Source organism: Camarhynchus parvulus, chromosome 1 (genome assembly GCF_901933205.1).
Source record: "Camarhynchus parvulus chromosome 1, STF_HiC, whole genome shotgun sequence".
NCBI classification, from domain to species: domain Eukaryota; kingdom Metazoa; phylum Chordata; class Aves; order Passeriformes; family Thraupidae; genus Camarhynchus; species Camarhynchus parvulus.
The window spans coordinates 108,118,533-108,190,621 of NC_044571.1; positions in this window are offsets into that span (position 1 = coordinate 108,118,533).

Here is a 72,089-nt window from a genome sequence, read left to right on the forward strand (position 1 = left end):
AGGCACTGTCCAGGACATCCACTCAGGAAGAGCAGAAAACAAAACCAGAGTGGGCTGTAATACATCAGTGAACCATCCAGGAAACAGGACCAAGACTTGAAATAAAAACCTGCTTACAGTGTTGATGTGGAGTCCATGCAGTCAGCAAGTCAGAGCAGCAGAGGCACCAACAGAGGGAACAGCTCACAGCAAGCTTGGGCTCCCAAACCTGTGAGCAAGGCATAGGTGTGGGTGGCACAGATGGGACTGGGAGAAGCAACTGAGGCTCACTGACATCTTAAAGCCCTGAGAAGTGATTAGCTGCCTCATCAGCCTGGAGAAAAGGCATCTGGGAGACCCTCCAGCAGCCTACCAGTACCTGAAGGGGACCTACAAGAAAGCCAAAAAGGGGTTTTTTTTGCAAGGGCATATAGTAATAGGACAAGGGGAGATGGCTTCACTCTGAAAGAGGGCAGGTTTATCTTAGTTATTAGGAAGAAATTCTTTGCTATGAAGGTGGTGAGGCAATGGAACAGGTGGCTCAGAGAAAGGGGCAGAAGGCCTCTGTGGATGCAGGGAGGCACAGAGGTAGTGAAAGGGGGGACAGGTTACCCAGGAGAATTTCAGGCACATTATCTAAGTGGGAACATCTCACAGCACACGTCACAGTTGAAATGGCCATGATACACAGGAATATTATCACATAATTCCCGAAGGCTTCAACCCATACAGAGCAACAACATACCTCATCAGAAGGCTTCAAGCATCTGCCCTTATTGCTCTTTAGCCCAACCTTTTATACCCTCATGCTGATGCACTGCACCTGTGTGCTCTCTATTCCCTCTGTGATTGGTCAGTGGCACTGGGCACTCCATGGCTCGTTACCGTCACCTGTTTCTCACAGCTGTAGCCCACTGGGGATGAGGCTGGGCCACAGCCCCATTCCCAATCCCCACAAACTATGCACCTACAGGAATGGACAGGATTAGGCAAACCAGAGCTCAGGTAGAGCTGGGACAGAAGGATATGAAGTTCAATGACTGCATAAACAAGAGTGGTTCTGACTAAAAAAATGCTAAGAAAATCACAGATTAATCATAGATTCATAGAAAGTTAAGGGTTGGAAGGGACATCAAAGATCATTTAGTTCCAATCCCCCCGCCATAGGCAGGGACTCCTTCCACTAGACCAGGTTGCTCAGAGCCCCATCCAACCTGGACTGTTCTGTAAGTGCAGCTCTGCAGCCAGAAGCCACACATTCCAATCTTCCTCATCATGGTAGTCCATCCACTCCTCTGTGCACAGCCATTTCCAGGGATGCCTCAGGTTTCAGCTTTTATATTTTTCAGATTCTGTACTTCTTGAGTGCGTAGTTCTGAGCTTCATTTTAGGTGATTAGGTAAGCTCTCTTCACAGAGCAGGGAGACAAAACAATTCTTTCTCTAGCTGGGGACCAAGGACAAATGATCCAAATGTCAGGCCCAAGAGCATTAACAATGTGGACTGAAGAGTGAAAAACAAGAAGGATGGGACTTCATGGGCTAAAGCTGTAACTGGACAATTTATTCCAATATGCAAATGGATGAGGGCTTATGGAAGTGTGAGACCCCATGATCAGTTGTCCATTTTGTGACTATTTTGGGTTCATCTTGGCTGTAGCTCTGGCCAGGCTCTTGTGCTGCCCAAGGTGTATCCACCGAGGCCTTTTAATAAATGCCTAATTTATTCTTTAACTCTGTCTAGTCTCTCTTCTAGGTCAGCCTACACAAGGCATCACCAGTACTTCCCACCCATAATGGGGCTTAGACTCTGGTTTCTGCAATCTAAAATTCCATCAATATTCTGCTCATCCAGGCCAGTAATGTGCAGTCTGGCGATCTCCTCTCAGAGCTCCATTACTTGGTGACTCAGTGCCTCAAGGAGAGCCCTCCTCCCAGAGGGAAGGACGCCCTCAGCACAGCCCCAGGGAGAGGCACCAGGCTCTAGCTGCACACTCCCTGCAGAGTTCCCTGTGGGTCAGTCTCAGGGGTCTCTGTGGTCAGGATGACCCTGAGGTGTGTTAGAAAGTCTCTTTTCCCAGCCCAGAAGCCAAAGAAGGAGTCAGGATTCTTCTGTTCTGGTTCTCAAGGTTGTTTATTTGCTGTTATCCATAGCATTCTTTCTCTGACCCACCGAGGTCTGTCTGGCAGGTCAGGTTGAGGCACACTGACCACCTCAGAGGCAGTGTTATCTTTTTCTACTAAAAACTACGTGTACATTATTTACAATAACTTTCCAATACCTATCACCTATGTTAGACAGTGTGTTTCTACTCTAAACCAGTCCAAAAGTGTCACCATCACCCAGAAGGTGAGGCTAAGAAGAAGAAAGAAGGAGGACAAGGCACACCCAAATCCCTCCATCTTGGCTTCTGAACCCCCATTCTAAAACCTCAAAATTCTACTTTTCTATCTTGTAACAAAATAACTGTCATCCTACTTAAACTTCCGTGGCTTGTGAATCCTCATATAAGGTTGGCAATTGTTTTTTCCAAGCGCTAAAATTGAAGTCACATCTGTTTTGACTCTGTGCCCAAGGTCTCCAAGCCCCCTCTCAGGGTCTTGAGTCCTCCAGGGCAGTCAGAGAAATTTCCTGGGTTTTGGCAGGTCAGGGCCTCAGATGCCCCCAGACAGCAGCTGACTTGTGCCAAACCTGCATCGTAGATGAGCAGGCTCAAAGAGCTTTCAGCAGAGTTTGTAGAACTCCTTGGGAAAAAAAAAAATCTGTACAGCAACCAGTTGGAAAGAAAAACTGCAGGCTCTTCCAGGAGCTGCTAATAAAAGTTGACTGTCAGAGCTGGTAGAAGCAAAAGTCTCCAGAATCCACCCCTCACCTGCAGCAGCAGGCTGCCAGAAGTTCCCCCAAGAAAGACAATCCCTGCAGAAGAAACATATGGGAGAAATTCCCCGAAGAAGAAGCCTGGAAACTGCTGTGACAACTGTTATATCTCTACTGTCTGATTCCCTAGTTGCACTTAAGAGCAGGCACAGTGAGAACTAGTTGCTAGCACATGGGTGTTGTGAATCAATTTAAAGGAGTTTTCTCAGAGCCAGCCCACAGTCAAGTCTTGGGTGTTGGAAAGGGAAGATTTTTTAAGGATTTTGTGAGTTTTTCACAGAGAGCAGTTGAGGGAATGCTGGCAACTAGAATTGAAATTGGAAAACAAAAGGTGCAGACAAAGCCATGGGAGGTTTCTGTGCCTGTCACAACCACACCACAGAATCCCTGAGGAGTTCTTGCAAGACTTACAAGACCCTCTACCAGTCCCACTACTAAAAAAAGCTCTCAAAGTCCTTAGGAAAGTTTACAGCAGTGTCCACACAGGCAGTCCTGTCAGATTTTCAATTTCCTGTAGCAGCTCGCTCTGGCATCTATTAAACATACAGGTAGTGAAAATACATAGAAATAAACTGGATATAGAAACAGCCAATGAATATGTTTATATGAGTGAGTAGTGCTGCACAAATAAAGCAGTTTTGTGGAGCAAAACAACTGTGCTGACAATGAGACATCGAAATTTCTTGTGCTTCAAGAGCTTTTACTTCAGCTCCATTCTGGTTTTGTGAACTGCATGCTATTGGCAGCTACTGCATGCTGGGTATACTCCTGGAGTGCATCTGTTCCCATTATTTCAGCTGAAAAAGACCCAGTTCATGCTTTCATATTCTGAGAGACTGTTCCATGACATGAACTGGCAGTAGAGAGGAGATTTGTTTCAATAAATTCAAACCCAAATGCTTATATAGTTTTGCTCCTATTTTTCAGAAGCCCAAAAGATTTTTCAACCCATCTAACTCTACAACCTTTTAATTGTTTGGACTTCTTGGATGATAATATCGGCCTCTTATAGACATTATGGAGTTTTTATAGAAATTCCTTGTCCTTCCCAGGCTGGCTTCAGACACCGAGTGTAATGCTTTTATGGTTTGTTAGCTCAGGTCTGCCTGTGAGCTGAAGCAGTCTGGCTATCCGTGTGACCTTGGAGCAAAAAACCCACACATCCATGTAGGAGAGTTCTGAATGTGGCATACATAATGTGTTCTGGCTAACACTGAGCTGGCCATCAATCATTCATTGAAATTGTCCCAAAAATTAATGCTAGGAACCATTTGCACCCTAAGCATGTCGTGCCAATGACAAACAAGATCTTTCAGGGTTCAGTGCCATCACAACTCTTAGCACATGTAAAGTTTTGCAGCTTAAACCTGTGGTTTGCAGCGTAGTTCCCTATGCATTTCCAGCCACTGAGCATATTAGAGGGATGGGGTTGGATGAAAACTGGGAGGTCTGCTTTGGAACCCAGAGAAAAAAAAGATATAATATTGTTTATTTTAAAATGCTGGTGAGCTTTCCTCTTCAGAGATTAGACTCTCCACTCAATCCTCTTAATAAAGAACAAGCATGTAACAATTGTATTCTACCAGGAAGAACTCTCTGCCTGAGAGTTCACAAGAAATGCACTGTTTATATACAACTCTAGATATCTCTTAGGTAAAATTAATCAAAGCAAGAAAATTAATGAAATAATTAAAATTGTTAGGGTTTTTAATATACTCCATTTTCCTATAACTATAAACAACTTTTCAAACTTACTGCAGGTTATGGGTTACTCAACTATATATTTGTTAGCTGAAAGCATTTATAAACCACGGAACATTTCCATTTGGAAATTCTGATTTAACTCTTCAGAAGAAGCAGTGAACAAATACTTTATATCAGACTTTCACCACTACACAGGTTCCTGTCATATCTGTTTTAAGGATTTGCATTATGATGCATGAACTTCTCTTTCCTTTGTCATCCGAATTTGTTGAGATGGTAAATAGGTACCCTGCGCTGCTAAAATGCTCCTGCTATGGAAATAACTTGTATTTTCAATCCTTGAACAGTATTCAGATACCATAATGACACACAAAACATAAATATTGCATACAGAAATGACAGATGCCGGAGCTTGGTATGTCTTTTCTATGAAAGGCCTGTTACAGCATTCCTTTCTAGTTAAAATATCACTATAGCCACTGGCCTTGTCAAATCAGTTTTTTACAAGCACTACCAGAAAGATCTTAAATTGTTGGAATAATGCTATTCAAACATTGTAAAAATTCTGTCTCTTTCATCTGCCCCACGGAAAATTTCAGCTGTAACAACTACCAGCTAATAAAACAGTACTCCACTTAAGAGAATCGTTTCAGGAAAATCTTTTCAGATGCTTGTACACTGTAGCAGTTTGTAGTTTAGATAATATGATGGAGAGTGGCAAAACACAGACCAGACAGTAAAAACACTCTCACTGTTACTTGTGGACCTAAAAGAACAGAAGAGTCTAGAGGATAACTGAACACCCTTTTAAATATTAACACTCACAAAGGAGTTTCAGCTATTTCCCAGCATTTTTCCAGCTGTTTGGGGTTTTTTCCTGTTGTTTCAAATCTCACGCTGTGTTTTCATTTGCCCCTTGACACTGCACTGTGATATTGCCTCTTTGAAAATTACAGACAAAGTGAGACAGATGTCTTGAATGTGGAATTACTAAGGGAATAGTTTCTCAAGATCCTATGGGCAGGTGTAGATCTCAGGACCCTCTGCCTCCTCTGCTGTGGGAGATCTATTAATAATGTGCATAACAAGTAGAGAAAATCAGATACAAAGTACTACAAATACCCAGACACATTTGACAAAAACACTGGGAGAGAAAGTCAAAACAGTACTTGTGAACCAGCAGCTCTGCTGTTTACCAGGAGATAACAGATGATTTTTCCAGAGAGCACAATATCTTTCTGGGCTGCCCTAAAATAAAAAATAAATTATTATGTCATAGACAGGTAGAAGAATTATAAAAGAAAGGCTTTATGAAATCAGGCCTCACTCTGCTAAAATTGCCAGAGCTGGCCTGTCATTTCCTCTAAGTGCAGCTAACAAGCAATTTGCAAGTTCCCATGTGAAGCTGTTTTGCAAATGAGAAGTTCGTTTAACACAACAATCTATTCTGAGGGTGAAAAACAAATGCACCTGTGTAAACAGTAAAATTTGTTCCATGAGAACCCACAAGGGAAAAATGTAAACATCTCTAGAGAGAGAAAATTTGATAGACATATACAACAGCTCTTACTGAACAATGAACTGAGTTTCACTGTATTGCTGACCAGTTAGGTTTAACACAATGCCTTCTGATATTTCCTACAAATATGAGCTTTGTGAATAAAGAATTGGCTTTCTGCATGTGGGAAATGGAGTCTTGGCTGATTTATTCTAACATTATTATAAATGTATTATAAACAATAAAGAAGGACATCTGTTTCTGTATTACTTTTTTATCAGTTATTAAGCCTAGTTCCCCCTGCCCCCCTTTTTAATTTCTGTGGCATGAGATTGATTTCCCTTTCTTTTGTAGGACAGAAAATGCTAGAACTTATGAATAAATTTGTTGTGGTGTTGTTGTTTTACATCTTAATTACATTCAAAAGATTTTCTTTTTTTTTTTTTTTTTGGTATACATGGTAAGTTTGAGCACATTGCTTGTAATGTAATCAAACATAATCAAATATGTGGTTATTATGTGTGAAATAATGAATGAGGAAGAATGTGTTACTATGTTTTTAATCATTGTGGAATCCAGATGATAACATTAACCATAGGTGTCTAGCTCAAGGGTTCTCTAATAACATCTGAACTCTACCACAAATTTATACTATCAATTTAGCTTGCTGTGACTCATACAGGTTAGCAGAAATTAGTTTCTTCTGGAGAAATTTAGAGTTTCCAAAATAAAAGTTTTTAAACCTTTTATTTCCTAAACCATAGACCTCAAATAAAATTTGGTAGCAGTAAAACAGCAAGTTACTTTGTGCCAATATGCATGCATCAACTTTAGCTCATTAAGATGGAGAACTGTTATTTTGTACTATTGATTCCTCAGTTCTCTTTCATAATTTTTACTGGCCTGACACTCTCTTATTCTTCACATTATTACTTTTCCAAAAAAGCCTCTATTCTGGGCTCTGGCACAAGCCAGCTTGCCTTCTAATTAACAGTCTTCTTTTGCTACTGATAGTGAGATGGAAAATCCAGAATTTAAAGGAAGAAAGGCTACATCTGAGCCATATATACAATTCAGAAAAAATTGTCATGTTTTTCAGAGCTCAGACGATTCTGTGAAATTTTTTTCCTGAACTAATTCTCTTGCCATAGCTTATCATTTCCTCTCATTCACGACTGTAAAATATCCCTGAGAACACCAACAGGATTCCTGATAGCTGTTACCATTGTCAACATTGTCATCATCAACTGCTCAAAAGATTTCAAGTTTCTTTTAACTTAAATGAGGGAAACTGGTAAGATACAGAGTCCTGATGTCATTGAACTGCAATCTCCATCACATATTTGATAACTATTATGCTTCTCAATTTTATTCAACTCAGGAATCAAAACTGTGACTGACAGTATAAAAGACCGAAGCTGTTTCCTGAAAATTAGGCAATTAAATTTATCCCTGATGCCAAGAGAGGATCCAGTGTGGAAGAAACAAGAGTCAAGATGTCAAGCCACAAACCTACTGCACCCACTTAAATATGGTCTTGACTTGAAAGCCACCTGTAAAGAATTCTTGAATTAGATATGTATGAATCAGTAATACACAAGGAATAGAGCAATTTAGGATAGTTACTTTAGCTATTTTGGTTGATGCATTAATCTTCTCAGAGAAAAAGGCCTTTTGCATGTGAAGTAGACAATACACCAAGTAAGCAGTGGGGTGAGGAGAGTGGCCTTGTAAAAGGAGAAAACTGGAAACAAGGGGAACATAAGGGGAATGGGGGAGGAGGCTGAGAAACAGGAAGCTAATTATATATGTTGGGATACAGGGAAAACAAAGGATAAAAATGTGCTGTTAAAGACTAAAGAGGATGTGGCAAGGCACAAGGAGACACTAACCTCAACCTGAAAATATATAGTTAGGCATTTGGAGTCATGCTCCAATGTTTTTGAACTCAGGTCTACTGCGGCCACCTTGGAATTCCGCAAAGAGGAAGAAGGCTTTCCCACTCTTTGTCCTCAAGCAATTCCTTGCCTTCTCTAGTCTGCTGAAAGATTGACAGGATGGATAATGGTATTGTTCATTTTTCAAGTATGCATTAATGCCATTGACTTAACTTGTCTATTTTGAAGAGCTATTAGAGCTCCTTTGTGCTGTATCTATAGGTTGGGTTGTCACTCCAGCACAGGCACATCCAGCACAGCACTCTGCCTCCCTCACCCTGCTGCTATCTGGCTGTCAGCTTTATTGTAAAACATCAACAGGAAAGATGTGCGCCGTATTTTTGTCTTTGCAAACAGACCACATTATGTTAGGCTGCAAAATAATTACATGACATTCTCTGCTTTCCAAATTCAGGATTATCTGGCCTGTGCCTATGGCACTAATGCTACATCTGCTGGTGATGTACATGACAGCAAGAGCAGGGGCTGATTTGCAGTCTCAGGAGCTATCAAAACTAGCAGCACTGAAAACACAATAATTATATTAATTGGGCAATGTCTCTACAGCAGAAGCTTTAGCTTTTCCTTAGCATTTAATAACTTCTCTCATATATTGGTTATGTCAAATGTGAAGGGAAGTCAGAAAGAACTCCTTAGTGTTTTGGCTTCACAGTAGGTACACTAAGAACCAATTTGAGCTGGTCAAAATCTTTATAATGGAGTATTTTCTTGTCAGAAGACATATTTCCACCAAAGTAAAAACATTCTGCAAGAATGTACTGATTCTGACAATTTAATTCAGAAAAAAAAAATGGTGAAGCATTAAGATTTCTGCTTTAATATGGTTTTACTTCAAGAGCATATCCTTTACAGAAATTAAAAATTAGATTAATAATAATATCAGATCTATTGAAAAGAAATATTTTGATTCAATTAGCACTATCTTTTCAAGGAATCATAATGAAACAAGTTCAGAAGTCACAGAATTTTCCTTCCCACCGATTTTCAATTTCTGGTATTTTCCTGCAAACATGAGGTAAAAAAATACCTCACTCTACTACTCAGACACAGAAAAACAGGCATGTAAAGGACTTTTACAACAATTTCTCCAGAAAGGTGATGAAGTTTATAAGCTGATGTTTCTACTAAATGTTTCCTAGAACTCTGAGTAGATCTTAAAGTGATATAAATCAGAGAAGTCCACAGTGACCACAGCAGGCAGAGTTTGATGCAATCAATCATCGTGAATGCTCAGGCTTTTCAGGTGCACTTGGTGCTGGACACTCACAGCATGTTTTATCAAGTGAGCACTGAAAGAACTTACCACTGCAGCCCAGGTTGCTGTTCTGCTCCGTGGTAGGAATTTCTGGGAAGTCACTTAATCACCCTCTGTCTACTATCCTTCTGTAAAACTGAAATAATATTTTCCAACTCTCGTTCATTCTAGAATTAGACCTTACTCTTGCAGTTCACCAGTGCTGGCAGACCATGTAGAGTAAATTGGAAGAAGAAGCAAGAACACGTAGTGTTTAAGAGTGGAAAATATCATCTAGACTATAAACAAGAATAAAAAAGTAATTTCTTCTTTTAGAATTGGGTACTGGACTTATGCACTGAGATTACGTTTCTCAAAGTGCTAACCAGTACACTCTTCATAACTTCGAATTCCTAACTAAATTTATAATTCATTAATTCATTATATCTTACTTGGCCTTATGGGCACTAGAAAACCTCATATCTCCACATCTCTTCAGTAAGTTAGTGGTTTATTTTTTTTTTCCCCAAGCCTGCAAATTAAAACAATGATGATTACAGATTCTGTGTTGCAAACCAAAGCCTCCTTCACAGAGGTTGCTTTTGTTTCTTAAAAACTGCTTTTCATGTACAACGAGAGCTAGTCCATGAACACTGGAAGATTGCAGAGGGAAAGCTTTTGCAGAGAAGAGTGAATTAGATTTTGGCTAAAACCTGAATGGGAAAAACATCTTTACATACTCAATAGCTAACATTTTCATCTATACAAAAGGATTCTTTATACAGAGCAAGGCTGACAAACCCTTCAATGGCACACCAGAGAAGTGTTAGAAAGACAGGAACTGGTTTGTCATTACCCTGTAGACAAGGTGTCTGAACAATATTGATTATTTCTGTTATTTACTATTATTTGGTTCGTCATTACAAGACATTGTTTGCATTTCACCTGGTTCTGCTCTTGTCAGATGGGCTAAGGACACTTAATTTATCCCAGAAATTACCAAATTAGATTCTTAGCTAATTAATTAAGTCTCACTTGTTATGGGAAGGTGCATAGACTAGAATTTGGTGCTCTCGGTTAGCTGTGTTTCTGCTTAAATACCTGTTCACACCTATGCAGGAGCAAAAAAAAAAAAAAAGGAAAAAGTACTAAGTATAGGTTAGAATATTAGAAGATAGCACTGTTTGTTGACAAGAGAGACAAATACATGCCATTTGTTGGTGTTCTCTACACGTGGTCTAAAATACTCGGCAGCAGAGCATCTGCAATTCTGACACTGGTTAACACAAATTACCATGTGGAGCACAGTGACAGCCTCTGCTAAACCATCACACACACTCTGGATACTCCCTTCCTTCCTCTCCAGGGCCTTGGGAACTGCTCAGCAGATCTGCAGTTTTGACATGACCAAAAGTGATGTAACTGGCCTAGGAAGGCACACCTGGGACTCCAGCATGTTTCTTTTGTAGCATTTGTTAAGGAAAGAGAAAAAGGGATTATTTTGGTAGGAACTTTAAAAATTGTGGAGGTGGGGGAAAAAAACTCAAAGGAGGATTAAAAGATATTGTTTGAAAAAATATTTTCTCTCTGCAATAACCTTCAATGCAAAAAATTCCCACAGCCTGAATCTTTTTCCCTATTGGTATATCTATACAAATCAAATTCATGCTATCCTAAATCATCTTAACATCTGCACAGGACTGAAGTTGCTTGAATCTTCTCTGCTTCTGATTTTCTAGCTACCTTTCTTAGCTACAAAACAACCTAATGCTGCCACAAGTGTGCTGAACTGGATAGAGAGTTAACACTGTACCAGATTTTAATAATATATCTTCCATTCCAGGTATTAAATAGGTAACAATCTAATTCCTTAATAATTCAGGAGAAATAAAGAAACAAAACTAGAACAAGTGTATAAACTATATTGTATTCATGAATTGCATGAAACCAAACAGACCTAACAGTAAGTTCAGTGGTTTTAGTAACGCTCATCAATATTGTATCAGTCAATAGATTTATAAAATAAAAATAAATATAAAAATTGGTGTCATGCTAAAATATCCCATAGGTCAGTATCAATATGTATCAAAACCATATCAATATCATATCAATACCAAATAAAAAATGAACGGTGACCGTGGTATCATGCACATTTTTCATTGAGAGACCTAACAATAAAAATTGAGGGTCAGTTTCAGTCTGGACATATAGGAGAATGAGATTCAGGATTTCATTTTCTGCAGCCATGGAGATTGACCCATGTTACTCCAGTACTCAACAAAATAAGGTCTGAGAAACCAGTGGATTTCACTGAAGGCTGAGTTGCCTTTCTAATTAGGCTCCTCACTAAAGCTTTAGTGCCACAGAATGACAATTGTTTGTCTACACAGGCTTAAATAGTGATGTTTTCAGTCAGTGCAATTATTTCCCTTCCTTTGCTGTAATCCTTCCTAAACTGTGCTTCAAAGTTTGAGAGGTATCTCACCCCCTACAGTCAAAGGAAGCTAAGTCTGAAGTTCAATTTATTATTGTCTACCATAGATATCCTCAGCTTGCAGTAAATGAATGGAAAGGATATGTTCAGCTTGGTTAGCCCAGTGTAATGCAGTTATATTCTATTTCCTGTAGCCACTAATTCACTAAATGCCACTGCTGGCTGTGTCCCTACATCCCTCAAGATGTAGCTCTGGTACAATAAGTTCCCAGGAAAACCTTTGAACACAAGTTTTTAGTTATGAATATTGGGGGTGGGTTTCTTTTTATTTTTATTTATTATTCACATGGTGAGGCACTTGCAAGCAACCAATACAATCTGGAATTCATATAGTTAAAATTTTGTTTAGAAATCAATGTTGCTGGCATTATTGAAAAGACAGAGAAATATTATTTCACTTTCTCTTTGGCTATGTAATTACATGTAAATAATAATTTGAGCTATTTTTTACTTGCTACAACAAGTATTGAATATCTTCTTTAATGATGAACTCGATAATATAGAGATTGGGAAGGTATTGATAGTCTCAGAAAATTGTTTGGGCAAAAAGAAAACACTCCTAATGAGCAAAGTCATGAATTATTGCTTGTGAAATTGAGATTCTAGCCATCTAATAAAATAATTCCAAATATAATAATTATAGATGAATAGAAACAAACAAACAAAATGAAACAAACAAACAAAACAAAACAAAACAAAACAAACTCAAAACCAAAACTCCTCCCTAACAATAGATTACTATTAGAGAAAGGGTCTCAATAATAATATAGATAAAACAGAAATACAGACAACTCCTAGTACCCAGTCATTCCCTACTGTCATGGCACACCCTCCTGGTATTTTTCTTGGTCCTGAGGTTATTGGCGAAACTTTGGGGGCAGGAGGAGTCTTACAGCAAGTCCTTCAGATAAAAATATTTGTTAAAGGCAGGGGTTTCTTTCTCCTCTTTGGTGGCAGGAGGATAATTTCATCTTCCTCACTCTGGGGTTCAATGAGGGGTATTTTTATGTCTTTTTATCTTATCACTTTTTTACACTTTCCTTTTTCTCCTTACTCTGCAATTCCACTTTGCAGTTAAATGTACTACATATGGAGTGTTTTACATATAATTGATAATTATTCTAAAAATCTGTACTGTCCAACCCACTTGCCTTTTTTTTCTTCACTTATCAGCAAATTGTCACAAGTGAGTTGTTTCCTGAGGTCTCCAGGGTCACCATGTTACACCCACATTCCTCTACACTGCACCAGGTCCCAGATTTCAAGCCTCTGTTGCTATACTATGCCCATACCCTGTATTACTTCATTATATGAAGATTATAGATGTTTTTCTTTTCTATGCAGAAAAATCTTCAGTTGTTACTATCATTTACACCTAAATAAAGAAATCTTTAAGCAGATCAAGACAAGTCCAGACAAAACCCAAGGAGAATCAGTCCAAAGATCTTGTTCTGGTTTCAACTAGGGCTGGTAACAAAGCTCTACCATCCTTGACAGCATTTCAGTTTTTGGGATATGGATGCAGAAAACTTTAGTGAGCTTTGTAAGTAAAAAATGAATGGTGACAAGCTGGACAGCTGTTAAACCAGGCAATAACATCACTTAACTTATCCTGGTGGTATTAGAAGGTTTAAAGGAGGCGCCAGCCACCCTTCCACTCCAGGAGAAGAGGTAACCACATAAAAATAGACTGTTGACAGCCCATGAAAACAATTATCTTTCATTTCAGCTATGAAACAAACCCACAGACATTATTAAATATTGGAATGCTTGTGTGGTTTCAGATACATGTGGTTCAAGGGAATATCTTTAGGAAATGGTTTGATATTTGACTCACCAAGATCAATGCGTTATGCAATTACCAAGAACATGTTTACACAGTGTAATACTTTGAACATATTTTCCTAGAATTCACAGCAAAACCAATTTTGCAATGAAATATAGTGCTTAATAAAGACAGGAATTCTGCTTTGTGAACATTTTCTTATATAAATACATAATAGCTCCTAGGATTGAGGTGCTACTAAAGCAGAGAGAAAAAAATAGTTCAAGCAAGCCATACTTTTTCTTTTAAAGTAAAATGCCAATAACCTGTCATGACTGTGATGGTATGACTCACTTTAATACTGACACATATAGATCCCACAAACCACAGAAACATTTGGGCTGTTATTTTTAATGGCCTTTTAAAGACACAAACAATAAAAGCAAACAATAAAACATCTTTATTGCATTGCTGTACTTGGCAAAGGGACTAGAACAGCTTTGGAGGATGGCTGTGCTGGGTCTGGCTGGGATGGAGTTAACTTCCCCCACAGCAGCCCATGTGGCGTCATGTGCTGCATTTGTGGCTAAAATGGTGTTGGTAAAGTGCCCAAGTTTCTGCTGCTGCTGAGCAGGGCTTGCACATCACCAGGATATTCTCTCAGGCCAGAAGGCTGAAAGGATGAGCAAAAGTTTGGGAGGGGACGCAGCTGGGACAGCTGGCTTCAACTGGGCAGGGATAAGCCAGACCATACAACATCATGTTCTTCAGTAAAAGACCTAGGAGAATAGTGTGGGGGGCAAGGATTTAATTAATAAACCAATTATTTTCCAAAGCAACTATTCATACTGAGGCCCTGACTGCCAGTGGCTGGACATTGTCTGCTAATGGGAATAAGAAAATAAATCTCCTCATCTTGTTTTGCTTCTGTGTGTTACCTTTGTTTTATTCATTAAACTGCCCTCATCTCAACCCTCAAGCCTGCCCATCCCCTGTGCTGTTGGGAAGAGGAGAGTGAGACTTGCAGGGTGGTAAGCTGAAGGCCAGGAAAGGCAGATCCACAACAACACATTTATTTAAAAGTAGTGCAGCTATTGCCACTGTTTTCATGTGCCACAGAGAAAAGAATAATCTTATTACAGACTCTTTGATAAGGATTCTCAAAAAGCAGGCCTGAACATAATTTTTTTATTTATAAAACCATAATATAGAAATATCATATCGATAGCAAGAAATGTAGGAAATGTTCTTTTAGGGCTTCTTCACCAGAGTTGAACATGAAGTTATTTATAATTGTATACCAGAAAGCAAAACCAAAAATTTAGCTGGGTCAAATCCCAAAGTCAATTACTAAGCTCCTGATTACTTCAGGTTGCAAAAATTACTCTCTACAAGACATGAATCAGAAATGAAGGTAGAAAAAGTCTAGAAGTCACCCAGATAATAGAAACTTTTCCAGATAATTATACTATAGTTATAGAGAAACTATAGTTTCTCTCATCCTCAATTAATCTGGGACCTGTTACAGATCATCCAAAATCAGAAGAATGGCTGTGATTTTACTGCAGCACCCAGGACCACACCAATCCATTCAAAGATCAAGGAAATGCATGGGTTTTTAAAGTTTGTCCAATGTTAATTATAAATGAATACTAAAATACATTGTTTAAAAAAAATAAAAGTTTTTGAACTTAAATGTCTTAAATGATCCAGATGTTTTCAGCAAGCTCAGAAAAAGAACTTTCTCTTTTCTAACACATCTGACAAATGTCAAAGTTCTTGAACATTCCTGAAATAGGCTACTCTAACAAAACTAGCAAGATGGTATGGAGGTTTAGAGATGGTAAATGAATATTACCTTTGTTTCTTGTTGTAAGTCATGTTTCAATTTTTTGACAATAATCCAGCATCCTTTCCATTTCACAGATAGGAAACTGAGTCAGAGGGAAGCCATTCAGCCACCATTTGCTAAACTAAGAGAACACAGGGTGTAACTTGGGGTAGGGATGGAAAAGAAGGAAGGTATCCTGGATATCAAACCCAATCCTTCATTTACATCCCTACAGTATGAGGGAACAGGCTACACAGATCTAACTGCTGCTGTTTTCTCTTTGAGGTAAATGTCCCTTTATCTTTTGGGGATTCTTAATTTTCTTGGGTGGAGGAAGTGAGAGGAAGCTTAGGGAGAGCTTAATGTCATTTTCAGTTCTCTGGTCTTATTTTATGAATGGAAAGATAATCACTCAGGTATATTTTTGAACTGCAGGGGTGTGTTTATATATGTATATATTATATATATGTGTGTTTTATATATATATATATATATATATATATATATACACATATATATATATACATGAGATGAAAAGAGAAAAATCCCAACAGTTTTCCTCACATTCTAGTGAAGGCTATAACCTACCTGCCACTTGTGATATCTTATTCAGTCTGGATAAATAAAAATCTCTAGACACAGAATCTTTCTGGTGGACTGCCCTTTGTTGGACTTCAATGTGAATGGTCCCCCCTGATTTGTGAATGGCAGGGATGGGAGCTCACAACTCACTGTAGCTACATGAAGAGGGAAAAATAAAAAGAATAAGTACACCACTCATGCACTCACTTTGCAAAAAAGAATTCTGGAACTAGATCATAGAAATGATAATCCTTCAAAAATATTCAGTAAAAAATCCCTCAATTATCTTATGTAGTTGCCCCTTTATAAAATTTCAGGTGAACTGCAGAGGCATACAGCAAGAATGAGATGGGAAAAACTGTATCTATTGGGTCTAATTTTCTACATCCTTGCCTTTTTATAGTAATTTATGTCTCTGAATACACAGGTACAAAATAGTTCTAGTAGCAATGACATTTTTACACACTTTAGAGTGATACACATGAACATATATAGAGTATTGTTATACTAAAGAGTGTGGAACAGATTTAAAATCTGAGTGTTGTTCCACTAAAAGTTCCAAAGGTTTAAAAATTATAATGTTTTACTTCTGCTCTACATCCCCACTGGTACCCAGTTAAAAATTATCTAAAATTTTAGATTCCCCTTTCATCTACCTTTGCTGAATGCAAATATAAGCTATTTTAAACAAACAAAATTGAGAATTTCAGGTGCATATATTGAGAAGAAACTAAAGAATGGGTCATGAGTATGGCAGTATAATGGATGTCTCAGAAGGTCAGAACGACTCTCTTCTAGGTCTTCCTTTTTTATTTTTAATTTATTTTCTTAACTGATCATGTATTCTTTTTCTAATTAAAAAAAAAAAAGCCCATAAAGGAAACATCTTTTCCCCTAGTGGGTATTTTGACATTAATACAAAGTCTTCCAGAAAACAAACACTTATATAGAGTGGAGATTACGTGGCTGACAGAAGCACAATACTATTTTTTTTCAAGATTAAAAAAAAAAGTGAAAATAAATGCAGTTAATACAAGCACAACAAAACAATCTGTCACATAGAACACTCAATGTTTTAGAATGGTGAGATAGCGCTCATCATAACAAAGTTAAAAAGAAGAAAATGAAAGAAAGGAATTTGCTTATTTTTAAAAAAAATGGGCTACACTGCAAGTGGTTACAAAGTTGATGTTCTTTAAAATCAAACTAGGATTCTACATAAACTTTCCCACATATTTTAACCTATTTAATATATTTCTCACTTTTTAATGTATTTCATTGTTTCCAGCTTAAAATTTTCTTCACTGCTAGAACTGTACTAGTTGAGAATAATGATTTTCAGCATAGATTAGCCCAAATAAGAACTAGCCTGTGACCAGAATGCTGACATTGCCTTTTTTCCATGAGCACCAAGAGATAGGAATAGAAGTCATATTTGAAGAATTATATTTAAAGGTACTTAAATAATTCTGCTGAGCTTTGCTTACCAGAACATGCATATATTTTCACAATAAAGAATTTGTCTAGCATATCCTTTGGTTACATTTCAAACGCAGTAAATTTCATAAGCTAATAATGTTCAAACTTCAGAATAGAAGTTTGGCAGAATAGAAAGGCAAAAGGCAGAATAGAAAAAAAAACCCTAAAAAATGCTGAAATGTTTGAAAATACTTTGAAGCATCTTCAGATATCCATGTTTATTTCAGAATACCTTTATAATCCTATTAGACTGCAGAATACAGTGTCTTCATTTCCCCAAGAATGTGTTCTGATTCCCAGATCAGTCAACTCTAAATTTACTTTAATTTACATATTTTCCTTCCCTGAAATTTTATTATTACTGTTTGATGTCATCATGGATTTTAAAGCTATCTATGCAAGAGAAACATGGGAATTCAGAAGTACTTTTGTTATTGAGGCCTGAAGACTGTGCAACTCTACAGCAAGAAATAATTTATCATTTTACAGAGTTTGAATTTTTCCTTCTTTGCCATATTAGACACAACCATTTCCATTATAAAATATAAATTTAGTACAATGATAAAAAAAGTCATTTCAAAGTAGAAAAAGAGGACTGGAATAATTAAAGGTATTTAATGTCTTAACTGGGATATTTTGAACTAGACAAATTTGAAAACATGAATGAAGAAAAAATTTCAAAAATAGCTGTCAAAATGCTCACATATATATGTGGTGATAAAATGAGAGAAAACATTTCTAAACTGAAAGAGAGTAAATTTAGATTAGGTATTAGGATGAAATCCCTTACCATGAGGGTGGTGAGGCCCTGGCACAGGTGATGCCCCATCTCTGGCAGTGTTCAACCAGGCTGGATGGGGCTCTGAACAATTCAGTCTGGTGGAAAGTGTTCTTGCCCACAGCAGGGAAAATGGAAATAGATAACATTTAAGGCCCTTTCCAAGCCAGGCCATTCCAAATCTATGACCTATATTTAAATCTGTGGAATTGATATGGTATAAATGAGAAATTCTGTGCCCCACCATTGAGCCCGACTCAGTCCATGGAGCCTTGTTTCCAGAAGAAAGGAGCTGGACCTCTCACCTGCATAGCACAAAGTATAACAGGGCCACTAGGTGAGATCAAGATGAAATCATGCACCTTTTCCCCTTCAGTGCTCCTGGTGTGACTCCGCACAATTTGTTGTAAAGCATCACAGAGAACTGAAAGTGTCTAGAATAAGGTGCTGTGTGAGGTATTTCACTGTGGCACTTACCCAGCAACAGCATTCCCATTTCTCAGAGCTCCTAAATGTGTGTTAACTTTCATAAAAATACAAAACCGCTTAGTCTTCCTAACAAATAAGGATGACTTAAGCACATACTTTAATATGTTGCTTAATTAAGCAACAGATCAATTACTAACATCACATTTCTGTGAATAAAAATGACAAGGTTATGGCCTGGGATAAGATTCTTATTCTGTGAAGGAATGTTTCTGAAAAGACTGTAGAATCTTCTGGGTAGTATAAGCAAAACTTTTTTTGTTATTTAGTAAATTAAATAAAATTTAAAACATATTAAAATAATAAACTATTAATTCATTTTTAAAAAGGATTCTGTAATTTCTGTGATGACAATTTGTGTCCTCATCATGATATAAACAAGCAGGAGTGCTTCTCTGTGCCTGGTGCACTGAGAACTTTGAATTCCTAAGTATTTATTGGGCAGATGAATCACATGTAACTATTTTATGGTCAGCAATATCAAACTGACACAAGAGCCTTCTCATCTAACAACATCTTCATTAACACATTTTGTTTTACAATTAGATTATTCTAAAAAAAGTTAAAAATTAATTTAATTTTATGTGGCATGTACTTTTACCACACATATCTATTACCTTAGAAAACACCCCTAAATACAAATCCCAACCAATGTCCTGTTTCAAGTATGACATATTAAAAAGGCTCTACAACTCCTGTCCTTTTTTTTACCTATTTTTAACTTCATAGAAGACTTATCAGACATACTGGAGTTTGTTATATCTTTGGTACATTGAAAAAAAAAATAAGGCAATTTTTAGATATTTGTCTATCGTTTTTCTGCAAAATTAGCACTATTTCTGCTTTTCATAGAGTTTTGTTAATCCATCACATCCATTTACCCAAGCTGCTGCCTCTGACAGATCTAATGAATGACACATTTTGTATCATGTTGACTGGTAAAATATTTAAAAAACAAGGACAAGATTGACTGAGGTCAGTAAAAATAAATAGCTTATCTCTGTGCTACATCTCCTTTTCCTTCATATATTTTTCTTGTCAAAGGCATCAGTAATGCTTCATTTTCAGAGTCACAGTTTAGAAAGTCTGAGGATTTAAATGTCACCCTTCATTATTGTTTGATGTGATAAAGGTTTCATGTCACAGATTTCCTGAGTAAGGATAACTGTTTATCCAATTCTTTTAGGAAAAGTATTAATTTTGCTTCTTAAACCAGTTCTTTATCAGAAGCCTTTTGTCCTTTGTTACATACACTATTAAATAGATCTTATGAGACTTAAAGTTCATCTCCAAAAGAATTTTATGTGTTTTCTGAAATGTCCTTTACGTGTTTCACATTTAAATTCTGCCAGGTAAGGGCTTGATAACTTTTCCCAATAGGAGAGATGGTGGTTAGGTGACACAATGAATTAACTTTAAGACATTCAGAACCATATGCTCCCATGGTCTTCATGCTTAAAGTAGTACACAAAGGAAAAGGAAAAGGAAAAAGAAAAGGAAAAGGAAAGGAAAAGGAAAAGGAAAAGGAAAAGGAAAAGGAAAAGGAAAAGGAAAAGGAAAAGGAAAAGGAAAAGGAAAAGGAAAAGGAAAAGGAAAAGGAAAAGGAAAAGGAAAAGGAAAAGGAAAAGGAAAAGGAAAAGGAAAAGGAAAAGGAAAAAAACAAGGAAAAAACAAGGAAAAAAACCCCAAACCTCCAAACAAAAAATAAAAAGTCTTTTTCTCCAAATTCAATATATGAGCTAAAAGAGCTTTACTCAGAATCCTGCTGGGCCAGGCAATAAAAAATGGCCAAACTAATCAACAGTTTTGTGTACCAAAAAGCTTGTAGGACATCCAGCCTGTATCTATCCAGCTGGGAAGAGTGATGTTCTTTTCAGCCCAGCCCACACTTGGTGGGGACACCCCATTGTCTGAAGGGATCTGTGCAGGGCACATCCTTCCATCCCAGAGAGGCAAGAGAGGTTCTTAATACAAATGCCTCCTTTAAGCACTGATAATTGAGTGGAACAAATGGAGGTTTAGCCCTAATAAAATGTTTCTTCCACAATACCAGTCCCAAAACCAGCAAGAGACAGCAGAGTTTAAAAAGGCAAGACACGCATCTCATGCATGCTAATTATTCCTGCCAGGATTTCTAGCCATTCTTTAGGCAACAGAAAGAAACTGTATTAATTGCATGAACAGAAGCCTGCCAAGGCACATGCCATTTTAATAGATTTATATTTTTTAATCTAACTTTCAGTGTTCTTGGTACTCTCCCTCATGCACATTATTCCTTTACTCTGAGATGTGCATTCCTACCCACTATCCCAGAGTTTCAACTCCAAGATATTTTGGGTTATACAGGCAGGCAAAAACCAAAACCTTTTGAATTCTTAAGATTATGATTGCAGCTGAGGCAGGATCTTACACTGGGGAGTGTGGAAATAGTGTAATTTTCTACCTCTTTGTTTCTTGCCAATATGAATACTTCATATACAAACACTTCTAAGTGTCTGCAATTAAAGAAAGGTAAATTGTGTTTGATTCCATTATGGGTAAAGACATTTACCTTTTACTAAAATTATGGGTGCAGAATTTTGATGGTTTGCTTTCCTTTTTCTTACAAGCATGCCTTTGAATCATGTGGAAGACTAGAGAAGGATTTCATCAGGGATCCTTCCAAGCTCCTTCTCTTGTTTATGGCATCTTCTTAAGCAGCATTATTAGTGTTGGAAAGCTTTCCTTGTCTGCATTTCTATTCTGTGAAGTTTTCATAATTAGGTATGTATAATTAAGATTTCCATTAGGATTTTTTTTAAATTCCCTGTGTCCCAATAAAAATGACAGATAAATGCCTTGAGACTGTTATGCCTTAATTGTTCCCCAGGAGTTAGATTACTCAGTTAGGACCTGATTCATACACATTTTATGCACCATTTCCTTGACTATTTTTTAATAACATTTTACTCAGAAACTTAATATTACTGAGCAAAGTGCCAGTACTCCTTATTTATGTAAATCCCTTGGGAATAGTTGCCATATCTTCCCTCTGCACCTCATTATGCACTACATGCAATCCAAAGAAGAGGAAGAATCAGCTGCAATAGTCCAACTAACCAAATATTTGCAGCTTTTTGTTGTTATTTCAACCTTTCAGATAAATCATGCCATGGGTTTCAGCAGCATATACCTCAAAAAAGTCACTCTGAATACACATCAGTGTAAATAAAACCAGATTTTGAATACTAAGAGACAGCCATCAAAAGAACGATCAAGAAAATGGGAGCACACGTAGCAGTCTGTTTTTCAGACTCTATAAATATCTCATCATAAGACTTAGTCACTATTATGCAGGGGTGAGCTGCTAAAAGAATATTAAAATAATTTGCTTAAGAGTCAGACATAGAGTTAGCACAAGTCATATTGCTCCTCTTTTCCATGGAAATCAAACAGCAATGGGAAGAAGAGCTTTTCTCACAGCCAGTAGGTGTAATGCAGCTGCCAGCAAAAATCCAGGAGCTGGAAAGGGCCATGGTGCAACCTTGCTCCAAGTGGAATGAATCACTTCCATACCAGCCCTGTGGTACATGACAGAATTATTAGTGCAACACAGTTGGAAAAACCAGTCATGGCACACTTATTGGAAAGTGTTTTTTCATTTAGCATAAATCCAGCAAATTTACTTCCTTTGCCTTTTCTGATAACTTGCCTGCCACTTCAGTGTCCCAAAAACCTAGAGTCTGTCAGCCTAAAGGGCACTGAACACGGCAGAATTACTTGCTGTACTCCTCTGCTTTGGAGACCCATTCCAGTTAGACAAAGTCTCCTTTCCTGCTCTGATCAAAAAAAAAAAATCCCAAAAATCTTTCTGGAGAATACCTTTTTGTTGCCCTAGAAAAACCCTTCATACTTTTTCTTTGTCAAATGTATCAGGCAAAGATATTGGCGACAGTTTTGTTTCTCCCAAGAGTGAAGCTGTGAAAGGATTCTGTGTCCTGAGAACAAATTCTCTGTGAAATCTGTTCATTATACTTGGCTGTTGGAATGCAGTTAGGTCAAACAAACCTTTTTAAAAACAAGTACTAGTTCCTTGCAATGAAAAATTTAATACCTTTTTCTTGGGTGGGCCATGTGTCAAAACATGTCCAGTAAAGAAAAAGAAAAGAATCTTTTGGTTGCCCAATATTATGTGGCCCAAATAAAGGGATAAATAAAAGGATAAAGTACACAGAAAACATAACTTTTTTTCCTCCATTGGAAAAGGGTAAAACTTGCTTCTTCCTCTATGTCAAGTTTTCCCAAGTTCTCTTCCTTTTCTCTCGTTTCATACAAAGTAAGGATAGCTCAAAACAGACTGTAACCCAAAATGCTTGGGATACCAAAACCCCAGTAGGACATTATAAGAGGTTACAAATGTACAGGGAAATATTTACATGCAAATAATATAACACCAAAAAACAAACCAACAAAAATAAAAACCTCCCAAATCACCTGTTTTTCATCTCTGTGCTATATAAGACTCCACATGTTTCTGTTACAAACACATGTGGACTTTTTTGAGGGTCATGCTGCTTCAATATTCTTTTTTCCAGAGGCTTTAAAGAGGTTGAATCCTTATGATTCACTCACCTGAGAACCTCTTCAGAAGCTTTCAGCTGAACTCTTGCTGAACCAAATCTGCAGAGGAAGAACAAATGATCTATTCTTTTCTAAAGAAACTGAAAATATTCTTTACTTGGCCTTCCAGATGCAATTTAATAAGACTTTTTTTGTTTGTTTGCTGTAACTGGCAAATGCATGTTCAAAATTAAATGCTTGGGATGTATTTTTGCCTGTGAACACACATATTTGATGCTTAAAATTATCATGTATTCATTGCTTCCCACCCTTGCTGTTGAAGCTTTTCATTCCTGAGCAAAAGAGGGAAAATTAATATTCCCTGAGGATACATATAAGTGTTTATAACTATGACTATGACAGTTACTAATAAATCTGTAATAATTAACCTATGTCTTTAAAGCAAGTAATTACATCCTTTTTCCCAGCTCCCCCAAGCTGTACATTCATACATAGCTTTTGATGAGTTTAAGCTATTCTTACCAAAACAATAACTCATGGAAGGCACCAGCACCCCTTATGCAGAGAAACACATTGCAAAAAATGTGACAGGCTTCCGGAGTTCCTCCAGGAACAATCCTCCAGATTTTCCTTTTTTTCCAAAGGAAAATCTGAACTAGCCCCTAAAGGAAAGAAAGAGCTTGCTCTCAATTGTCTCAAGACATTCTGATTCTCCTGGAACTTATATAGTCAAGAGCCTATGTCTTCTTTTTCTATTTTTTTCCACTTTTATGTTTGGCTTATTGAAAAATAATGGGGGAAAAAAATATCAAGCACTGTGTACCCTAATATCTCTTTTCTTGCTATCAGACCTTCTAAAGCCCACAACTTATTTGACTGTGAACAAAAGTCAATGTTATCTGTCATTAATTTCATTTCAGGAAGGACAGTCTATTGCCATATTATTTAAAATGTGTGTGTACGCAATCCCTGTAAAAAAACCATTTTTATCTTGGAACGTATAAGTATTCATGTTCATCTTATTATTTTATAAAAAACTCATTATTTGTATTCCAGACAGAATCTTTAAATGAAACGGGAGATTATTTCAGAAGTTTACATTCAGAGCCACATAAAGATGGAAAGAATGCTTTTCTAGAGGTTAACTGCTCATCTGATGGAATTTTGCAGTAAGACTTTCAACAATGTTAAAGATACCTCAAAATGTCCTTCTTAGAAGAATACAAGAAATCAGGAATACAGATGTTTCAGCAGTTAAAATCATTGGTACTGTAGCATTGCCCAGGTGACCTCAAAGTGGAAGTGATGATTTAAAAAAAAAATCTGGATCAGAAGGTGATCATCTGCTGGTAATTATATATTTAATGTATTTTTTATTGACAACATCTTTTTTGGTGAGAAGGTGCAGGGGATAGGGTACCCATTAGGCAAATTACAATGATTATAATAATATAATTACAAGTTAATGAGTTTAAAGGAAAGTAATAAATAAACACCTTCTACTAGTACATTTTAAAAATAGTTTAACCCTCTTTTAAAAAAAGTTGAGTTTTAGGCGTTTTTTAGTAATCTCCCTGTTAAGCTTTCTCATTTGATGCCTACAAAGAGAATTGAAATGGTTGCATTCCTTATCTAACCAATGAGGTCTAATAAATATTAAAAACAAAAAAACCAACCAACCAACCAACAAAAAAAAAACAACCCAACAACTTTTCTTTTTTTTTTTTTTCTTAGTACCATGCAATTTTTAGTGACTACCAAAATTTTTCTCTTTTCAAATAGCCTTCCATGATTGGGAAGTTCACAAGACAGGTAAAATACTCTAGAAATCCTGAAATCTTGATTGACAGAGTACTTTGCTCTTGTCTCTGTCAGATATCAGTCAGTGATAAAAGCAGGACAAGTAACTTTAGACTTTGGGCAAGAGCAATGTGTCTGTGTTTCACTCCAGGCAAGTCTGGTGCAATAGTGGCAGAATCTGTAAAAGATTCCAGACACTGGAATTTTCCTAAATGCCTATGCCATCAGTTTAATGCTAAAGAAAACAAGTATAGTGCGTGAAACTCTACTCGAGAGTCACAATCTTGATAAGTAATAAAACCTTTGTTTTGATTAAGAAATATCAGTTTATTATAGTAGTCTGTTCAGAAGAGAAAAAAGTCACACTGAAAAGTTTCTCCATTCACAACCATTTGCAAGAAGTTTTGTAAATGCTTATTAGAAAAAAAGGAATTATTTTTTTCTTATTGCAAGGCCTTAAGAATAACTACTTCAATCTTAAATGAAATATGCATGCTCTAATTATTCAAGTGATTTATTTAGGAACTGAAACATTTTGCTCGACAAATATTTACTAATATCGGACTGAAAGAAAAATGCTGAAGTCAAGCTTCCACAGAAATGGTTTTTGAAAAATTTCCATTGGCTCCTACTCCATTGTCCTCCTCACAATAGAGTGCTATAACAGAGTTCCCATCACAGTGCTCATCGAGCCTCCACTTATTACAGTAAGTGCCTGGCTGATTATTCCGTGCCAGCAGCACATTGCACTCGCTCCTCTTGAACTGGCACTGGCAGTTCACGGTCAGGTTAGGAATGAAGGCAGCCCTAAATTGTCTGATATGTGTTCACACACACAGAAATTGCTTCTGCCCTCAGTTGGAGTGTCTCAGTAAACTCTGGAGCCTGCTTGGCTTAAATGAGAAGAAAACTGCTAAATTACTCTTAAGAATGATGTGCGGCTGCTCAGTTTGGAAATCAGCTCTTCCCTGCAGGGCCTGCAAAGCCCAGCTGTGTCAGCCTGGGCACAGCTAACAACTCCTCTGCTCCCACGAGGGAAAAACAGCACTCACCAAGGGTGGGAGGATGGGGGTAGTGCTAATTACTTTGTATTTTAAAGACATCTCCTGGTTATCACCTCCAATGTACTATATCTTCATTTAAAGTGGGATAAATCACCCGACGTGGCATTGCTGGAGATCACAAGGGCAACGAAAATACAGGATGGATATTTTTCATAATATCTTTGTAAAAACACAAAAAACCAAAATAACCACCCCCCAAAAAAGCTTCCAACAAAACAAAACACAAGCCAAATGAAAAAAAAAAAAAACAAACAAAACTTCCTAGCAAAGCCACCCAAGACAAACTCTGCTGCATGACTCTCACTACACCTTGAATATCCTCTGAAAAACTTCCAGTACCTTTTTCTCTGTGATAAAGAACAACTGATCTGTGGCTTGAGAGTTAACTGACTCTGGAGTCAGATTGGGCTTTTTTCACATATCAATACCAGACTTCAGCTTGTGAGTCATTCTCTAGATGATAATTCAATATTAAAGGTGTTTGTAAAGAATCTTTAAATATCTATTTCTGTAGAAAAGTTCGCTACTGTTTTCTAATCCCCTCGTAAGTAAAAGGAGCCAATATAAAAAATGTAGGATATTGTCAATGCTTGTAATGAAGGGAAGTAGGCAGAAACAGGAAACAAACTCTCAGCAAGGTGGCTGAGCCACAGATAATTTCTTTTGCCAGCAGACTTAGGCAAAACAAAGGTTTTTTCTCTGTTAGATATCAGTGAAAGCACAGAAGAAGCAAGCACAAGTAACATTGCATTTTTTCTGAATACACAAAGCACTAAGATGCCATTATCTGTAGGTGATGGGCAAGTTCATCTATTTGTCTAATATTAACTGAGAAGCATTTGGTCAACAGTTTCATTGCTGTTCTTACAAAATCATGATCCATTCTCCCTTAGTCTTCACTAATTATGTTTTGTTTATTCTTTCCCTAACTTAAAATAGTCTGTTCACCTTAAAACAGTGCTTTTTCAATGTTATATTTTTTGGCTACAGTATTTGTGGGTTTGCATCATGAACCCAGCAGAGCTGAGGCAAAATTCCTCTAGGTGTAGTTCATATATGGTTATATCTTTCTCCTTCTGTAGATGTCAAGAATTTTATCCTGTGTCCAAAGCAAATGACCTTTGTGATAGACACTGGTAGAAATATGGGAAAGAAAGAAACATGGTTATCCCCTCACTGCAATGATGGTCACTTCCTCTATCATGTAGCAAATGGCTCCCATTTCATCTTCATTCTCACAACTGACAAATAACATTTTTTTGTCTCCTCCTGATTCAGAACATCAGTAATGTTCAACAGAAATTTAAATGCCTGTGTAGGTCAAGTCTGCATCAACTCTGAGCTACAAGGTAAGGAATCAGCAGGCTATAAGCAGTTACAGTATTATAAACATTTCTGCAGGCAAGTCACAGGCATGGTTCCTCAAAGATTATAATAGGCAGATACATTCATTATTAAGACATCAAAATAAAATACATCATTCCAACTTGCAAATGTTGGCAAGTTAGTAATAATAAGTATTGTAGTGAAAATGTAAAAAAAACCCCGTATCTTTTTGTGCAAATGAAACATTAGGATTAACAAGTAGAGTTATTTATAAATTCTGTTATTTGCTTCCTTTGGCAAACACAGACTTTGAAAAACTCTTCTGAGCATACCAGGTGCCTCGGACACAACATATTTGAATATAAAAGCAGCAGAGGTTAAAACCTATGCTGAACTATTTCCACTTTTTATGTGAGACTTGTCTTGTAAAATCCCGTAAAAAGTGCAAAAACACGGGAATTGTGACTGAAGTTACCCCATCTGTGCACCTCTTTTAACTTCTACAAAGCATGGCAGATGTAGCCATAAACGCAATGGATCTGGATGCTGGGGAAAAACACCATGAACAAAAAGCCATTTCCCTGATACCGTGGCTGTGTGCAGTTTAAGAGTCTTCCACACAAATCAATAATAGACCACATCACTCATCAAGTCAGGATGAAGAATAACTCCTGAAAACATTGGTAGGTGCTAGAAACTAGGAGAAAGATAACTGAGGATAGAAAAAGCCATGCAAATTGAGATGAATCAATTTGTGAGCTAGGCCATTGAAACAAAGATCAGGAGTCTAGAAATAAGGTTTTGAGATGAGGAGATAATTCCTAACAATGAGTAATGCTAGAAACACAGCTTCTTTTCAGCTTCAAAAACAAGATAGGTGACTTGTGTGCTGCATGCAATTATCCTTAGAAGACAGTACAGAAAGCAAATGAAGTGAGGAAAGGTAGAGCAAGAATAAGTACATGAAACAGACAATTCAACTGAGAAATCTGACTTTTTTTATTCTTTTAGCTAGACTTATAATAAATGTCATCAGAATAAGTTAGGACAGTTGCTATTTCTCATGGTTCCTAACATTTTCAGTTCACAACTGCACATTATTTTGGAGCACAGGCTTTATTCAGCCAAGTTGCTTTTATCAAGGAAAGTGTTGCATTCAGTGTTGTGAGTGATATATAGACATCAGACTGGATGATGTATCTGTGCCTGAAGATCTGACACTGTCTATTTTGAGGGTTTATGGAGGGCATAGAAGTTGGTTGTTTTGGGACTTTTATGCTTAGTTGATTTAAATTTTAGAGGGTTTTTGTTTGTGGGAGTTTTTGTCTTGTGTGTGTTTTGTTTTGTAGAGGGCTTTTTTGATAGCTGCAAATACAGCTTACAATCTTGCAGGGTTATTAATCAATGAGACACCATGGTATGTCAAATAAACATGGAAATGTCTTCCTACAGTAGCTGTCATGTCCTTCCATCACAACCAAAACCATTTTTAGTGCATTAAGTTTTTTTTTCTTTTACAACTTGATTCTTCTGAGCTAACAATAAAGCAGTTCACTCTTCATTGAAAATTCCAGAACAACAGAATTATCTAACTCAAGTAAGAAACAAGTGATCTGGCTTTTCACTCAGGAAAAACTGCTCAGCTAGAGCTGAATCCTATGCTGGAAACATTTTACAGCTAAAATGATGTCTTCATACCACACCAGCAACTCATCCTGGTCTATCTCTCATATGCTGACATCACTTCTCCAAGTCAAACCATCCCATCTCTTGCACAAGAAGTTGCACAGATCTTAGCACAGTTTTGCTATAACAGTGCAGGCCAATCCACTTGTGCTATCTTGTCAATGACTGCTTCCACAAACTGCACTTATGAGCTGAAACTTTTTCATAGTATGGAACAAAGGGCTCACTGTTTCAATTTCAATTCAAAAATTATGTCCCTGGTGTTATTTCAAAAGATGTTGAGTAATTTGCTTGGACATCATCAAATAGACTTCATTAGACTGTGGAACAAAGTCAAAACCACATCCAAAATATTGGTCACAAATCTTTGTCTGTAACAGAGATCAGAGGCAGCTCAGTTCAACCACAATGACAACAAATGCCTGGCAGATCTTTTAGGGCACTGCACTACCAGGAGGCAACATTGCCTTTCAGATTTCTTAGGACATGTAAGGATTCTTAGGCAAAAGATGATCTTTTGGAAGAGTTTGGAAATGTCTGCAGGAGTTGCTATCCAGAAACAGGATGAGAGGATAATGCCTTTTCTTGTTGAGAAGGGAACGACAAGCCTGTGTTGCATCCCAGGGACTGCTACTGGAGCTCAACACTATTAATAAAGATCAATAAGGATTAATAAGGATCAATCTATTTCATCAATAAGGACTCTGCATACAGACCTGGAACTTCAACATGCCCACTATAGATGGCTACCTTCTCAGAAATACATGTATTTCTTGTACAAGAGCATAATGACCTTCTAAATCAAATAGGGGACATACTGGAAGAAGTTTCTCTCCTCTTAGTATATTTACAAAGAAAGGCCTTTGTGTTGCTTGGTTTTGTTCCCTTTTGAAAGCATTTTATTTTCCATCTTGAAAAAAACTTACATGTCTACCTAGGGAAACTATAGATAAAATGATCTGCTGTAGATCACAAAGTTAAATTGATATATACACATATTTCTGTTCTGATGCCTGTGAAACAACTTATGTGCTGTTAAAAAAACTTTCAAAGGATAAATTCGATTAGGTCTAGGAATTATTTGCAGTACCAACATATGAATATTTTTTTCTAGTTATGGTGCTGGCCACTTTCATATTTAGTAATATATCTAGGTTGTTGAGTATGTCATTAATATAAACAACATCCAGACATTTTTTGTCATATTGACCTTGTGTCTTATTGTAGGAATTGTCCAGCTTTACTGGATTATTTTCATTCTTTTACCAGATATTGCAATGTTTCATTGCACATTTTTATAATAATGTCTATTGCATTTAAAGAGAAATAACTTAGGAATACAACTGCTGGTAATGGTTGAGTATTCTCAGGGGGAGGAAAAGAATTGGCAACATTTTGGAAATACAGAATAATCTAAATAATTTAAAGTTGCTTATGCTAAAATTAATAGTGTAAAGGACATTTTACTTCAATTAGAATTACCTCTTTTTCATAAGGGGAATGAATTAAAGAAATAAAGCCTCTAAGCTCCTATTAGAACTGTAACTCCTGGATAAGTGCCACATCTGCCTTGTGTGGTTTAATTTACTGATGATTTTACCTTTTTTTCTCAGGAAAACAAAGTATTTATTCTTATAATATGACGTGTCACAATATTACAATGATTATCCAGTTGCTTTATGTATGGTCATAATACCATCTGCTTTGCAGCTAGCCTTCTTTTGCATGTGTACCATCTGGAACATCTATCTATATTCTAATTATTGTACAGATGAGATTTTTGTTTTTACAGAAACACCATATTGGCTGTATCCTTCATCGATTTCTTAATTTAAAAAAAATACAATGCAAAATAATGTGGAACAGAAGCAAAAACTTGGCATCTTAAATTAGTTCTAGCTGTCTGATTTTCCTCTCCATTTCTCCTAAGGAATGAAACAAAACCAGAAACCTAAATGTAATTACAACTACTTAGCTATTTATTTTAGGAGAAACAGGATCTGGGTTTCTAGGGGAGATGAGATAGCCCTTTTAGTTTCAAGGACCTTGGTGGATATATATATATATATATATATACACACATACCAAATTTTCCAATATTCAACTTAATTCAGTTCTCCACCACTCGGTTCAAGTACAAAAACAAAAGTTGAAAATGCTCCTAAGACCCTCCTCAGTCATTTGCACACATTTGCCTCACACAGACCATCAGCTCTTACATTGTTTATTCATAGCAAAAATATCATTAGGTTAAGAGTCCATAACAAATTCATTATGTCTCAGAGTTCCTGCAGGAGGGACATTTGGCAATAACTTGCAGGGAGGGGCAGACTCATCAACAACAAAGGGAGCATGGGGTGGCAGCAACCCATCCTAGGCCTTTTAAAGAAAACTTAGCTTTTTCTAACTTTTCTCTTTCTTTCTCTTTGCCTCCCTTTTTATTAAATAAAAAATATACCTATTTTATAGCATCAGCATTTAATTCAGTTTGGTTTTTATCTCGTATTTTTGGGGAATGTTTTGAACCTCCAAAGTGCTTTCCATTTCATTCAAAGTTTAGTTTTATTTGTCCTTCTGTGTTTAAACTGGTTCATAACACCCACACCAACGAGTCTGCAGGGGCTGCACTGTTGCTCAGGAATGCTCCAGGTCATGTCCTACAACCCTAATATCCAACTAGGACCTTACTGCACCTGGGAACCATCCAGTGCTTTGCACCAGCACTGTGGGAGAAGGGGAAGAAACAGAGACATGGAGTGGGATTCTTCCTGGATCTCAGAGAGAAAGGCATAATAAATGGCATAATACCAGCTTTAACAAGGTAGAGTAAAAATAAGAATAAAAAGAAGAACATAGATAGCAAGTATAACTTTACATGCTGGGAACTCCCCTTTTATGCAGTGTTGGGCACACCCTGGGTGGATTTTTTATGGCACGATGAATAGATTCTGTCTGTGGAGAGCCTCCTTCCTCTTCCCATACTGCGCCTTTGATTCAGTGTCACAAGCATAACTACTGCTCTATACTTCAGATTTTCTTTCCAAAATTATCCCACTTGTTAAGGCAGAGAGAAGCAACTACTACTTACTTCATTTATTTCCAAAATGGGGATGCCTCTGGTACATCAGGTCTGTGAGATGCACTCTACACCATCCCTTAATAATGATATAATAGGGCATCAGCACAAATGAGTTGAAATTCCCATTGATTAGCATAGATATAGGAAAACCTGGAAGCTTTGTACAAAAGACCATGTGAAAAAACATAAAAGTATGGTCAGTTTGCATAGAATGCCTATTTTCATTCATATTTTATTGTAGTGAGAGGACTTTGGTGATAAAGACAAATGAAATACTAGAGAACTCTATCTGGCAACCAAAGGATTTTTTTTCTGTTTCTATAAATTATGTCCCTGGAACAGTTTCAAATATCACATAAAATACTCACCTCAAAATAGGAAATAGTCCAACATTACAGCAATTTCCTGGTCCAAAACAGCAAGGCTTCAAATTAGGGTATTAAATTTCAGGTGAAGACTGGAAAATTTATTTCCAACTGTACCCTGCTTTTCTTTCCTTTTCTTTTTTTTTAAGTCATTACAAAAGAATAATCAACATCCAGATATGAATGTTTCTTAGTCTTTCTGGGCTGGAAAAAATTAAAATGAGGCTGTGCTAAATCATAAATCTTTAATTCCAGTCTCAGCCCTACCTTAAGTAACTTTGAGAAGACTCATTTGTAATAATTAATAACTTTCCTTTTAGGATGAAAGGTGGGGCTCATAATTAATCCCTGATATGAAAAGTACAAAAATGTTAAAATCACATAGTAATAGGTCTGGGGTATACTATACATGACTGCCACATTCAATATTTATTTTACTTCCCCAAAGCTTTGATGTATTTTTTAAGACAGAGGCTTTCTGGCTGCAATTACAGCAAATGCAATAAGTGCATCACTGCTTTTTACATTTGTGTTTCTTCAGGTGCCTGAAGCAGTGTCCTGTCAGAGGCCAGGCACTGGTCACCTGCCCACAGACCTTTCCAGGGATATTTCTAACAAGGACAGAGAGCCAAGCCTGCATTTGGACAAGTGAAACATATTTTCCAAGGGTATGAATGCATAAGACAAAGGTGGTTTCACTACTATTGTCCATACAGTGCTTTACTATTTGTCACCTATTGCACAGCTGCAGCTGAAGCTTCTCTCCTACACACTGTAATTAACAGGAAAGAGGAGAGAGCAAGAGACACTTCTCAAAGAAAAGAACAATTTGAACCACACTTACAATCACTTTCATTATAATCAACATTTTTATCTAAAAGGTAACCTGCAGTTTGAGATCATCAGTGACCTTTAAGAATATCATCATGGGTACGTGTTTAAAATATATATTGCACTGTGTAGGGTGTCCAATTTATTTAGTCTGGTTTTCAACTTTGTACAAGACTTTTCCTTGTGTTTGCAACCTAAGTTTTCTTTCTTTCCCATTAAAATTTACATAGTATTGAAACTTGAGATAAAAAAAAAAGAGAAAAAAAATGCATTGGGTAAAGTCGTATAAAACTCTCTTAAATAGAGAAACTGAAATACAGCATCAAATATGCTAAAGGCAATTGCTTCCCCTAGTGTAATATTGCTTGCTTTTAAATTGTTCTCTTCTGGTAAAAAATCAATAAAATACAGAATTCCTTTAATTAGATGGAATTTCAAATTAAACATTTGATCCTTTTAGATTTGGTAGGAAAAAGCCTACAGAAATTAATTCAGTGGAGAAATTATATACAAATTGCAGGATGTTATTTAATTCTCAGTTAATTAAGTAAAATATTCTCTATTTTTTCCCCAGATTGAATTGTGCAAAATGATTCTAAAAAATCTGCAACTTACATAACTCTTCAGTAAAAGACCAGCTCTTGATTCAATACATGTAGAGACAAGTTAAACAAAACTAAATCTATCACTGAACTTAAAGATCTATAAAGAATTAAAAGGCCAATATGAAACTTTTTAAAAAGGCTCAGACCGATGACCCTGATTCATTTTTTAAGTAAGGAGAACTTCTTGCATATGACCTTAGCTTATAACTCTTTTATGACTTAGGATTTAATTGAGCCAGTAATTCCTAAAAGTCCAAATTATTTCCTCCCTACACCCTTTTAATACTCAGTCTCTGCTTCCTCAGTAATATATCCCTGTCATTCATAGTACTGAAAATAGAATTGAAATGGTTATTTATAGCCAGTATTCAGCTATTTATGGAGAGATTAAGTAATTTTTGAACGATGGAAGTATCTAAGTAACCAGGGCTTCCTCAAGAATTTGAAGTAGCGGTAAAAGCAGTCTCCAAGTCATTAGTGATTATTTCCTGTGACTTGGAGTGTAACTGATGCAGCACAGGTCAGGAGAAGACAAAACTTATTCTTTAACAGAGGGAAAAAACAAAAAAAAACCCAACAAAACAACAACCAAACAGAAGAGTATAAGAAAATCATAGACCTGTCAGCCTCACTTCAGTATCCAGAAAGATACTGGAGAAAATTAAACAATCCATTCACAAAGCCTTGAAAGAATAACAACATAACAAGAGGCAAAGTCAGTGGAATTTCCCCTTTTGACACTCTAAGTGCATCAGGGGAAGAAGTCACAAACTACATGACATTCTTAATGAAGTTGAGAAAAGACTGTGATGATGAAATTATTGTATATTTTATAAAGAGGGAAAAAAGGACCAAAAAATGATCAAACTATGCACAGGCAATCCTCTGGTGAGTCTTCTCAGTCTGACATGAAACAGGATTCTCAAGAGATCTGCTCTGGGTTCAAGCCTCATCAATAGTTTCTGGTAACTCTTAGCTTCACATAAAGAGCACACGTTTCAAATGTTCAGACTATGCCACTTGTGCAGCAGGAAGTTTTGCAAACAAGTGAGCAAACTTCATTCTGTGACCTATTAAGTGTTTATCTGGTGTCAGAGGCACAAGCTTGTTATTCTGCTCTCTTTATTTCCCGTGGCACTTAGGCTTGTCTGTCTTTTAGGGATAATGCTTTAAAAATGTGGGCAAATTAAGGGGAACATAGAGAAAAGAAACAGAAACATGAGATTTAAAAGATGCTACATTACAAAAAGTTTAAAAAAAATAGATGTTTCTACTTTTCTACTCTTCTACTATCTCTGTGTTTAAGGAATGCAAGAACTGGTTGGGAAGTACGATGTGATTAATGATAGCACTGTTCTAGTCAGTAAATTTTTTTTATTGAGACTGTGAAGAGTTTTTCCTCCAGATTCAGGAAGATTTTGTCAAAGAGTAATGAGCTTTTGCTCCAAGAGAACACAGACTGCTAGAAAGAGTCTTTCAGACATTTGACCATAATTAGTTACCTGGAAAAGCTGAGAAATCCCTGCCAATAAAAAGCCCTTCAAAGGGGTTGGACTTATGTTTGAGACTGAAAAAAAATCAGGAGAATTAAAGACCAAACAAGCAACATTAATATTATGGAACAATGTTGTATTATCTGGACCCTTTGGAGAATAAAATTTAATTAGAAAGGCATATTTGCAAGATCGTTTTACCGCTAGAAATAAATTAAAATAAAATATTTTACTTCACTGTCATCAGGACTACATATAACTAAGAAAAATAACCTACTAAATGTATTGTAATTGTAGAAAGAGGGAAATACTGATTTCTTCCCAAGATATTTTATCACCTCAGAAAAAGGGATAAAAATATACATAAAAATGCACACATACTTGCCTGAGAAATGCCACTTTTTCACTACAAGAAAGATATAAATACCCTAAAATAGGCTACATGTATTGAGAAGGATAAAAATTGTAACTACAATGGGAACCTTAGAATCTTGACTAATTCATTATCTTCAGTTACTCACTTCACAGAATTTTTTTCAGCAAACGAAGCAAAGTTAGGACATGTGTAAGGACATGTAAGATCTGCACATCACATTCATTGTCCATGAAGCACATAAATCAAAGGTGAAACACAAATAAACCTTCCTGACTCTTTTTCTGTAGCAGTCTAAAAGTAGAACAGAGTTGTACCAATGCGCTGATACTTTTATTCATGAAGATACAGACTGCAGAATTAAAAAAAAAACAAACACAAAAACACCCCTCAACAAAATCCCAAAAACCAACCAAAAAACAAAAACAAATTAAAAAAAAAAAAAAAAAACAAAAACAAACCAAAAAAACCTCAAAAGATCACTAAATGTTTTTTTAAAAATGCTAATAGTTATCGGGGGCTAATTATCTCCTTAACCACATTTCACTTCTGCTTAAATGATTTTCTCTCTTCCAGTAAAATAAAAACATGTTCTTCTCTGAACCAATTAAAGAATAAAACACATTGACAAAATTTCAAGAGAAGAAATATTCAAATAGAAAATATGACACCTGCAAAAAATCATAAACACAAAATAATGAATTGAATTCTCTAATAATGTAAATTTTCAAACAAAGACCAAATGGAGTAGATTTGGCTCCTTATGTTTAGTACTTAATTGGATAATTTGGTCATAATAACAACCAAAAATTTTATAAAAATATTTGATTGTCTTTATCATATATCGTAGAAAGTATTTTATCTCCCTCTCCCTCCTTTCCTTGCAACTGTAAATGTGCATCAGGCTATTTTAATTCTTTCCAATTTTCTCACTTCCATAAATATAACACCCTTATTTCTGATTTTATATTCCTTCATGTGTTTTAAATAATTATTTCATGTTTCCCTTTAAAATCAATTTTGCCAGAATATTTACTGACCTTTGATCCATTCCAGTTTTGCATTTTTCTGTCCATTTTAAATTGAGAAACTTTAATTTGATTACACGGGCACATGGCTACAACTGAAAAATGTTTATTTTATATTTGAACAAAGGGATGCACACAGCAGTTGGCAGGAGTTGTGTTCTGTGCATGCTGCAATTCTCAGTAAGGATGAGAGTTATTCACCACCAGCTGTTTATGGTGCACTGATGATTGTGGGCCAATTGACCAGGGATTATTTCTTCCTCCCTACTCTGAGGTGAAGTGTTTACACATTCTCTGAATGCTGCTGATGAGGAGTCCCCTGGGAAAAGGCTGGAACTGTGCTGTAATCAGATTATTTATGAAGTTTTTCTGAATGTTTGTGATGTGGGTTTTTAGTTCTGACCTGCATATTATAGTTTTACAAATAATTGAAAAAGTAGACATCACATGGTATGGCTTATATATCTAAAAGAGGAGAAACTAAAATAAAAGCAAATCTATCTTCCTATCTAGCTATATCTCTCAAACAAGTCCACAGGAAATAGTCATCAAATTAAATCAATCTTAAGGGCCTCCTTCTTGTAAGAGATATTGGAATACATTTTCTGGTAACAACAGGATTGTGCTTTCATAGCTGTGGAGGGGCATGGTAAAATCCATCCTGTCTCTCTGTGCAATAGCCACAGACCTCAGTGTAGTTATTTTTAATTTACATCATAGCCACTGAGAGATTTTATCCATTCATCCATAGAAAATTAGCTAAACCAACCCAGCCCTTCCATAAAAGGCAAAATCCCTGGAAACAAATTTATTTATAAGAACATTTCTAGCCATTAGTAAGAAAAAGATGCTGAGGAGATGAATTAAAAAAAACCCAAACAAACAAACAAAAGAAAACCAAACAAACAAAAACCAAAAAAAAATTCGAACACAAGGAAATTAAATGTAAACCCCAATATTACTAAAACATAATAAAGACACTATCAATTCACTTAATATTGATCCCATCTCTAGAACTCCATATACTTTAGATGGTACATTGCATACAGAATTAACTTCCTAGAAAATATATTTAACAGTGTAGCAAAATCAGTAAGATGTGGGAAGCACACCAAAATCAACTGTGCTTAGGATGACATTTTTATATTCCTTTTGCATAACTAAGTCTGCAGCTTAAAAGCTCATTTTTAAAAAAAATAAATTTAAAAACCTCTATGGAGGGTGCAAGTAGTATGTAAACTATAGCAAATATGAAAAGCAAGCACTTAAAGAAGCATGTCTAACTAATCTGGTATCAGTTTTCCTCAATTAATAGAAGGAAATACACTTATAACTTTCTAAAGAACCTGAACATAAACAAACACATAAAATTTCTTTATAATGAAATTTTCCATGTGTGTCTCCCTTACTCCCACTGAGGAACACCTTACTTGCAAAGGCTGACGTTGTTCGGGGACAGAAGAGCCTAAAAACTCCAATGCTTTCTGTAGCTCTAAAAAATAATACAGGAGGCAGAAACAATAAACGAGTTTGTAACCAAAACTGAGTAAAATTCTGTGTGGATCAGCAGCAGAGCTGTACAGGTTTATGTGCCTTTGGATGTGATCCCCATACCTTACACAGACTTTCACTTGTAACTAGCAGAAATATTTACTCCAATTCTTTTGTATTTTTCTTTTTCCTTCCTCCTCCCCCATGCTCACATTCAAGTCTGGTGCAAAGCAGACTAATGGTTCTAGCACTTCTGAAATACAGAAGCCAAAGGGAGATGAAACAGAAATTTATTCTGCTTTATTCAGATAGTTCCTACTGAGTTTATTCTTTAGGTTTTAGGTGCACAATGCTAAACCTGGCAGGCAAATCCACAATGGAAGGAATAAAAGCAGCAGAAGCCTCAATGAAACAGAATAATGAAGTAGAAGGGAAAGAAAGTGTGGGAAGGTAGGTCCAAAAGGACCCTGAAAAGTACATTTCCACCTTTCTCAAAAACCTCCATCATTCCATGGTATTGAATAATCCATAGTCAGTGAGCACCACTGCACAACCAATACAAACCAACTAATTATGGCCAGAGGTGTGACTCTCCTCCCTAATTGAGTTATTCTCCTGTAAAATTAATGCTGTTCTGTTTGTTAATGAAGTGGCTGTTTTTGACACATTTTCTTTGTATCTGTTTCATTATTATTTTTGTCAGAAATTCAGTTCTGGAAATGAAGCTTTTTTAGGAGAAAAAAAAAAAAGGAGACTTTTTCATTTTCTCATTGACAATTCTACTGAGGAAAAAACCCTAAAAAAACCAAAACTCTAGGCTCAGATACTCAGAATAAAATCTTCCTGAACTCTCATGGAAGGCACTGGAGTTGTTCAAGGAGTCAGATGTTTCTCAGAATAGTAAAATCATATGCACACCCTTATCACAGAATTATTAAAGTTGGGAAAAGCCTCCAAAATCATTGAGCCCAACCTTTGACCGATCACCACCTTGTCAACTACAGCACTGAGTGCCACATCCAGTCATTTCTTGGATTCTTGTGACTCCACCACCTCCCTGGAGCAGCCCATTCCATTGACAACCCTTTCAGGGAAAAGATTCTTCCTTCTTGTACGACTGTAGATGCTCACAGGTTAGATTGTACACAGAAGTGATTCCTGTGGCAGAGTCAACAACCACTTCACCAAGGGATTAAAAAAAAAAATTGAATAAAGGTCAAGAACTGCTTGGGAATCTTTAAGGGTATCTAAACCACTGCTTATTTTGCTACTGCAAGTAGTAAATTTCAGCATGGTCTCTATCAAACAGCTGTACAGCAACCAGAGGTTGATTATGGAGCCCTGAGGTTATGAGGCCCCTAAGTCTTCTATTCTCACAGCTAAAAACATGAAATAAAATTCAAACCCTGTTTTTTAATGAAATCATTGGTTGCAGTCCCAGGGAAGTTATGAGATTATTATTAAAAGGTGCGCTTCATGCTAGGCAAAAGATTGAGAACACCTTTCCTTGAAAATAAGGTTATGAACCAGACATATGGGTTATATCTGAGACTCCAAAGGAAATTTTGGCCTCCCTGAAGGTAATGAAATCTCGTCGTTTTATAAAAATGACATTTATTATAAAATGACATTTATAATAAAATACCATTGTCATGTTAACAATATTTTATTTCCCATCACTGAACTTCTTGAAAAAGTCACTTCACCTTTCTAAACACCCTATTCTTGAGCTATAAAGTAAAGATAATAATGGATAACGTCTCTCTGTGAGATATTTTTAAAATTATGATAAAAATCATTATAAGTCTGCATTCTCAGGAATACACATTTCATTTCTGCATGTCAAATATATGGCACCCAATTGACATCACAATGTTCTTCAACAGAAGATTGGTTCTATACTAACGGAAAATTAAGAAATAAATTATACGATTATACTGAAGTTTTATAGTTCTGCATTCATTTGCCAGTAGTTAAAGCTTGGCCATTTATCCTGGCAATGAAACAGATATTTAAAAGTTCTATTAAGATGAGAACAAAATCAGGCTAGCACAAATGACTGATCTTAAAGTTACATTCATTTCCATCACGGAGTGATATTTTTATGGTCCATTCTCCATCGACACTTTGGCAGGTGTCAGAATAATAGCACTGAGCATCAAGGAATTCCCATAGATAAGATTCTCAGCAGATGTAAATCAGCAGAGCTAGAATGTATTAGAGTCACAAGAAATTATATCACCTCAGAATGTGCTCTCAGGTATCTGCTATGCCCACTAAAACACCTCTCAAGTCAGCAGCATGAACTGTTATCACTCCAATACCATTCTGTATTGAGTCTAAAAAGTCATGTGCTAAGCCTGCGAATCAATGCAAAATCCACCAGACTAGAATTGATTAAATTATTGTGAAGAGCTTGCAAATTTTCTGTATTTTGTGTCCAGCTTTTTCATAGTCTGACTTTTTTTTCCTATGCGATCTCTTTTGCTTTCCATTAAAAGTACATCAGTTTTATCCAGTTCTAAACAGAAGGGAAAAAAAAAAAGGTATTTTCAAGTATACTTTGGGGACAGAAGGCACAATCTAAAGATATTTTAAGCTTCAGCAATAAAATTGGAGGGAATAAAACCCCCTTCTGAATACAAAGCAACTAAGTTTCTTCTTCACAGACGCCTTTTTTGTGCTTTCAGGACCTGTCTGCCCACACCCAAGTGCTGCACGAGTTCCAGGAGCTGTGAGATTGGCCTGTAAGACTGTTCACCTCTAGATATTGAAAGTGATCTCCCCACACTGTCTCTGTGGGGCTCACAGATGGCATCACACAAGGGCCACATTCCGCAGGGAAAAACCATAAGGGACAAGTGCCATGAGTGCAGAGCAGGGCTCTGGCTCCTGGGGCACAAACCAGAGCAGATCAATAGCTCTGGGAGCAGCATCCCAGATCCCATCACAGACCACCAAGGGAAAATGGAAACCTCCATGAGCACTTGGTAGCAGCCAGCACAGTGAATAACTTTTCCCTGTTGCATTTATTCGCTGTAATGCCACAGTATTTCCCTCCCTAATTAGCATTGCTTTCCTGTAATTAAACTTTTGGTTTCTATAGAGAGATGCTGCAGCTACGAAATGTATAATTGAAAATGTTGCCACCAAATTGCAGATTTCAGCTACATCCATGCATTCTTAACGGATCCCATAGCTTTGGCAGTGTGTAATAGGAACAGATTTTCAAGGGAAAATGCCACAGAAGGTGAGAGAATAGAAAATTGCTTTGGTGTGGTAGATATATCTGCAAAACAAAGCCAACCACCGCACAAACCACCAGCTAAAAGCTATAAACCATGCATTACAGCTCTTCTGTTGATATTCTGAAAATAATTATGATTGTGAGCTGTCAGAAAGATTCACTGCACCAGTTGTGTTCATCACCAACAGACAACCTAGGCAACCCCTTTTAAAATCTGACCCTCCTACAACACTAATGAGCATTAAAGAACAAAATATATAGCTCCCATGAGTCAGAGGCACAGCATCATAGCTTACCACTGCTATAAACAGTAAATCTTTGCATATGCCTATTGGCAAGGATGCTCCACAAATGTCAGCACAGGCTCTCGTTTTCTAACTTCATCAGTAATGCTCCTCTTCATTACACTTACAATGTGCCCCCTAAAATCAAGCACACGAGCAGAGAGAAGCTTGTTTGACACAGACAGATTTTCTCCTGGGGTGGGAAGAAGCAGGGTGGCATGAAAAGGGTTTTGTATGGCTTTCAAGCATGGAGAGCCCCCCTGAAGCTTTCTAGGTTTTTCTCAGAGCGCTATACTACTGCTTGTTTCCAGTGAAAGGGGTTTTTGTTTGTTTTGCTTTTTGTCTATTTTTTTTTTTTTAAAGCAAAAATGGTCATGGAACTCTGCCACAGTCTCTATCATATACTATTCTGCAAAGTAGCCATTTGTCACCACGTCACATGCACCACAGGATCTCATTGAGGTGTCATGCCCTCCAAACACATTCCTGCTTCCAGGAACGAGACACAATAAAACAGGAGTATATGCCACTAAAGAAAGAAATTGTTTTGTTTGTCAGGACTGTTGAGAGCAGTAGCTTCACTCAGAGGAGCACTCTCAGATTATTTTAGTATAGTTGTCACATACACAGATAAAGCCAGTGAAATATAGCTTTTGGGATCATTATTTGTACTGCATTTCAAAGCAATTTTTCTTGACTTGGTGCTCTCATACATACATGATACTTGGAACTCCTGGGTGCATCCACAGGCTACTCAAAAACTGAAGCCTGGATAAATGTAGTAATCAGCTGTGAAGTACCATATGAAGAATATAATTTCATTTAAATAAGACAGCAAAGTTTTCTAATAATGTACTAGAAAAATAACAGGAAAAATGTTCAATAATGAGAAACATTTCTGATTCCTTCACTTGAAGGGTGAATTTCATTATGCAGTTAGATAAAAGAATATAAGTTGTGCATGCAGAAGCATATTTTATTTCATTGCCCTCTCCAGTGCTTTTCAGGATGGTTCCATGGAAACCTGCACTGTCCAAAGGGAGTTATAGATGGATTGCAGGCAGGAAAAACTTCAAGTGAAAGCTTAAAGTTGAAAACCGTCAATTGGTGGGAAAATGTTCTATCATATAACAGAATACTCATGCTTTGGACTACTTTGAATCAATAAATATATATCCCACAGTGATCTTTCAGCATGGACTGTCCCACATGCACTGTTCTTACCCTCACATCAATTTCTTGTGTCCTTGATGTTCTGTATATCACAAAATCAGAGGTCAGATGATGCATGTGATCAATAAGTAAGAATTGTACCGCACAAGTTTTCCTGCCTTCAGAACCAGATGTTTGGATGCAGGAAATTCCTTACAAAGCCACAGTTTTGGCTGATGGGTAAAGGCAAGAGGTAAAGAAAAATCAGTAACCAACCAAAAAGTCAAAGAGGAAAATTAGGGGCTAAAATGAAAGCATTCTATAGGAGGAAAAAGGCAAAGAAACATCCAGAATGTCCACACAGCTCTGGTCTTCCTAACCATGGACACATGATTTGCCCAAAACTTGTCAAATAGATCAGATTACAGCACTGGTCTTGACAGTAGTGAGACAGCAACCTTTGGGACACAAGAAGTGGCTTTTTGGCTGATAACCCTTGGTAGATGAGAGGCAAATTCTGTTTGCCCTCCCAAAGCCCATCAGGCAGCTTGGTTTGCCCTGACAACAAATGAGAACAAGTGGCACAGGCTCTGCCAGTCCTGCTCTTCTCCCAGTAGAATGGGAGGATGCCTAGTATGACTTGTGGCCAAAAAGAATGGAGCAGAGTGGTGTCACAGACCTCCACAGCAAAAGCTGGAATGGACACTCCAAAGCTCCATTTCTGTGATACAAATCTGTAGGAATCTGACAAGTCTGGCATGAAAACATTCCAGAGAGGAGTTTGCAAGCACTTCAGCAGTTACTGTGGTTGCTGCAAACCAGATGACAAATGGTTACCTTGGTCATAGACCTATGTCTGAAAAGCATTCAAGGAGCAACAAAAGGAAATTACATGGAGCCTAGAAAAAGTATTTCCTTTCACAGGTTTAACATTTCCCAAGCTTTAATTTAATTAAATGCCTTCCTGCACTTCATCTGTTAAAAAAAGCTCATATTCTCTGCTGTTGACTCCATTCATTCAAGTGGATCAGAAGAAGAAAGAAAGCCCAAATTCTGCTTCCAGGCAGGCTAAAGTCCAGTGCAGCTTGGTATTGATCATGCTCAAAAATAATACATGTCATATATCTCTACCCAAAAATACCAGATAACATTTTTCATAAGTTTTTAGACCACAGTAATTATTCAGTCCACCTCCTGCATAACCTGCCTTTTCACAGACACACTACTACAGTGATGCTTGTAATAAGTTTTACCTACCATTCACCCTGCTGAAGTCTGTTAATTAAGACTTTCAGACACATGCAATAATCCTGCCTTTCCTGCTCCTGGAGGACTATGCATATGCATGAGTGATCTCTGCAGCTGGAACGTTAACACTGCTGAGGGTAATATTCTATATATGGAACAGTAGCCATATGCCCACACAGCACACCTTGCCCCTTTTACATAAATATGATCCAAACCTACATTCTGGGATATACAGCGCTTCAGAAAAGATAGTTTGGGAAGGGGAGGTTCACTGGGCAACAAATTTTCTTTAAGCCTTGGGGAAAAAGGAAAAAAAAAAAGGTAGCAATAACAGTTCTGATGCTTCCCAAAAATAAAACACAGCTATCAGGGCTCCCTGGCTATTTGACATCTCATTTTCTCAGCAGTAATAAATACATCTGAGGAAGCTTTTATTTTGATGGTTTTCTCTGAAAAAACCCTCCACCCTCTTCAATACAAGATTTTCAGTACCTTTGAAGTTCATTGCAGTTATTCAATCTTCCTTACTGCATAAAACACAAAAAAATGTCTTTTCTGGCTGAGAAACAGGAGACCTTTTAGAAAGCTATCCAAGCATTGTCATATTATAGGATACAGAATTCTTAAGCAGTCCATCAGGAAAAGCAGACACCTCAGAAAGGGAGACCAAATTTTGTCTGGACAACTTCTCCAATGAAATATGCACCTCACAAGCTGAAGATCACTGTCTGATGCTCTGATTGCTCCCAGGGTTCTGACTCCTGTCTTTCAACTCCCAGCAATGTTCTCTAAGCAGCTGGCTATTTCAAAATGCAGGACAATCCCAATATGCCCCATGCTCCTACATGGACAATACAGGTGTTCAATCAGAAGGACAAAACCCCCAAATTATTTTTACTGCCCATCCTCTGAGGACCCAGACTGAAACCCAGTTCTCCTGTGTTCCAAATATTTCAGGTGCTCATGAAATGCTAAACTGGACTTTAATTCTCATTCTTCCTTTCTGTAAGAAAGAACCTGCCTGCAGTGGCTCAACCACCTCGCAGAATTCAAATAATGCTCTCCAGTAGGAATGAGATGCGTCCCCTCAGTCCTTTCCATACTTAAACAAACAGGATATTTCAGATAACTTCTGTACACAGAAACATAATGTTAGTATAGCTCTAGCAAAATAAGAACTTTATTGTTATCTTGCAATTTCCCTTCTTAATGTTCAGCAACCTTCCTTTCATGGTGGACTTGGCTGGCCTAAGCAGATACAGTTGAATTCTTGCTGTTGGCAACACTACCAAAGGAGCTGCATTTCATCACATGATTTTCCATTTTAAACAACAAAGTCTCCTGTCTCAGGGGACTTGGAATTCAGAGTTTGCTCAGTACACTAGTCCAACTTAATCACCACCTATATATCAGAGGACAGTGACTGATATTCCTAAAGCTGGAAGGAATTTTTTTGCCTCATACTTGAAGTTCAGTAAGTAATTTATGTCATAAGACATAAGGGAGACAAGGTAACTATGTCACAGCTGTCTTGTCACAGCTCAATCAAATGAAACCATTTTTATGAAAAAGGAAAATATTCAGATTTATCATTGTGCTTTTTTGATTAAAAAAAATTCAGACATTCACGAAGGGTTAATATTAAAAATACAAAACAAAGTAAAAAATCCCCTGACTTTGAAAACACTCATTTTTCTGCAGCACACTTGAGCAGAATATTTTCAGCTAGCTGTAATAACCTTAGAGCAAATGATGCACTTCATCCACAGATCCTATTCTTTTAACAACAAATTGTTTCCTAATACACAGAAATAATAATAAAGAATTGTTAACACACACTTATAGTAAATGGAAATAACATTTTGCCACAAATTGTCCAAGAGACAGAATAAGCAATGTGATCAAATTCCAGTTTCTGTTCTACAGAGATTCCGGGAGATTTTTCCTTAAAAGAAAAAGAGGAAGGAAAAACAATGGAAATTAGTCAAACTTCTGAACTAAAATCACTCAGCTGCAACATAAAAAAGAAAATAATAATAAATAGGACCTCACATCCTTCAGCTGTGCCAAAAAAATCTTTAATTGATTCTCATAGGTATTACACAGATGAAGCAGATAGCAAATGGAACTTAAGGCATAAACCAAGAATTTTCTGTTCTATGAAATAAATCTTACTAGACCTTCTGTCTTCATTGTCTTTCTCATACATGTAAGCACATGTAAAAACACCTTCAGGAACAGCAGAAATGTATTTAAATTAAAATGATAAAAATTTCTCCGTGTTATCTCAGTGAACTCAATATGCTAGAGGGACTATTTGTGGAAATAACCCACTTTAGCATCTGAAGCCATGCATCTCTGGCAGCTATTGACAAGAGATTCTTGTTAGAATATGCCACTTGTGAAAACAGAGCAGTTCCCACCCCCAGATGCCTATAAAAGGTTGCTTAATTACCTAAACTGCTTTTATTTCCAATTGATACTTTCATGGAATGGTTACGGTACCTAATTGATTGAACATTAGTTTCATTTAACGTCATGTCTGATGAGTTATTGACTGCCTTTTGCTTTCACTTAGGCCTTTACTGGTGAAACACATAAAAGAGTGAGTACTCCAAACCTGCTGCATCAGTGACTTGTCCTGTTATCCTGTTACAGGCTTCCACACAAGAGATTCCTCCCCTTGCAATCCATTGATGCATGTGATGCATTTCAATGTTGCAAACAGCTCCTCTGGTTGTATTTTTTTTTTCTTCCTCTCCTAGATCCAGTCTTTGAAAAAAGAAAGCTCAAAACTCAAAGAATTGACCCTTTCTCCTGTTGGGGCATTTAGAGCTAGAGAATTGCTACCATTTTGGTTACTGACATCAAATCAAACCTGAGTTCTCCAAGAGCGTAAGATTTTTCCATAAGACTGCATGGCAGACTCTAAATCTTCTTAGTGGGAATTCGTGCTTGAGCTCAATGGACAGTTTAAAGGGTTTAAAAACCACCTTTTAATTTCAGTAATTTGTTTTCCTTGCTGTCGTTTTAGTTTTGTCAAATGAAGGTCAGCACACGTTGCAGGGACCAATTAAAAAAGTAAAACTGAGTTGTTTGTATTGGTTAAGCGAGTGAAAGAAGACTCTCTGAAATGGTTCTGTTCTTAGGGTACTTAATCAAGCAGAACAGATGTTTATTATACAATTAGGGAATGCTTTGCCATCAGTATGAACAATTCATGAATCAAATTGCTCCATAATACTTTCCATTATTTCACAAACACTTGCTGTGAAGAATTGAGGGTACGCAAAAGCCCAGATCCTGTGTTATTCTCCAGCCCCAGGCTTTATTTAATTACCCAGCAGGGGAAACGATGCTGCCTGTTAGCATAAAGCCAGAAGAGCTAGAGCCTGCTTCAGCAGCCAGCCTGGTGCTGAGGGCTGTGTGTGAGGCATGGCACAACTCCACTGCACTGTGCTCATCCTGCTCCAAAACATGGCAGGAAGGTTAGAAATAGAGAATTACCCATTCCCAGCTTCAGTAGATGGTCCAGAAGATGCTGTTATTGGTACCTTCTTGCCCAAACCAGGCAGCCCTCTCCTGGACAGAGCTCAGGCACAGTTCAGGTGTGAGCACAGAGCAGTGACTTGTCCCTCAGCAGCTCAGAGAGGGCACCTCTGTTTTGAAGAACAATGGATTCAACTTTTTTGGACAGAGTAGTTGTTGTGCTACTCAGCCTAAGGGATGGAGAATCATTTCTGACCCATCCCACAGCCAGCAAATATCAAGGCCAGTGAGTCCCTAATTGGGGAGCACCCTAATTTTGGTGCTCCACTCTCACTGTACCAGATCAGGGTTTGCTTCCTCAGGAGCTCAGCTCCCAGTGGCACTGTGGATGGCAGTCAGGACACCACTCAGGGAGGAGAGCAGAGGAAATTATCTCACAACTGCTCAGGAAAAGAGACAGGGAACAAAGTAGCCAAAATGATGATTGGCTAGTGCCTGAAGCAGAGGAATACTCACTGGAAATCAGCTCCAGGACAAACATCTACTGCCCTTGCAATGCTGCCATCTGGAACAACTGAGCTAAGAATAGCCAGACCCCAGAGAAGGAATCTTGGCTGGAACCACTGAATGAGGTCACTTCACCAGAGCTTTTATCATCAAGAGCAGGGTTCAGAGACTTCCTTGACTGGATTCTTTCTTGAGGGAAGGTCTCCCTTGCAGAGTGAGTGGTGGGCATCCAGCACTCACTGCTAAAACTTTGGTACCCCAGCCCCCTGACAGCATCTCCCACAGCCTGTATCTGTGCACATGGAAACCATTCCAACCTCCACTGACATTCCCAAACTAGTTCTGATAACAATTGTTACCAAAGTGCTCCAGATCTATCAGATAGAACTATCTGATGGATAAAATGCCAATGGATGATACTTATGTAATTCCACATCCACAGTTTCACTCCTGAGATTCAAAAGACTGATTTACCCTTTCATAAGCACTGCAGATGGTTTCTTATGATCTGATGTTAAAAAGGCAGCTCAGACTTAAACCCTTCTATTATTATTGTTACCTCACATGCAGAAATCTCTTCAACAGCACTACCAGAAAAAAAAAAAAAAACTTTTACAAAGGAATGGTTTGCCACATACAGGTTTGATTTTTTTTCAGGTCTAGACTCAAGGTCTGATTTCTAGAGTTTCCCAGTAGCACCAGTTCCCATGCAAGCTGCCATTGTTATGGTTTTTTCAACATGCTCACTCATTCCTAGGTCCAAGTCCAGAAAAAGGAACACAGTGCATTATTTCCTGTCACCCATTTCTAATGATAGTCATTTATTCTGTTGCAGGAGCCTCTGATTTTTGCTGAGATGCAGGGAAAACTTAGGCTTTACATAAATATTTCTGTGTATAAAGTTTTAAATATTTAATTCAACACAGAAAACTTTGAGTGAACAACAGAGGTTGCAATATGAAAAGTTAAGGCAGAGAGAACCCAGTTGATCTCTAGCTTGTTGTTACCAATCATAATTTGGAGCTGGAATAAATAAACTTTGTAAATAACGAAGTCCACACTGTTTATATAAACGATTCATGCTAGATTCTTGCTGAACCTCCTAGATATGACACAATAATGTGACCAGTCTGTTTCTCTTCTCCCCTAGTTTCATACTCAGAGTTTGCTAACACATGATGGATGACTGCCACAATTCAAGCACCACAATAGTGGAGTAAAAAAACACATCCAAGTAGCTATGCAAATATTGTTCTAAATTTAAAAAGGCTTATTCCAGCAACTAATCTCTTAGTATTATTTAGAATTGAAAATACGCACTATTCAACTAACAGTTGACAGCGTTTTGGATTCTGCTAAAAACTCCTAATATAAGACCAAACCTTCTGACTATTAACTGTCACAATCAATAATAGATCAACATTTGACTAAAAGGAACTTACCAGTCATTTTCAATTCATTGTATGGTTACCTTTCTCCTGCAACCTCATACTGTTTTCCTTCAATGTGAATGGCAGTTGAAAGGCTATGTCTTCACAAAAGAACCCTGCTCTAGAGACAAAACAAACAATAAAGGATAAGCAACCTAATATAACTCTAGCCTTTAAAAATATTTATTCCTCTTCTTGGCACTTGAATTAATTTCTCTGATATCTTCTTAAATTCCAATGAAATGAATTTTTTTCCATTCAGACCTTGTCTTTGTGTAACACACAGCAGTACACACCCTGCTTGGATGTTACTTACTTCTTTCACTTTATATTTTGTTTATACTTGATCTGGTCCATTTTATTTTTTGTGCGATCTAAATGGAAGAAGATACAACTGCCTATCACAGTATGGGCTGTCCATAAAGAAATGGAAGGAAAAAAATATTTTACTGCAGGGGGAAGAAAAAATATCAGGAACTGAGAAGATGGTGATTAGGACTGCTAATTTTTAAGGGGATCCAAGAATCATATATGCTGCTTGGAAAGTAGCCCTGTGGGAATGGAATTGGTATTAACTCACTTGGAGAACTGCAGCACAGCTCTTCCTGCAGCTGTGGAGTCTGCTGAAGAAGAAATGCTAATAAACAAAGGGTTCCTTCTCTCTCTTGCAGGTTCTGGGGTCTGCAACCAGACTCCCCATGTGATTTTAGATATGGCATTTTTTGCTCAACTTTCTTGGAGGAACTCTACAGATAAAAGTGGCAAAAATAAACTAAACCCTGTGTGACAGGAACCATGAATGCCTTCCTACCCACTCTGCCCTTCGTTCAGCATGCCTCTCAACAGGGAAAGTTCCCTCTGGTCTGTGCTCAGCCCTTGTACTGCAGACTGTCCCTGTCTTTTAGCCATCTCACTATGTAAAGTTCCTTTGAACACAGTTCAGTCTTGACTGCACTTAGTGTTTAAATGCCAGATGGTGAGACACGGTATCTGGCCTTATAAATAAATCATTGCTCTTGGAACTCTGAGATTATTGCTTGAGTCCCTTTCTGCAATTGCTCTCTTTTGAAACAGATGCAGAAGTTCTTAATAAGGTAACATAATCACATAATATTTAACATAAAACTATTTCACTGTAGAAAGTTAGATATCTTTCAACATCTACTTGGAGCAAGAAATATATTCCCAAACCAAAACGTTTTGAAATACTTTTCCTGCCCCAACTCTATTACCATCATTAAAATTTTCAGTTTGCACTAGTTCATGACAAATGTAAATCAACTATAAGACAGATTTAAGAAAAGAAAGACAGTAGCAGAGTTTTTGTAAATAACATAACATTTTAAGCCTATAAAATCACTGTAAATAGTTTTAGTGACACTGAAAATTACTTGGCATAGCCCAGGAAAGGAAATTACTTGAAGAAAATATTGCTCCACAGTGACCATTTCTACTTCATTAGTAACTGCACAATGAGCTGTGAAAAAAGAGGGTTTCTCCCCAGAAGAGAGACAGACTTTAATGCCTACCAAAATACTGACAAAATTCTGTCAGTCCTTCCAAAATATTTGTAAAATTTGATGACAGTTACAATTTTGAAATATTCATGTGTAAGCCACTTATATTCAGTATTTGCAAGGGTTGAGACCAGCTAGTGCACTAAGGCTTTTTAGTTTTGTTTTTTTTTTAGTTTTGGTTTTTGTGGGGGTTTTTTTTGTTAACACCATCTTTATTCACAACACCTTTTTCCATGAATGACCTTCACTCCAGAAGTTCATGAAATGGAAGTTGGGACATGCCAGCTTCTGCAACAATAGGTGATGGTGAAGCCAGAAGTCTGCAGCTACTTAGCAAAGAACAAGAGGAATCTACACAGCACTGAGTACTCTGGTTTGTCAATAAATTCTTCAAAGCAGCTCCAAAATTGTGAACAAAAACAATCTGATCTTGGATTATATGGAGCCTTTGCCATTTCTTAAGCTAAAATAAGCACATAATTTTGCAGACTCATTTAAATTCAGCACCTTTCTTTGGATTGATTGCATTTGGGGTCGAGGATTTACCACCATGTTTTGTTGCTATGTGGTGAATAAGATCTCCACAAGACCATCCTCTTCAGTGTGATTGAGGACACACACCAAAACCAGCAAAGAGCCAGTAGAAATTTCCACAAAACAGACAAAAAGGTCATCTGAGCCTCTGGTGCCATGTCCAAAGAATTGGATAAATCTTCCTGCTTTAAGATTTTAATTTAAATCTTTAAGCTTTTAATTACCCTACTGGTAAAGGTGCACTAGTAAACTGCATTTTAGAAAAAACAAAGCAACTTCCTGGACTGAGGAATGGAAAAGAGAGGAAAAAGAACTCCACAAACAAGCGCAACCAAAACCCCCAAATCACATCTTATTTACTTCTGAAGAAAAAGTATACTGAGGATTTTGGTTTCATTGCAGTACATATTACAGTGAATAAAAAAGCTCAGCAGCAGTTGCACAAAGTTTTTTATATTCTGTGTGCATTGTGCATGGATTTTAAAATATTATTTCATATTTAATTTATGGTATGCTGCAGAGAATCTACTGAGCGAGTGCATATGTTTAACACAAATAAAAGAAGTGGTTTTAATGAAAAAGAATGCTATTTCCCCTTCAGTTGAAAAGGTGATATCCAGTGGATGGCTGGCTACTTATTATAAGTTAACATTTGCTTTCTTGCTGTAAACCCCATCCACAGGGGGGAAACAAAATATACCATTTTATATATTTTTCTTTTCTTGATTTTATGATTCAAAACCTACCCTAATGGGAATCTGAAGATGTATTAGAAGCAGATTTCATTTTGTTTCACTGCACCCCTAGCATCATTGGCAACAAATAAATACCACAAGCCGAAGAAAGAGAATTAGAATTAAAGACTTAAGAATAGGTCACCTTTTCCAGCATACATTAGATTTGATTGTCATTATGTTTATTTCATAGAGCTACTTCTGCAGGGGGTGGCTGTTGCACTGATTTGCAGCAAAGTCATTAAATCTGGGGAGGTACTATTTGAAGCTATTTATACTTCTACAGAGAAGTATTACAGGACCTTTGAGTTAATAACAAGTTTTATCCAACCAGTGCTGGATTACCGAGGTCCTACCAGGCATCAACCCCTGCCAGTATTTAAAATCAGACCCTGCATCTTGCTCATGGAGAGACTGAAGCTAAGGAGCTGCAGACTGGTCCCAAAACAATGCCTTTTGCATACAAATTGGTGATTTTTTTACAGTCCAGAGTGTGAAAAGAACAGACTGGTGCTTGTTAGTAACATGACAGGTTGCAGCAGGTAAGTAATCTCAATATGTGGTTGCATCTGGGGCATACTGAGGGACCCATAGAAAAGTGCAGTCCAAGACCCAGAGCATGAGAAAAACGTGGGATTTTATTAAAAAAGGCATAAATATAGGTCCTATCTAACAGGGATTCACCTGTGCCAAGGTTTTAGCATAAACATGATAAGAAGTTTGAGACACCATGACATTAACATAATAATAACTTTTCTACCTGTGGGGCTGGTCAAATCATTTTTCCAAGGTTTGACAGGAAAAAGTTAAGGTTAAGGCAAGAATGGAGTAAAAATTCCTTGTCCATCCTAACGACAAATCCACCCTTCCTTGCTTAAGTGGCAATTGAATTACTCACAGAGCAGCACTCGAATTCACAGACATGTTGCTCTGAAGCCAAAGTGGGGAAAGATATTGGACTCTAACTCTTAAATATCCTCTATAGTACCTAACTCCTCAGTCTCCCTCATCTTGCTGGATACCATCACAACAGTATTATTACAGTGTTTCACATAATTCCTTTTTCCATATGCATTATCCCTCAAGGGAACCATATTTTGCCAGCCCAGCGATAAAAGCCAAAAGTCTTTAACAAAGCTCGATTTTTATAAATGTAAATGATGATGAAAATATAAAGTGAGGAGAGGAGTGGCCAGAGAGATTCCCTAAGGGTTATACACACATTCTTCTCTTTCTTCTGGCTCCAATGCTTTGCTAGGAGAGAAGATATATGTGACATCCACCATGTATTCACTCATCTGTGGTGTCACCATTATTTTGACAGCAGCACAGTATCACTATCACCTCTGAGCTACAGGACAGCACAATGCTAAAAAGCTTGAGAACTTTAGAAGAAACAGTAAACTCAGCCCATAAGTTCTGTTAAGAAAAGAAAAAAAGGGATGACTTACTGATTCTGAAATTTCTTGGCTTGGGACAAAACTGTCATTTAAATCCCCCCCCCCCACCTTCCCAAAATACCCAAACAAAACAAAAAGGCTGCATCTTTTTAGGACTCCAGCAAAATACTGCTTTTCATGATCTCAAATTCCAGCCAGCCTTAAATTACACAATATATTTTACCAAAGGTAGTAGTAATCAGGAAAGGGTGAGTTTTAAATTGAATGCAAATGCCATTTACACTAAGGCCAAAACATCAAATTAAAAGCTGAAAAACAAAAAAACCAAAGCAAAACAAAACAAAAAAAATCAACAAAAAAAAAAAACCCACAAAACAAACAAACCAAAACAAAATAAAAACCAAAACAAACACCACCCCCAAAAAAAAACCAAACACATACAAAAAACCAAAAAAGAAACCACCAATGCAATGTGAATTTAGCTAGCAATTGCAACCTGGAAAAGAAAAAAAAAGAAAATGCAGGAGAAACCATGTGGCCAGAAACACTCAACAAAGTTGGAAAACAGAAAGGCAGTGTTTCCTAAGGACTTGGGGAATGCTGAGTGGACTTTCCTCCTATTCTCATAAATACCTGGTTCCTGGAGGCTGAGGAGAAATCTTAAGGAGAGTCTCTGCTGCCAGGACACAGTGGGTAGGGGGAAAATATATTTTCAAACCTATTTATTTCTGTTCCATTTCACCTTTGGTTCTCTCTTTGGAAAGTCCAGCCTCGACAGATTTATTTCATTTTAATGCCAGGTTATTTCTGACATATAGATAGTTTGTGGTCAAATCAAAATTTTTTGCATTCAAAAGCCTCTTTTTAAATTTTTTAATGCATTAATCTCACTGACCATATGCCATCAGATGCATTTCTTTTAAAGATACTTAATACAAAACAGGACTGCACTAAAGAGGAGAATAAAAGGTTCCTAGTGGGTACAACAGCATAATTAAGAATCATCTCAATGGTGAACTACGGCAAAATGGCTCTGTGTTCAGGCTTCAGAACAGACACAACTCACAGCCCTGCTGTCCCATTTTGGTTGGAATAAGCACCGTGGTGTTAAACCTGACAAATTCCAACTGCATTTCTTTTGCAATCTTATTGCAGGGGTTCCATACTGTCGTCTCTATCACAAAAGTTCCGTACCTTTTTGGTGTTTCTCGTGAGCATCTCCTCCAAGCACTAACTCTTTCTTCTCCACAAAGCAGCCAAACGACTCCAGTTCCCCTCTCAGCCAGCCACCCCACTCTTTTATAGCACTCTTCTACTCACTGGTTACAGCTGTGGCCTGTTAAAGTCAGGCCTGTTCCTCATCTTTGATAATTGGCCCAGCTGCAACTCCTTAGGGGTAAGGTTACTCTCTACACTATCTTTATTTTCTAATATTCTATCCCCCTACACATTTCCACCAGAAACTTGGGCTTGGGGGAGGATTAAGATGTAACAGAATAAGACCTGGAGGTGTGTCAGGATGTGACCAAGATATGCAGTAGATCCAGGTGTTCTCACAATCCTGGAAGTCTTGGTTTAGCTCCATCTAATCTTAACGCTGTTAAAGGCAGCAGGGATCATTTCAAAAAGCAAAGGCTGTGATGTCTGTGGAGACACAGTGTGTACAAAACACTTTCCTTTTAGCAAAGCATCCAAAACCTTTGTAGATCTGTGAGAAAGTAAACATTTCAAGCCATCTTGGTGAAGATTTATATTTTATTTAAGGAAACAAGCCCAGTGCTCTCTGGTTCCTCAGCAATTTATCAGCATCCATTACTATGTATCTCAAGTGGATAACCTATACCCAATGGACTACATAAGCATAAATTCAAGAGAAAAAAACCACCAGTCTAGTGCTTAGAAAATGGAATGCTTTCCACAAACATATTTTTTCAGGTGTAAATAAACACATTTGAAAATATAAACAGCTGTACATGAACAAATATGCCCACAGAAAGAGACAGCTGGATAAGTTGTAAGAAACATGTTACCATTAATGAATAACACAGGGATTGGGCCCAGAGGGAATAAGGGTGTAAGAAATTGATTATGATTCTGATTCACCAGTACTTGGGTCCATGGTAGAATTCTTCCTTTCTATCTATTAAGTACTTATATGGAGATGTTGTTAGGAAAAAAAATCTGTCTTACAAATTTTTTTTTTTTTAACTTTTCAAATATCTCAACATGGCAAATTCTAAAAGCTGAAGTCTAAGCAATATTCTGCTTTATTATTAATATCATTAGTCTTTAAAATGTTAATAAAGAAAACAAAATTAGTTTTTATGAAAGTAAAAACAACCTACACTGATATGAAAATTAAAGTTTTCTCATATAAAACACTGAAATGAAGAAATTGAAAATAACCAGTTTTCAGTCCCACTGCTTTGCTAAAAACTGGCATTCATTGGAATAATTTTTCAAAACCTTCATCTCCTACTGGAGGTTCTAATTTCATTTTTTTTTAAACTATTGTTACTATCACTCATCTGTGTGACTAGTTGTAGGAAGCTGCTTTACTTGACACTAGAAAAATATGGGGAGACTGAAGTTGTTCAGGGAGAACAATTAGCTGGATGTGCATTATGAAATATATAGTTATTCTCTATTTCCAGAAGAAATGAACCACTCCAAGTTAGCCTGGACAATTTCAAATCCCTTCTTTCAATGGCAGCATGAGTGGAAGAAATTTGAGGGAAAAAGTTCCCACAGAAAAGTATTCCAGTATGGTTATATGCCAAATAAGTGATACATAAACAGGAATGCAAGGTGATTGTATCTCTAGAGATGTTAGAAATACAAACCAAAATAAACAACATAAATGAGAGACACTCCAAAGCTTAAGAATATAGAGAATTTTCACACTTCTGCAAACAGCAATAATCACCACTCTGTGTCAAAGAAATATGAGAAATAATGTAAGCAATAATGATTGCAAAACATAAAAGGAAAACACCCTAAAATCACCTGTTTGCTCTTTACTTCTTAATCATATAAAAACTCCCTGTCCCCTTTTCCACATTTTTTACATTTTATTGGCAGAAGTGGTGTTTGCCTTTTTCCCTCCCACCCGGTCTGGAGAGTTTCTAAGTCAGATAAGTAAATGGAATTAACATGTTTCCTCCACAAAACTGAAGTACAAGAGCTATCACACATTCTCAATTGCCTTAAATTGGGACATGGAATCACTGATTCTACCAAGCCTCCCAATTTTTAATCGTATTTCCATCAATGTAATTATAACCCTAAACCCCCAGGTTGCCAAGCTCTTTGAATTCTCTTTTTATGCCTTAGAAATTCTGGGAGCTATCAAGAATTAAAATCAAAGCCTTTATATTGAATAATTATCAGACAAACTATATTTTTGTTTTTAATTTCATGAGGAACTTCTAAAACTCTCTTGAAGATTTTATTTGCCTTTCAAATCTGATTCCAAAAGAACCCAACTTAAATCCAGTAGAAGATGTGTAGCAAACAATCCTTTACATGTCAAACAGGAGTTTTAATGTTGTATGACTAAAAAAGATTTTAATTTTCCTAATGTCAGAGCTCTTCTGTGGAAAAAGATTTAGATACAACTATTTGATATCTGCCTCAGATATTCAGGAAATTCTATGTAGTAAGCAATATAGGTTGCTAATAGATAGGGTAATCAAGGCAGACATCTAAAAAGAAATCATACAGGTCAGTTCCCTGTGCTTGACAAGGGTGTCTCTGCCTAATAGGACAGATGGAAGATGAAGAACCACTTAAGTGAAGAGCTAGGAAAGGTTGCCAAGGTCAGATTAAAAATGTGCCTTTTCAAACTCTGTGAGCTCTGTGTGGCGGCAGGTGAAAAATGCCTGGATAATTTTTTTTCCTATAAATTTTTAGATTAACATGTAGAGTTCCCTGAAGTGGGAGAAAATAAAGACCAACCAAATAAACAAGTAAGACAAAGGCTTTTCAAGTGCAATGGATACACTTTGTAATATAAGTATCCAATACTATACTTGAACAGATTACATAATTCTTGATGAGTCGTCACCAAATACAAAGAATGATAAAATATATGCAAAAAAACACAAGACAACTTAGGTAGTTGTTATTGTTGTTACATATCCAGAATGTTTACAACAAATTCTTGTAGAGCCACACTTACAAAGAAGAAAAAAAAAAGAAAAAGAAAAATACAAAATCATCATCCAGAAATTACTGATTTTTTTTTTTTAACCTAGTAAGGGACACACTCTCCGCCACTCTAACCAAGAAACCAGAATTTTATTGAAGTGATCAAAGCCTGGCTTACAGACAGAACTGCAGCATTGCAGCTGCTACTCTGTGACCACAGCCACTCCACAGGAGTCATCAGTGAACATGATAAATGCTGTAAAGTAAAACCTTTCCTGAACATGATAAATGCTGTAAAGTAAAACCCTTTCTCTCTGACCTGAAATTATGGTGCTTTGCAAATAGAAGAAAACATCAGGTTTGGTTTGAGCATCAAGAGTGAAATACTGTGTCTATTAATGTTGACTTTGACAATGTATGTCAGTCAGACTGTGGTGTGTGAATTTATAGGATATAAAGAAACTCTTTCTGTGATTGATATTCTTAACACTTCCTGTTATGCTGCCTTCCAATGCTGATGTGGTTTATACTGCCTACAAGACTGTATCTGCTTAGTAGTAGGTTTTCTCCTAAATTTTCTGTGATACAACATGAAAAGACCACAAACAATAAAACTTTTTTTCCTTCTACTTGCCCAAACAGCAATCAGTTAACTAACAACTGCTAAAGTCACTCTTATTCCTCTCTTAAAAGATCTCAAGAATAATAAGGAGATAAGGTGTCAGTTACTGAAATTAACATTACTGGGGTCCAGAAATATTTAAACAACTCAAAGCCAGAAAAATTCTTTCCTGGAATAATGGCACAGCATATATTCAATCTGCCCAATGGCTACTGTGAATGCTGCACAGCACCAGAGGTCAGGGATAAGAGTTCTGGCCACTTCTGCCTGCTGAAGAATTTTTAGAGCAAGCCTCAGTGCAGAGCTGGATAGAACCTTCTTAATCATATGATTATTTAGATCATATGATCTACTTTTGCTTCTATATTTACATTAAATACAGAATTATATTGGAGACTCTCTACATAGGGAATTGTAGGGAATTTTACTTAGGCAGTTGGCATATATTGAAAAGATAACAAGAATATATATACATTTTTACTACCTTCTGGGACATAATGACTATCTTTTAACTTTTTACAGTCTTCCCTCTGTTCTAACGCTTGCATTATTCCTAATCACAGCAGTTTAAAGAGATAATGCAAGAAAGGTCTTTGAAGTGTAAGCATGATATATTATATACCCTCATAATACGTTCTTCTCTTTCTCTTCCATTCTCTTTATATATTTATTTATATGAAAATAGAAAAATATGTTAAATGTGTGCATCAAGTATAATGAAAACATGATTATGCATGAGATGAAAATTAATTTACTTTAGATGACAAGGCTACATTTCCTCCTTTCTGCAACATGAGCAGTTGATGGACTGACAACAAATGAAGCACAAACTTCAGGCTCTGAGATAGTTAGCAACTAGTGGAATATAAAAAAGAACAGCTTGTTAAACCATCTTCAGCTCTAAGTGGGAATGTTTGCCTTCAGCTAGTGCTGCAAATGACTTCTACTTTGATCTCAGCTGAGTTGTACCAGGTTTACTGATCAGCAGTTATGCCAGTGAAGTTCTAGGAAGCTGCCTCTTCACAGACTTCCATCCCTCAGCTATTGCCTCCAAGCCATGGTGCGGTTATTGGTCTTGTGAGAGGCCCCTGAGAGCCTCAGCCTGGTGTTAGACAGATTAATGTCAGCAAAGCACAGTAAAGTTTAACTTCACACTGGAATGGAGCAGGAACTCTCACCCACTCACTGAGAGATTCTCAGTTGCTGGACTCATGCAATCAAATATTTATGACATCAAGCAACATCTGACTGAAGTGTGTTTTGGAAAAGAATTACCTTGGGTTTCATGGGCAAGCATGCAGCTGACCTCAGACACCACAGCTCAGACAACGAGTGCCATGATGGATGCTCAGAGCACACTGTATTTCTGTGGTTGACATCATTCAGTAGTAAACCCCTTCCCAGTACATTACTAAGTGCATTCTTTAGCTTGAATGTGTATAACAAAGCTCAGGGAATTAGCTGAGCGAGGAGAAAATGTGTGCAAACTTGCAACCAGATAATTGAAACACAGAGTTCTCTATTCTGGCTCAAAAAAGTGTTGAAGGCACAAGGAACAGCAGCAACTACTTTCCCTAACTCTAATTCTTCACAAAGGGCTGAGTTAAATGTCTTCCTTGACAGTTTATTTTTTGTGTCAGCAAAACAATTTCCACTGGTCAATTCAGAATGCAGAAGAGCGAGTTTTTTTGGGAGCAGGAGCTGCATCCATCAAGTGAGAGTTTGACAGCTGACCTGTTTGTAAGCAAGACTGAGCCCCATAAAAGGGAACCTTTTAGCAGTCCCACCATTTTCTCTGGTTGGGTCAGTTCCAGCTCTTGCGCTTGTCCACAAGGCTAGCAAAGATTCTGAATTGTGAGGAGAAAGACAAACAGTATTTCTTTCCCCTCTCCAGCTCCCAGTCTCCTCCACATGAACGCTGTCAATCGTTGCACAATATTTAATTATCTCTTTCTAGACGCCACCTTGTTTTATTCAAATAAAGTTACCTGGTCCACAAGTATTTTAATGGCAGTTGCTGGAGCCCTTTTAGGTCTGGTATTCCAGTACCTGCCTATCTCTAGCTAATAATGCTTTCTGGCAAGTTTAAATTTCATTAGAGATATCACTGTAGTACATGCTGAATGAACACTACCAAAAAGTAGAACAAGAGTGCAAGAAGTCATTAAATTATTACTCCCAAAGTCTCACGATGATTATTGTTAATAGGGCAATCAAATCCTGCTGTATTGTTCCCTAACTACACGCCTGCTTAGTGGGTAGCATACATTTTCATTAAATAAAGAGTTATGGTTAGAAGAAGAATGTAATCAACATTAATGACCTAAAGAGTAATTGAAAATCCAGTCTCAGTCACCACCCCACCCAGCTATTAAAAAGGACAATCGTTATAAAAATTCTAAACTAATTCCATTTTGTCTCTCTGCATGTTTGCAGACTATCATTCACATTCTCCCTGCCCTGTTATCTCTCTTTTTCTGGTCAAATTAATTTACTGTAATTAGAATAAAATATATTGTATGTGAAAATAAAATTTTGGCCTTGGCTACGTCTGATAACAAATACTGCAAGGACAAGGATTATACATTCACCATACATTCATCATGCATTACATTTGTGCAAAGTAAATCACTTTGGGTGAAACCGACTTAGCCTCAGTGTACAATAATTACATTCCCTCCCACCACACCAGTGTTTAACAATCCCTTAAAAGAGGCAAAAAATGGGCTGTAGTTTATGTTTAAACAAAAAAAAAAGAAAAAAAAATCTGAGCTGAACAACAGCTCAGATTTTTTTTCCTTAAGCTCACAATATACAACATTCCTTTCTGGGATTGCACACATTTGTCTTTGTTTCTCTTTAGTTTTTTTGGTTTTTTTTTTTCCTTCCTTACCTCAGAAGAACTCAGAATAAATAAATTGGTTTTTACAGTCGTAAAAAGAAAAAAAAAATCCCAAAACACAAGAGAGACCAAAAGAAAAGTCAAACACAATATGGAGGTCATTTTAATTTCACCATGAGAGAATTTCATATACTTCTTCAGTTTAGACTGTCAGCAATCCAAAAAATCAACAATTCCAAAATACTTCAAGACTGAGGATTGACACAGCAAGGATTTAAAGCACCTGAGCATTTCTCCAGATAATGACATCTGAGAAATAATGACAATCCACTAATCAACTACTGCTGCTGCATTTTTTTTTTTCACAATATAGGAAAACATTGTTTTTCAAGAAAGAGCTTCACAGTTGCCTTCCTCCCCAGCTTCTTATCTGTAAGCAGGCAGATGTTCCTGAATTAATATATGTGAGTCATTGACCATTTATCCTTTAGTTCAAAATTAAATACATTTTGTAGCATAAAGCAAAATTATTAAGTGGAATGTATAATGCAGTTTAATTATTTTTGTTAAACTGGAGGAGAAAAAGAATTATTTCTGTAACCATGCATTTTTCACATTGAGTTTGTTTGCTTTAATACAGATGACATTATAATCTACTCTTCACACCCATTTTCTTTCACTTAAATCTAGCAGCACTTCAAGGAAATATTGAAGGTAAGAATGAAACAGTACATAATACAAGCAGATCTCATTGGATTTAAAAAATAAACACACACATGCAGCAAATAATTTTAATTTTGACCCAGAACTACTACCTCACAAAAAGGAGCTACTCTCATTCCAATTAAATCAATGCCTTTTTTTTTTTTTTTTTACTTTAGCCTTTAAGGATTAAGAATTAAAGTGAAACAGTAGTTGAGGATAAATAGAAGAAAGGAGATTAGGAAAGCACCACCATTTGCTACTTTTGGAGGAATGTGCTGCTTATTTTTTTTTTTAACCTTTAATATATTTTCCTTATGAGATAATTTTCTCTCTATAATAATTTAGGTAATCATTTAGAGCTCCACAAAGTAGGCTGAGAAATTCCTATAACAGGATGTTTAGGCATCATCACTTAAAACCTGGTTTTGGGAGACTGAAATGATAATGCAAAAAGTAAGAGCTGCACAATCAAAAATATTCTTTTCCATTTCCAAAAGTTTATACCAGAAAATAAAGGATGTGAAATTATATACATTTAATATTAATATTGGTTGCATAAGTGCTTCACAGAACTGTTAACAAAACCAGTCAAAATTCAATAAAAATATGCCAATTTGAAATGGTATTCATGCATTGAAAATGTGAATGTTGCTCTTACTAATACCATACCTATATCAAATCCATCAGTATTTTATTCCATTGATATTTTACAAGAGCAAATTACTGTCAAAACCAATGCAAGATACTGATGGAAAAATACAGCCTAGATCCAAGATTATTTCAAAATCTGTGTTTATTCTTTTCATCTGACTTTTTTAATGTTAAATTTTTCACAGCCTGTTTTGCAGATATTACATGCTACATAAAGATTCCCCTTGCTGTGTGTCAAGAATCCCAATGCTGCTAAATATTCCCATGCCATCCATAAATCTGGCATCACACCCAGCCCTTAATCAGCCCTTTCCCACAACTTTTTTTTTCTTTTTACTGCTGTTCTTTGTGGCTCATGTGACCAAATATTTGCTCAATTTTACAATGCAGGTTATTCCAAACCTTAAATTCTTTGGGTTTCTGTACAGGGATATGGTCTCCACAGCAAAAGGGACACATGCAGACTGGCTGCTGTAAATCCTAAAGGGAAATGTAGTAGAATAAGTGAAGAATATATTAAAATCTCTTCTTTGTGACATATTTGAATTGTGTCAATGGAATTTACTTTTCAGCATCCTTGGCATCACAAGGAACTGTTTAGTGTGTGCGAGTATCTAAAGAAGAGCAGCACAGGTCACATCAAAGCAAGAGGAGATGTGGATTTATAGAACCTCATATACTCCACGGAAACCACCTACAAGCACACTCATATGCATACAACAGCATCATGGTTTAAACCCCCACTGAGTGAGATGGAAGAGAGAACCACCAGGGACAACTTAATAACAAAAAAAACCCACAAAACAAAGCAAAACAACATAAACCATCAATGTTAACAAAAACATGGAAAACAAGTGATAAAAATCCCAAATAAATTGCTGGCCACAATCAGTGGTCAATATGGTCTGAAATATCCCAGGGGTCAATGGGGATCAGATGTCCCAGATGTGCCCCATGCAAACTTCTGGTGACCCTCCCAGATCACTCACTGGTGGGGCAGTGTAGGAAGCAGGAAAAGCCTTGGCATTGTGCAAGCACCACTCAGCAAGAATTAAAACATTCCTGAGTTATCCTGCTTTCAGCACATACCCAAAACACAGCCCTGTGCTAGCCACTGTGGAGGAAAATAACTCCATCCCAGCCAAAATGACCACAAACAACAAAGCTGTAAATTATGAAACTGAAAAAGAGAGGTCAAACAACTGCCATCACTTGGTTAATGCTATGTAAACTCTCACAGTCCCATAAACCACAGTAACATGGATATGCATTTGTAGCCTTGAAATAGCTCCCTGTCCATCACATCCATGACAGAAAAGTTCTCCTGGCTCCTGAAAGGGACATATCAAGCCTTGAGTAAAATTAGCACATTTTCCCTAGAAGTCATTGAAGCCCAATAAACACTGAATCCAACAAAGACGCTTTAATAGCAAGCTTTGAAGAGTGAGTGCACTTTATAGGCCTGTTTTATTTGATTATACACTTGCTTTTATGGTTCAGATCAAGCACATGCAGCAAGCAGGTTTAATATTTGCCATGCTATCTCTGGGGAGTCTATCACATATGCACATAACAGTTTTCAGTCTTCAATAATTACCAGCAGGAGTAGCAATTGCCAGAGATAGTTCAAATGTATAATTCAAAACTTGCAATTTTTTTTCCAAAAAAGAGATATTATTTCTGAACACTTACCTCTTTTCAAGAGTACACAGAGGAAATATGAAAAGAATTTATATGCATATACATACCTATGTCCTGCTTATTTTTCTCTAAAACAAACTTTAATTCTCACATCTTTGATTTTCCTCGCCCCAACTTCTGAGTGGTCAGCTCTGTCACAAGATGGATTCTAGCACTTCACTCTTATTTAAAATGTTCTACTTTACTAAGCTTCTATTCAAATTGTAGAATTTAAAAACATTGCTTCCATTATTAAATGCATTATATTTTGAAAATGAAAAGTGGCACATCATTTCCCCTTGTGCTTGTCAGGGAATGATGAAGTTGAAGAGATATTAGCAGGAACCTAATGAAAGTTTAAATGTCTGTGGTTGTTACTAATACAATTTGACTCAGTGTATGAAAAACTCTTAGACATTTACATAATATAATATATATAAAAATGTGTATATATATGTATTTAATGTGTTATATATGCACATAGGAGATAGCCATGGGCACTCAGAATCTATGCTAAACTATTTTCTCTTCACTGATATTAATTTTGAATAAAGATAATATGATAGAAAGTCTTTGAGAGAATTTTCCTCCCAAATAGCTAATAGGATTTCAGACATGGTAGATATACTTATGTACTTACATTAAAAGAAGAAATGCATGCATCATCCTTTACTTCCACATTTTCTATTTTACTATATTCTCTGTGCATGTTCTTCACAAATATTCATTTCTTTCCCTTCTCACTTGCTTTAATAGTTCAACTTATTATTCTTCTTTCAATTCTCTTGCATGTGTCAATTCTGAGACCAGTCAAGAGTGCTGACAGTATGTAAATTAAATCCAGGGGAATATAAGAAGAGATTTCTCATTTCTCTGAGAGATTTAAGAGAGATAAGGAAGAGAGTGAAAAGATCCTTCTGGGTATCTGCAGTACTAAGATAACTTTTATTATGGTTAAAACAGATTAGCCCCTTAATACAAGGTGTGTTTTATTGTTCACACAGCTGCTCCAACAGATTGTCTTCCTAGGCAAAACAGGAAATAAGGTAAGAGCTAGATATTTTCAGTGAAATTCCACTTTAATTATTTCTTAATTAAGAGAACATTGTTCAATTAAACAAAAGTACACAGTGAGAAAATGGAATCAACTGGCTAAAGAGATCAAAACACAGCACTGAAAGGGATTTTAGAAGGATATGACAATAGATATAGTGTTTTGAAAGAGGTTTAAAAAGGACAAGGCAGAAGACAAGTTATATCAGTTGGAAAAGTAGTCATTTTGGTTTACTGCTGTTCTGATATTAATTATAAATGACAGGTCAGCTGTCAGCAGAGTAATGTACTTTCCTTGTAAATTGGAGCACATTACTCTTCATCCAGGGTTTCTCTTAGTCAAAATTTTGCTTTGGAAGACAACAACACACAAAAAATTAATTAATAGAAGACAGGTCATCCCATCTGTAATTCCACCTGAAAGAAATTATAGACCATTACAGAACTGGCTTTTGAGTCTTGTTTTCTCTCTAAAATTACAGGTAAGTGCATCAAATTAGCATGAGAGTTTGTTGTTGTCATTGCTTTTTGTTTATTCAATCCAGAAATACTTTAATTTCTCAAGAGACTGTGATTTTGGGGTGATTTTCATACAGTGAGAAATTACACTGAGTTTCTTAGAAATTTATAGTGAAAAGCAGACCTATTCAAACAAAGTCTGAACTTACTATTTGTCTTCTCAGAGATGCAAATTATTGGCCAGTTCAGGAAATGATGAAATCATTTCTCCCAGCATTTGGGGAAATTATACAAGTGCCATTGATTTCAATGAGACTTAGCATTGGCTCAGTCCATTTTACACAGATTTATTGAGAAAAAACTATTGCTCCTTCTGAGGGCTTGATATCTTGTCTATGTATTTTTTTCCCACCTCAGATTAGGTCTATTTTTGCCCTGTTGAGTGACTGTAAGAGTTCAGAGAGGATTATAAAAATTCCAGTCTATTTTCACCCAACAGAAATCCAGCCTGTCTGCCTGTTGTGGTTTAACCCCAGCCAGCAACTAAGACCACAGCATGGGAAATTACCTTTGAGGCACTCACTGCTACAGCACATTTCTGATCTGAGCTAAAATGCCAGTGAAGACAAATTTTGTGTATTTCTGTTGGTATTTAAGGAAGTATATTAGCTACTCCTGTCAATCCTAGTCCCAAAATGTGATGGTTTACATTCCAGACTCTGTATGTTAGCAGGTATAGATAATGGGTATGGATGGAAAGGAACACTCCAAAAGATTCTGGGGGAAAGACAACTGAGATGGGAGCACACTGATAGTGCTGAGTCTGTTGGAATAATCAAAGTGAAGCGATGCAGTTAAATAAGAGGCCTTTGAAGGGAGCAGGAGAAGTTAGCTGCTAATTGTTAAAAAGGAAAACCATTTGGCAGTTGCCCTTGAAAATGTTCTTCAGTATATTTTAATATACAGGGGCTGGTTCATTGCTAGTCACCCCCTGCAGGCAGAACCATGGGATTCAATTCATGAGGTTTCTCACAAATGGAGCCCTGCAGTGCTCCTGCAGCTACAGTCACCATACTGTGAAATCCAATGTGGAGACTGCAACCCTTCTGATGAAAAATGCAAAGAGACTGGGCCAGGGAGATAATAATTTTGCCAGTGTGTTTTTGCAACTAATTTATGGACACATATTGTTTAACATGCAGAGCAAGAGAGGGAATTAGTGCACTATAAACAAATTAATTGTGAAATTATTTCTACGGTTCTATCAGCAAAGCTTTGGTCCATGCAGAGCCCCTTGCATTACAAAGAAGTAATTCAAAGCATGACCCTAATTCTGTGTTCTGTGTCCAGCACAATTCTGCTTATGGTAGAAAGTGAGAGATTTAAAGTCACAAAAATTCTCTTCTCCCCCAGTGCAAGCATCAAGGAAATTTTTAAAAAATTATTGAAGACAGGGCTTTTGAAACTTGTCATCCTTGGAAAAAAAACTAAAAAAATGATGTTTCCTCCAACAGCTACAAGATCACCTCAAGAAAGTGGAAGGGTCTCATGGGTAGATTGCAGCAATGACCTGCTGGCCCTGGGAAACGTTTTGAGGGGTGTGCAACTCTGCTCACCATATCCAGCAAATATTAAAGAATGGAAAATAAAGCACTCAGGGGGCCTGCAAAAGCTGCTGGTGTTACCTTGACAACCTAAGTTAAACGCATTCCTCTGCCAGACAGTCCAGGGGAAAAGTTCCAGCTCTTTATTAAGTTGCCCAAACTAATACCTGTTAAACACATAGCTCTGTCTGAAGAGTAGGAAAAAATTATTCTATATCCTGTCCTGTATTCTCCCTTCTTTCTTCATATCCAGCAACAACAAAACAGAAACAAATCCCCCACATATTTCTGTTGTGCTGTTCCACAGTTTGCAGGTTTTTAGATTGCTTGCCCATGCTTATTCTCCATAAGTACAGGGGCTCAGAGGCTTAAAAATTAAACACCACATGTGAAAATGACGTCTAAGATCACCTCTTCAAACTCTAATTTTCCTAAGCCTTTGGAGAAATCTTTAATTGAGCTTTTAGGAAATGTTTTTTAAAAGCATTGGATACCAGAAAGTAGTAGATGGTAAAAATACCTTGTAATTTGCACAAGGTCCTGAGCAAGTTACATGAAATTCACTTGAACTATAAATCTATAAATTTTGCTAAGTTGGTCTGGATAGTAAAGTCAAAAGAGATTTAGTTAAGTTTCTAACTTATTGTGTCATCCTCAGGAAGCACAGGAGTATAAATTTGATTTCCCAGTCATTTAGGTCAGAGTTTACCAGTCCAAGTTTATTGGTCCACATTAGTTTGGAGTATCAGCCATAAAACTAAAAAATGAGGTTAGCCAAAGTGTTGGTTGGGATACTGATATATGCAGTGATACCCAGAACAGATGCAGTGTGGGAGGAACACCCAAAAAGGTGTTATCAAACAGTCCTTTCAATCAATCTTGCTAGAAATTACTTTTCTGAATGATCACAGAGAAGACAGGAGCTTTCCTTCCCCCTTTTGTAAGGTTTATGACATTCTTATTATCACATGAAAGAAATAACCAGGCTGCTCGGTCTGATGTGTAGCAAAAAGTGCTATATCACATAAAGAACAATTAGGAGAGCATGTCAAAAAACAAAGTTGCATGCACATTGCAACCAACAAATAAAAAGAGCTAATTTCCTAGAAATACATGCCAAAAATTTGCCCCCAGAACCAGTCAATAGGTGCCAAAACACACTAACACTAAATTATGTCATATTACCAATCTGCTAGAGAGTCTGAAAAGTAAAGTTAATTAATATGGTATTAAAAAAAAGTCATGTTTTCATTTTCCCATTTTCCTTCTTATAAGATAGTATTCCACATGAAAAGCATAAATTAAGTTTAAATATAGTCAAAACATTTATGACAGCTTTAAAAAGCCAGTAGGGACTAAATGATTTTTCTGTGAGAAGAATCTGTACAGTGAACTGGAAAATCCACAAGCTTTTAACACAAGATTTTTGCCATTTGGTTTGAGAAATCTTTAACTATTTATGGCACCATGTGACTCTACCTAAGAGAGCAGAGTGCAATGACTTCACCTTTTCCCACTACTATTATCAAAGTAACAGCAGAAAAAATTTTGGTCTGCTTATGCTTCCTTCAATTAAGGGAAAACAACATGCCTAAACATTTTGTGAGGAATAGGACATGATTATTCATGTGGGCATACACTTTGCAGAACCTGGTGAAAAAAGATAAAACCACAGAAATATAATTTCTCTGCCTTGTTTCTCTGCCAGTAGTATGGTTTCTTGATATGCCTGGGAATGTTTACCAAACCAGAGCATCATATTCTAAAGGTTTCTAATAAATCATTGAACCTTAATGGTTTACAACCTGAACATGTAATTATTAGGCAGAGGTGATTTATTCAGTACATTTTAAAGGATGTTCTGATGGGTAGGGAACAGATTATGTTTGTGAGTGCAGGTAAATGATGGCAGTCTGTCATAAACTCTTCTGCTATTGCAGACAAGTAATTCAAGATTATATTCTCAGAAGGGTTTAGGAACCCAAACATGCAGTTAAGCACAGAGGTGAATTGTCTACATTTAATGTGGAATGGTGCTAAAGCAAGTCCCATGGATCTCAGCAGATGCAGAAAACACTACTGAGAACCATTTCTGTGAACAAAAAGCTTAAATACCTTTGAAAAAACTTGAACTATGAACATGTCAAAATATTAATCATTAATGATATTCATTAAATAGTTTGGGTTGGACTAAAAATCACTTAGTTCCAGGCACCCTGCCATGGATAAGAACATCTTTAGTTAGATCTGATTGCTCAAAGCCCCATCCATCCTGGCCTTGAGCACTTCCAAGGATGGAGCATCCACAACATTTCTGGGCAACCTGTGCCAGTCTCTCACCACCATCACAATAAAGAATTTCCTCCTAATATCTAAGCTAAATCTACCCTCTTCCTGTTTAAAGCCATTCACCATGCTCTATCACTACATGTCCTTGTAGTCTCATTCCTCTCCAACATTTTTGTAGGATCCCTTTAGGCACAGGAAGGCCAGTTTTTTCAGGCTGAACAACCCCAAGTCTCTTCACTCCCACATTTATGACAGCAGCCACTACATTCTTGGGCAAATCCTGGTGCCTTTGGAGGCAGCAGGGACGGAGGAGAATGAAGGTGAGGTAAAGAATACTTCCTCCTTTAATTAAAAAATTGCTTTGCTGCTTTTCTCAGCACGATTTAGGAGCCTCCACTGGCCCTGCCACTTCCCAGTTCCACTCTGAATAGAGCCATGAGAAGGAGATGGTGCACAGTCAATATCTCTCTCTGTTCTTCTGAGCCTTTCTTTGCACTGATGGGAATTTGCTCAGTGAAGAAAACTTTGAAGTTTTCATTTTTTAAGAGGGAAAAGTTAATAACTAGGATCTGATTACTGAACTGTAACTGCTTTTTTTGACTGACAGAGAAACAGCTAAATTATGATTTCTGGAGTTTATCTCTGCCGCAGCATTATAAATTTGAAAACTTTATGGCTTTTCTTTTAGCCTCATAGGATAAAAATGTGAACCTCTTCATGTGTTAAATGCTCTCTCTTGGAGTGCATTATTGCTTAATATATCCTCTTTCTTCATAAATTAAAGCAAAAAAAAAAAAAGTTAAAGTTAACTTCTTTTTCCTGAAACAAAGCTATCAGTGGGCTTGATTAATATACAGATGCTGCACGCTACTGGGACTTCCATTTTCACAGAGTAATATGTTCTGCTTATGCTCTTGCAGCCATGTAGATTTATACATTTTGCATTTTAAGATAATATATGGAACTTAATATTGTTATGCAAAATGTGTGTTTAAAGTAAAGCATAGCAGTTCTATACCAGACTGTGGCAGTTAAAATGCACTGAATTTGCATAAGATTTAGCAAAGTTAAATTTAAGAGTATCTCTTCACAGCATAGGTATATGTGGGGAAAGAACATTCATCTCCAAGTACCATTTTAAGTATAAGTAGGTCACAAACCAGGAGCTGAAATGCTCCGAGTTATTCTGCACAGAATATGTTGGCTGTCTCTGGTTGTGCAGGCTGCTGGAACAGAAATCTCAGAGTCATTTGGAAGGAAATGCACACAAAAGCCTGAAGAACATTAAAAGAAGGTTAGAGTCTCCCATGCCCAGTGTTTTGCTTTACATGCCTGCAAACAGATCCCACATTTACTGGGCTGACTACACAGCCTCCAGCACACCACGGGCACTCAGAAACCTTATTCATTACACAGCAAATTCATGCTTAGACTTGCCAAGGGCAATGGAGGATGTACTCAGGAAAAAAAAAAGAAGAAAAGTAAGGAGCAAGCCCCAAAACATGCAGGGAATCTCTGTAAATTCACTATTACCTTCTTCTTTTGGGCTCATCTTCACTGAATTGGCTCTGTATAGTTCTGGCCCTCATTAAGTAGATGCACTTTTCTCTTCATATACTGAAAATTGCCTTGCTACTTTGCCAGCAGTGCCATCCAAGTTGATGCCTGTTCGTCTGTTTCCACTATTTCTTTTCCATTACTTCTGTAATTATCACCCGTGAAAGAACAGGCCAGATATAGATATTGGTGAGATTATCATTAAGATTCTTGCAGATGCCTTTGCAAGAGTGAAAAGGCAAAAGTCTGAGCTACTAACTTGTTTTTATCCTGGAGCAGCTCAAATGGAATCCCTAAATATCTTTCTCTATTAAAAAAAAAAATCCTATCTTAATTTTTAATACATACAGGTCCCTGATACATTCAGAATGTTAATTTAAAAAAAAAGTGACATTCAGTAATTATTTTTAAAAATCAAATTGGAATTATTGCCAGAATGAAGCCTGTCCATAAAGTCAGGAAATAAAATGTTACAAAACCCACAGTAGCCTCCCCTGAGACCTGGGGGTTTTCTTCACAGCTAAAAACATGCCACAATTTTAGAAGCACATCTGAACAAGGGCTGCTCAG